Consider the following 72,089-nt stretch of genomic DNA (forward strand, 5'->3'; position numbering starts at 1 on the left):
GCCTGTATTAAATCCCCATTTTGTTTAACCGCTAGCAATATTTCTTCTAGCGGAGAGGAGTTGTCGTTAGGGATAACCTCCCCCATTATGCCATCTTCCTCTTCTGAGTATCTAGAGGCTTTTTGTGGGTCTAACTCCGTCAACTCTGGGTCATCATTTTTTTTGTGGCAAGTTCCTTTTGTCCGCCCCTCGTATTAACCCTCGGAGACCTCAGAAACTGGTCTATTTTTGTTGTTTCAGCAGTTTTGAACCCCAGTTTCTGATTTGAGAGGTCAGCCGAGCGCCTATTAGCTTTTGGAGCCATACCTTGATCCTCCTTTTTTTTTTTTTTTTTTTCCCCTTTGCTTTTTCCTTCTTTTTCTTCTCCTCCTTTTTCTCCCCCCTTTTTTTTTTTGTTCCCACCTCTTTCTCTCCTTTTATATTGATATATCTTCTCCTTTTCTTTTTTTTTTTTTTTCCCCTTTTTTTTTTTTTTTTTTTTTTTTTTTTTTTCCTTTTTCCTCCTTTTTTTTTTTTCTCCCCCCCCTTCACTTTGTTATTTTTTTTTTTTAGAACTTATTTTTAATTTTTTTTTTTCCCTTTTTTTTCCCTCCTCTTTTCTTCCACTTTCCACTTTATACTTTATAGTTTCCTCCTTTTTTTTTTTTTTTTTTTTTTGTGGCCACCTCAGTATTTTTCAAATATGTTTTTTGAATGGAAAGAGTAGTTTTTTTTTTTCCCTTTTTTTAGTTAGTGGATATCATCCTAGGGAGAGAGGATCTGGAGGACAAAGAAAAAAGGTAAATGGAACAATCTCACCGGTATTCCACCTCCTCCGAGCATTCAGGGATTGAGGATCTTGAGGGGCACCGGCGGCAGAAATGAAGAATCCACAGTCTCCAACAACAGTGGCGCAGGGGGGAGAGGAGAGGATCGGCAGCGATTCCAAAGTAAGTTTCAGCAGCAGTCCAACGGCCAGAGGAAACACAGCGAGAGCCGTTCACAGTGCCACAGGGAGAGGAAGAGAGGATCGAGAAGGGCTGAAGACGAGCTCCACGACGGGACCGACCGGACCGATCACAACGGCACGGAGAGGAGGAGGGAGGACCAGCAGGAACCAGGGAACCAAGGACAAGTACCACGTTCAAGCCCAACGGTCAGGACATCGGCACACGCCCCGCAATCATGAGGAGGACACGGCCGAAGACCAGCATGCAGATCGGCACGAAGACGCCAGGAGAACCAAGGTAGCGAGGTAGCAGGACCGCCGAGTCCCGGGGGAGGGGGAGGACGTGACGTACTCTGTCTACGTCATCACGTCACCACCGTCACGTCACCACCGTCAACGTCAACAGCCTGGGTAGTTGAAGTTCAAACAGCCGCAATCGTTATATCAGTCTTTAAAGAAAACCGCAATTCCAATTGTATTAAAAGGTCTTGTGAAACATTCACCGATCCTACTCGGTTATGGTAAAGGTGAATGTGCACTAAGGTGGCGTCCCACCTATTCAAGCAACTTTATTGCTTTACCTGGTCGATGTTACCTTGTCCTATGTCCGGGCCTAAAGGAGATGTGCTGTGGATGCAGAGTCAGCCGAGTATCTGCTCACAGAACTGTGTTTGTGGCTATTTCTTCCGGTGCTCGTTCCTCTTGATCACAGCTATTTAAACTTGAAGTCCAGGGGAGCTACTGTCCCAGCATGCCGGTATGAGGTGTTGGACCATACGCGTTTCGGGGTTCTCTGAATAGCCCCTTCCTCAGTGGCTATAAGAAGAGAATAGGGAGATATAATTGAGTATATTTTAAAGTTTGATTTGATCAGGGAAACTATATAGAGAATGAGGGACTGATCACTGTCTCAGTCTCAGTAACTGGCATTTCAGTGCATTATACCTATGTTACTGAACGAGTTGTATATTACTGCAAGATCTGGGTAGTTATAGCAAAAGCATTTTACTACGATAATGCCATTGTTAAACCAACGTTACCCATGTAACACATTTTATTTTTACTTAAAAAAACATGTATCATTGAAAGATACTGTTCAGTTCAAACATATTTTACTTGAAAAACTAACTTCTTATACCCATGTTAGTGACTGTATTCTATTACTGCAATATATTGTATAGATCAAACACATTTATGGCAAAAATTGCATTGGTATACCTGTGTTAGTGAAAGCATTCTATTACTGAAATATACTGTGTAGTTCAAACACATTTTACTGCAAAAACTGACTTCTTATACCTGTGTAAGTGAATGCATTTTATTACTCCAAAATGATGTGTAGGTCAAACAGGTTTTACTGCAAAAATTGCATTGTTACCAAAGTAAATTGTCTATCTGCTAGTACCATTTAATCATCTGTGTACTAAATTTGTGACTTTTATTTATAGGCAACCCATGACTTTTCATGTATAGACTTCATAATAAAATGTCTGGAAAAGGAGAAACCCATGCCTCTTCATAAGAGCCTCAGAATATGGGTAGTAGCAGCAGCAGTTACAGCACCACCCACCTGGCCTGCACTATTAGGAGCCCTCTTTTGAGGAGAAAAATGATGAGATTATGGACTGGATAGCTCATTCCTCCTCTCAGTCACAGCAGGATGATGTTGAGGTCACTTCTGAGTCAGACACCATGACTTCTAGCCAGGAGTTAGAGCATTCCTCCTGCTCCTCCTTCTTGCATCCCCAGAAAAACATTTCACTTGGATAATCTCTGTCTTCACTGCCCCCTCCTAGTGCGGCACCTTTTATTTCCTAAGAAGAGGCAACAAGTGAGTCTCCCTGTATGAAAACAGTCAGCGTTTGGACTGCCATGAGGAGGAGGTTCAGTGGGAGTCGGTGGACCCCATGCATAGCTGTGTTGGGTGTGGCAGTAGTGGCACCTGTAGCCACAGTGGTGGCAATAGGGGCAGTGGTAGGGAACATGGCAGTCAGGGCAAATACAAAGCAGGGAATCGGGAGACAAACCAAGAAGCATATAATGACATATCACAGTCTGATAAAAGTGGTGGGAAGAGGGTGAGGACAGGACCTGGGAGCCAGATCGGGGTGCTGAGAAGGTGGTGAGATCAGAGTAGAAGGATAGTGGTGGCTGCGGCAGCAATAAAGAGCAGAGGCAACGTACGACCGAAACCTCCCAAAAAACTAGCAGAGCCAGGTATGCTTCTATTATGGTAAGCTCGGGAACTGGTGATGCTGCTGATACTATGAGCCACACCAAATAAAACATATACACAGTACCACAATTAATTATAAGTATATGCTTTATTAGTGTTACAAATAACATTAAAATATCAGTAGCAACAGCAATCATGTAATACTAGAACTACACAGGACGTGTAACCCTTATAATCACAATGTATAAGTTCCCTTAACAGTAGCATGGCGCAGGCCAAAAAGACCACACAGCAGATAATATGGTTATATAAACCTACAAAGTAAAGTGCCTAGTGCAAAAACATGTATAAAAGCCAAAATACATAAGGGAATTCATAGTGTAAATATCTTAATTTCGACCCAGAGTAGTTCCTCAGGATCCCCCCTCAGGAAGCGGTTGGTATTAAGATATTTACACTATGCATTCCCTTATCTATTTTGATTGTATTTTATTATTATTTCTAAGACTAATAAAGTATATACTTAAAATGAGTTGTGGTACTGTGTACATGTTTTATTTGGTGTGATAGATTTATTCTGATATACACAGTTTGAACTCTTACAGAGCCATTTTGTATATTGGTGTAAATCAGGCATCCTCAAACTGCGGACCTCCAGCTGTTGTAAAACTACAACTCCCACCATGCCCTGCTGTAGGCTGACACCTGTAGGCTGTCCGGCCATGCTGGGAGTTGTAGTTTTACAACAGCTGGAGGGCCGCAGTTTGAGGATGCCTGGTGTAAATGATACTGTGAGTGCAGGCTCAAAACATGCCAGTCCTAAGCCAAACTTGGCTTTCACTAGCTCTGTGCAAGTACATCTCATCTGGCAGTTTTTCTCCACAGTGCTGGAAGACAAAAGCATTGCCCTGTGCAAGATCTGCAGGATTAAAATAAACTGTGGGTGTTCAGATACAAAGGTACATCCATAAAAGGTAATCCCAGCAGACGTACTTGCTCTTAATAGTATGCTTTATTAACAACGGTTTACAGAACGCTTTTCGGCTTGACCAGCCTTCCTGAACTGCATAGTGTGAACTGACACTTTCTCACATTTTATAGGCATAGATCAGAATCTCATGGTCATGACATCATCAATCAATTAGTAACACAGGAACTAATTAATGGTGAAAAAACCTCATATCCTGATTCTTGTCCTAACAAATATAGAAAACCAGATTAAAAACACATGACCTCATAATCCCTATTAAGCCCGTTTGGATATAACGTATCCAACGTATGGATCCTAAAGGCCTCCCTGCGCAATAACAGTCTCTTCCAATCACCTCCCCTCCTTGGTTGACATACCTGCTCTATGACTTGATATTTCAATAGTGCGATTGAATGATTGTGATTGTGAAAATGAGAAGGAATAGGTAACAGCAAATTTTGTTTCCGTATTGTGGATTTATGTTTGCATATATGGTCTTTCACCATTTGGATTGTCTCCCCCACATACAGCAAGCCGACACGGGCACTTAATAAGGTAAATGACATTTTTTGTGTCACAAGTGTAGTAGCCTCTAACCTTATAGGCCTTCCTAGTGCGTGGGTGATAGAAATATTGTCCTTTCTGTACATTACTACACTGCATGCAGTGAACACAAGGAAATGTACCTCCCTTTTGGCTGACCAAAGTTCTCTGAATCTGTGTTTTAGTACTGGTTCCTATATCTGAGTGGACTAAGTGGTCTCTCAGGTTAGGACTACGTTTATTGCATATGAGAGGTGGATTTTTAAACTCCTCTACCATAGGATAGGATTTACCTAGGACGTGCCAGTGTTTGCGCACAATATTATCAAATAAGTGATTATATGGCTGATATTTGTGAACAAATGGTATGCGTACACCTGCATTCCTGTTTCTTTTTGTAATTACCACCTCGCTAGCACTCCTAGCTTCCCTGAGTATCCCCTCTGGGTAGGCTCTGTCCCGGAACCTGGAAGACATTTCTTCCATTCACAAACCTTGAGAATGGAAGAAATGTCTTCCAGGTTCCGAGACAGAGGCTACCAGGAGGGGATACTCAGGGAAGCTAGGAGTGCTAGCGAAGGTGTAATTACAGTAATTGCCAGTTCCCCCCGGATTGGCTTTACAGCCACACTAAGTAAAACAGTGTCAGAGAGCACTAGCTACCGCTGACACACAAAATTACTGGTTCCTATCTCACCGAGGCCAGGAACCAGTGGTAGCCATCTTAACTCACAAGTCCGACGATGCTCAGGTAAGCGGGCGAACACGGCGAACTGGCCATCACTGGTTCCTGGCCTCGGTGAGATAGGAACCAGTAATTTTGTGTGTCAGCGGTAGCTAGTGCTCTCTGACACTGTTTTACTTAGTGTGGCTGTAAAGCCAATCTTGGCCGGTTCTTATTGGGAGCAGCCAAAGAGCAGGGTGAGTGGCTGTTCCCCACGTTCCAGGACAGGTTTTGGGCTGGGATTTAAAAACCCAGCCATCAGCTCAACAGGGTGTGGAATGATCCTCCAGGTGATAGTGGAGCTGTGGAACTCTGTGTTTGGGAGCTGAGGAGATCGCCATGCTGCGAGGCTGAGAGCCGCCTGCTGGGAGTCAGGAGCCCTAAAGCCTGCTGTGGACTGCCAGTTGACATGTTTTGTTCTGTGGACTCTTGCTGTGTGAATTAACACCCGAACTCTTGCTGTGTACATTAACACCAGGACCCTGCAATGTATTGTTTTTCTTTTCTGCCTTTTTGTGTGGATAAACACTGAACTTTTGCTTTTCAACCGTGGTCTTGTCTCTGTATTGCGTCCGCTTACCCTGCCTACCAGAGCAAATCCCTACAGTGGCTAATAAACAACCAGCAACCACTGGTGCACAAACTTAATTCCCACTTGGCAAGGTTGCCGCTGATGCAGTTGCTGCCGTATTACTTAGTGGATTCTCCTGGCTTTAGGGAACTAATGTCATGTGCTGGAATATACCTAGCTGCCATTATTTCTAAAAAACAAAAACTTCTCTGCCTTGTATTCTCATGTTTGGAGAACATTGGTCGTTTTTTGCAATTATCACTGTGCAATGTATTATTTTTTTTCGCAGCAGCACCACAGCAACAAGGCCAGGTCCTATCGACACCTCCACATACTGTATGTGTCGGACTAGTTCCAACACCAGGCACTTACCCTTCTTCTTTACATCCTTCTCCATAGACATCATACCATCCCCAACAAAAGCAGGGCACATCATCACTCCCTTGCCGTCTCCTTCCTATAATATGTATAAAATGAAGTGTTACCATGCCACGTTAGAAGTGATTGGCCTAGGTGAAGTTCATCAAGCAGCAAACACCCCACTGGTTGTCTCCCCGCCAACTCTAACTAGGCAAGGTGGTCAGTAATAATGGCAGGAACACAGTGGCCGCCCAGCATTTGGGGACTAACACATGCTCCCTGTATGGTGCACATGATGAATTTAGTGGTGCAATGCTTTTTGAAAAAGTACAGTGGCTTGTGTGCTGGCCATGTCCAGGAGACTGTCCTTGCATTTCAGCCATTCTTATGTATCAAGGAACTTGCAGCGACAGAACAGTCTGCCATTCTACCGCATGATCTGCAATGTTCCAACTCGCTGGAATTCCACTTTGCATATGATAAAGTGTGTTGTACGAACAGCATAAAGTGGTGAATTATTTCAGACCACCTCAGCAGGGAGCAGGAGATGTTTCGAGGTCAGGCAGTAGCAGTTCAGAGATGTGTGTTGCATACTGAAGCCCTTCGAAGAGGCCATCAAATTTGTCAGTAGAGACAACTTCGGCGTAAACTATGTCATCCCCCTGATATTTATCTTAGAGCACATTCTTATGCTGATGCAACCAGGGACAGCAGAAGAACAGCTTTTTGGTGTCTGCCTCCAAAGTGGAATGGAGATAGAACAGAGACAAACTGATACATTCTGAGCGGATCCTTTTCCATTCAGAATGCATTAGGGCAAAACTGATCCGTTTTGGACCGCTTGCGAGAGCCCTAAACGGATCTCACAAACGGAAAGCCAAAACGCCAGTGTGAAAGTAGCCTTACCCATCTTACTTTCTGTCCTGTGGCTGTTGCTGACCCAAAAGGAGAAAGTCCCATGAAGAAAGAAGTGGAATATGAAGAGTCGCTTTTGCAACTGATGACAACAACACTGATGACACTGGCCCTAATGACCAATTATATTAGTGGCGGTGGAGCCGGAAAGAACTAGGTCCTCGAGCACACTGGCAAGCTGTATGCTTGCTTGCTTACATAATGAAAGGTGTAGCCTTACCATCAAGACATCTGATGATTACTAGATAGCCATGCTTTTAGAGCCTTGCTATCAAAATGGGGAATATTTTCCTGATGCCAAAAGGGAGGCCAAATTGCTTTATTACCAGAGTACACTGTGCATGCAGCAGTTTTCCACAGCTTTCGCTGAGCAGGCCCATGCCACCCATGGATCTGACCAGAAGGCCCCTCTCTGCCCCCCAATAAGTCACCCACCTCCCACCATCTCCATCACCACAAGCAGCAGAAGCTACAGCAACCATTTCAGTATCATCAGGATGGAGCAGTTCTTGTTTATTTGCTGCACCCGGATGGCGCAAATTAGCAAATTGAGACATACTGCCTGAACAACCAGGTTTAGTCCTACATGGGCTGTGCCATTTCTCATGTAGATACCCTGATCCCTGACCCCATAGACTTTTGGGCAGGCAAATTGTAACAGTGGTCGGAACTGGCCAAGTTTTCTCCCGCTGTACTGTCTTGTCCAGCCTCCAGGGTCATCTCAGAGAAGGTTATCATGCATGGCAGGTGGTGTTGTCACACCCAAACAGACAAATTTGTCCTCCACCAGTGTACAAAACATCACTTTTGTCACTTTTTACCTGAAAACGTTATGGATCCATGAGGATTTTCACACACCTCCAGCTTAGGTCGATGAATAGATCGGCCATTGCTGATGGTGCCCCATCATACCACTGATGATGTCTGCCTGTTTATCGTCATGATCCATACAGCCACTGCCAATGTCTGCCTGCCATCATGTTCTGTACCGTATGGCTGCTGCTGCTACTTTTTGCTGCCACTTCCATTACCACTACACAGCACAAATACTACAGCTACTACCCACACACAGCCATGCACACATCTGAATGCTGCCTTGTCTGTCTCATGTTCTGCTACTACTGGTGGCACAACTATTGCTGCCACTATTACCCCTACACACCTTAACCTTTTGTACATCCTCACTGTACCTCTGCAGTTCCCAAATAAAAGGGATCATTTTTCCAGGCTTATTTAATTTCAGAACAAGCCACTGTTTCTGACTAACATTTGTGTGTATTAACACGGGCAGGCATTGTGCACTGTTAACACAATTTTTGGATGCTTGTGCAGAACAAACCACTGTTTAATATGACTAATGTGTGCATATAAACAGGGGCAGACATCTGCCTCTATTAATGAATAGTTTTTGAAAGCTTGATTCCAACAAACCACTTTTTTTTAATAACACCATGTATGTTTAAACATCATCTGCCCCAATATGGGACAATTTGTGGATGGTTTCCAATATTAAAAAGCATACAATGTGTGAGGTTTCTGTGTGCTTTTAAACAAAAATTCGAAACAATTATAAAAAATGAATAATAAAAAAAAAAGATAACAAAAAGATATAAAAAATCCTAGGAGGCCTCAGAGTGTCATAGATCAATTTCAAGGCAAGCATACAGCATGTTTGATTTGTGTAGAATCAATTCAGCCACAAATCAAATGTTTTAAAAAAATTCGACAAATAGGACATGAAACTAATTTTAAGAATCTCTCTCCTCTCTAATTCTGATACATCAATCTAAAGAAACTATGACTAAGCAGGTACTTAACTACCATAGCGGCAGTCCATGCGACTGCTATGGGGCCCAGGGCAAGAGGGGGCCCAGTCTTAGTTGGGTTTATCTTCTCTTCTACTGGAGGTGAAAACTTGGTCAGGACTCTACCCTCTAAAGGAACAATTCTTAGCAAATAGGGCAGTGGAAAAAATGGCCCAACGGTCATTGAGAAGGGTTTAGGCAGAAACCCTTCTGTCCTGTGTGGGGGGCCTGGTTTCATCCTTACTTCTCTATGTATGCTACTGCTACTAAGGATGTATTTGAATAATCCAAAACTCTAAAGCATGTCAGTGGAATATCCCTAATGTTTTAAAGATGTGCCAATAAAAGGTATTGTTTTAACTAGTGCTGGAGACCTTGGATTTCACTGAATTCTAGATTTGGCTGACACAGGAATTTATTTTTCTTCTTGTGCCGCGTGGACACTGTGGCCTTATCATATGATAAGCTGATCAAGACTATTTCTTCTTCCTCTTATTGCCTGTGAAAATATCCATACTCACGTTTTCTAGCTTTCCGATTCCATAGCTGTCTGGTCCCAGTTTGTCACACAGATAGGGTCGAGTGCAACACCAGTGGTATAGCGTGGGGTGGGGGGGTTCCCCGGGCGCCAAACTGCAAGGCGGGCCGGCAGCACAGACAATACTCAGCTCACTACCTACATCATCATTGTACCCACCACCCACTACAGCTGTGCTATGGCGGGCTTCAACACTAGTAGTTTGACCTACAATCTGGGCGCAAAGGAGAGACATCGGGTCACCCGATAACCTCCTCTTCGCTCCAAGCAGGTAATTGCTGTTGCCTAGATGCAGTGGCTCCTGTTGCCTGGCCTGCCCCTCTCCCTGTATTCAGGAGTCTGAAATGGTGGCTGAGGATCCTCTGAGGCAGAGGCAGGCAGAGCGGGAATTTTGGCAGAGAGCAGAAGCGCTTATAGTGCTCTGCTGGCTGTATGTTGTTCCTGACTCAGTCCCCGTTTGGCTTCACAGTCATACAGCACGTTCTAGCACTGAAGTTCATAGGGGTGAGGGACTGTGGAGGCAGGCAGCTAGGGCACATGTTTTATGCTTTTCACCACCAAAGTTCCTTTTCCTAATGACCTCACTGTGCCCTCTGACCTTCCTCCAGACTGCAGGTTAACCCCCACCATCCTGGCCCCAGTGTTATCCAGCATGTACTGTAAGTTGCTGACTCTGTATACGTTATTTTCTATTATCTGTCTATATACACACATGTGTGTGTATATATATTATATAATTTTTCTTCTTATGTGTGTATATATATATATATATATATATATATATATATATATATATACACACACTCACCTAAAGAATTATTAGGAACACCTGTTCTATTTCTCATTAATGCGATTATCTAGTCAACCAATCACATGGCAGTTGCTTCATTGCATGTAGGGTTGTGGTCCTGGTCAAGACAATCTCCTGAACTCCAAACTGAATGTCAGAATGGGAAAGAAAGGTGATTTAAGCAATTTTGAGCGTGGCATGGTTGTTGGTGCCAGACGGGCCGGTGAGAGTATTTCACAATCTGCTCAGTTACTGGGATTTTCACGCACAACCATTTCTAGGGTTTACAAAGAATGGTGTGAAAAGGAAAAAACATCCAGTATGCGGCAGTCCTGTGGGCAAAAATGCCTTGTTGATGCTAGAGGTCAGAGGAGAATGGGCCGACTGATTCAAGCTGATAGAAGAGCAACATTGACTGAAATAACCACTCGTTACAACCGAGGTATGCAGCAAAGCATTTGTGAAGCCACAACCTTGAGGCGGATGGGCTACAACAGCAGAAGACCCCACCGGGTACCACTCATCTCCACTACAAATAGGAAAAAAGATGCTACAATTTGCACGAGCTCACCAAAATCGGACTGTTGAAGACTGGAAAAATGGTTTCTTGAACATGACAATGAGTTCACTGTACTAAAATGGCCCCCACAGTCACCAGATCTCAACCCAATAGAGCATCTTTGGGATGTGATGGAACGGGAGCTTCGTGCCCTGGATGTGCATCCTTCAAATCTCCATCAACTGCAAGATGCTATCCTATCAATATGGGCCAACATTTCTATAGAATGCTATCAGCACCTTGTTGAATCAATGCCACGTAGAATTAAGGCAGTTCTGAAGGCAAAAGGGGGTTTAGTATGGTGTTCCTAATAATTCTTTAGGTGAGTGTATATAGATATATATATTTTACACACACATCTATTTGTGGTGTACTTCTCTATCAGTGTGGCTATTATAACATTTCAGCAATGTATGGTGTGGTATAGTTACCATGGGGACTTACAGGGGTTGTCCGGGTTCAGAGCTGAACCCAGACATATCCCAATCTTTACCCCTCCGGCCCCCCTGATGCTCTCCTTTGCTGAATTGCAAGGGGCAAAGACATTTAGATATTTTTAGGAGAATCAGTGACGTATCTGGCTCTCCATGGGTAAAGCTAGGCGGAGGCTTCCACCCAGCAGTGAGCCCAGTGACGTTACCGGCACTAATGGACCGGCTTTAGCGCTGCCCTAGCCTGTAAAACAGCTAGGGCGGCGCTTAAGCCATCCTATCAGAGCCGGTGACGTCATCTGGAATACTGAAAGGGGGAAGCCTCCGCCTAGCAGTGTGCTAAAGCCCCGATGCTCATATAAGGGGGGCCAGAGGGGCGAAGATAGGGATATATTCGGATTCAGCTCTGAACACTGACAACCCCTTTAATGGGGATTTGGAATTAATTCAAGTAGTTGTGCCAAGGTTTGAAGTTATCGCCTATCCACAGGATAAGGGATAACTAACCGATTAGTGGGGGGTCTGACTACAGGGACCCCACTGATCCCAAGAACCGGGATCCTGTTACCTTGATCTGATGGAGTGTCAGGTCAGGCATGCACTATGCTACTTCAGTCATTCTCTATGGGACTGCCAAAAATAGCCAAACGCTGCACTAAGCTATCTCCAGCAGTGCCATAGAGAATGAATCGAGCAGTCACTTCATCAGATTGATGGAAAGGAACTCCCAGTATCAGTCTGGTGTAATATTCAGTCACTATGAGGTGGTAGTAATTGTTCATGGTCTTGCCATGTTCATGGTCTTGCCAGTATTATTTGTCTATTAGGCTGCATGCATATGTTCCCGATTACGTGCATTTTTTTCCTTGCAGAATTGCATGGGGAAAAACCGCTGTGTAATACAGTACCAGCAAAGTCTATGGGATTAGACAAATCTCTTGCACACTTTACAGATTTTTTATGTGTGGAAATTGACCTGCTGTGCAGATTTTGAAATCTGTAGCATGTTAATTGTATTTGCAATTTTTTATGTGGATTTCACTCTTTTCAAGGGTGAGATCTGTTAAATCTTCCAGATTAGGGGGGCAAAATACTTTGCTTGCCCCGGGTGCTGGTAACCCACGCTACGCCACTGTGCACCAATGCTGTTAATGGATGGATGTTCCCAAGCAACCGGCACTGTTTGATCACATGCTGCTTGGGGACATTTCAGTCATTGGCTGCAGTAGCGCATGTGACTCCATCCATTTATACATTCATACAAATTCATCAAAAGAACAGCTCTTGTATTCCATGCATGTGTCAGGTCTTTAAAAATCATGTACAGGGTATATACATAGGAAAAAAATAACACTAACAAATAAAAATAGTGCATTTTCAAAACTTGTTTATTTCCCAATATTATTTGAAAAATTAACACAAGGACATACAAAATATGAAATGTTTCATCTTCAGTATATGAAAATGTGATAAATGTGATTTGTAAACAGTATTTAAAATACACAAACATAAACTAACATTTGAAGCTAACAAACCATTGCACTGCAACGTGATTAGGCTCCCACAAAAATGCTTTAATGATAATTTTATAAAAATGTACACCTATAATACAGAATTGCTGACTTACAAAATAGCAACCTCTACCACTATCTCCTGTTATCCAAATAGGAGTTTTATGCAGCGATCTAGACTACTTTAGCCTTTATTTATATACATATTTAAGTTCAGTGTGGCACTTATGACATACAGCAGCCATTTATAGTTTATGTAGTTGATCTATACAGCCAGAATAAATTGTGTCAAGTATTTAAAGTAGTGGTAAGGATATACAGCAACTTAAACCCCAAACCATGAAACATGAAAGAAATTTGAATGCTGGTTTCATGACCATTGATGGAACAGAAATGGGATTAAAAGTCAGGATGCATAAAAAGTCACACACTCACCGATCCCCCACAGCTGCCTTTCTAATGCTTACAGACTCAACACAGAAAATAGTAGGAGATGCCCACTAAGCCAGTCTTTGGCTGAGGTGGGTCAAAGCTGCAGGCCATGATTGGCTGAGTAGGCATCCCCCGCATCTTCCGGTTTGTTAAATTGGGACCAGGAAACAGAGACCAGCAGGGACCTGGTAAGCTTTGGAACAACAGCAGTGGCAGAATGTAAGTATGGCTTCTCCTTAACTATTCTACACCTTTTCCAAATGTTTAGCACCAGCCAGCCACACTTGAAAGCCAGAGTTTGGCCCACAGCTATTTCTCCAGACTCCAGAAACTTGTTTACTTCAATGGAGAGAAGAGTTTACAAGTGACATTTCCTGTATGAACAAAGGTTCGGCCATGTTGGAATCATCATGCCAAAGCTTTGTGTCCCTCAAATGTCAACAGGCCTCCATAACCATTAAATTGTAGGCTAATCCTGATGAAATTGGAAAAAGTATCTGCATTGCAAGGCCTTTATAAACCTCTATTGCAGACTGAGCAGTTATGGAGACCATGGTCTTGTTTTAGTGCTCACTGCCATATTGTACTGATGCTATATTCAAGTACAGTTCAGAGTGCTTTGGAAATTATTCCCTTTATAATACATAAAGCAATGGCTAATATACATCAGGAACCATGTAAGGGAAAGTTTTAATTAATAAACATTTTCTTTTTACAAAAACTACAGATGGTTGGACCAAACATAATCAAGACAATTGTCAAGTAAGGGCATCTTTCACTAAATAATTAATCTTACAATGAACGAATATTTTCTGTGGCAAACATATTCGGCATGGAAAAAATTCTATTCACTTTTAAATTCATATTTATTTGAAACACAAAATACTCCGCTAATAAGTTGATAATTCACAGCATTATCTTATAGTTATATACAGTTAGGGACATTCATTAAATGTTTTACGCCACTATTGAGGTGTAAAAAAAAAAAGGCAAATTCTGGTATGCCATATTTGGACCATATTTTGACTTTTCACTTCTCTGGACACTTTTTAAGATTGCCAAGAAAGTAGGTGGAACTTAGCAGGAGTGGTGTGACCTCCCATTGTCCCACAGATTTAACACTAGCATACGTGACCAGTCAACCTGGAAGTTTACAGACAGGGATTCGAAGACCAGTGAAGAGAGACAGGGAGCCTTGGATTCTTCCACAGAGATACTGCAGGCTAAGATGGAATTTATATAAACTAAAAAGTTGTAAAACCCCTTTAAGACTCACACAGATCTTATTTTGCAGTTATGTATTACCTTGCATAGATCATGTGATGAGTTTGATAAGTTTTAGTGTTTTATAAAGGTAGCATGGATCTGCAGATGCCAAGTATTGGCAGCATAGCCAGTCCTCTAGAGAAATGTTATGTTCAGGCTCTAAAGCACGTTCTGCAAACTTCATCATAAGAAGTGCTCGCTTCATGTCAATCCAGTTCTGAAGAGCACAGTGTAATGCCTCTTCATGGCTAAATGGTTGATCTGTTAAGTCTTTTCTTGGACCCCACAGAAGACACTGAAGTATGCGCTTTGCTTCAGAAATCCGAATGCGTTTAATGGGATCAGCCTCCAAGAGTAAGTGGGCAAGATGTTGAAGGCCACGAGAATAAACTGATAAGTTACGGAGTGGCGGCAAGTCTTTCTGACTATATTCATGCTCATGAAGACTTGAACGGACCTCAAACGGGTTTCTTTGGTGGAGCAGTTCATAAATAAGGATCCCTGTCTGGAACTCATCAAACTTTTTGTACTGGGAGGCAGCCATGATTTCTGGTGCCAGTCTGGTCTTATCCCTCTTGAGTTTGGAATCCTCAGATCCAGGTCTCTGTTTGGCTTTAGAAAAATTGCTTACAATAAGTCTTGGAACATACTTTCCATCTTTAATCTTATCGGGTGTGGTCTGGCAGTGAACAAGTAGCAGGTTTTCCAAGCAAAGGTCTCGATGGATAATGGCATGTTCTTTTAAGTGCTCTAAGCCATTGCAGAGCTGTAATAGAAGTAGACAAACTTGTCGCTCATAAATCTCTGGCTGGGTTTCATGAGTGGATGCAGACTCCTTGACAAATTCTGCAGCTGTACTGTAAGGTACCTCTCGAGTTATAACCACCACACAATCTTCCTCAGAGGACAAGCCAACAGCCTGTGAGGTCTCATTTGTTGAACCTCCTTTTGATGTTCCAGAGGGATGTAGTAAACTTGAAGGAACACTGGCCAAAAAGTGGCCACAATCTTGCTGTATGTTGAAGTGGACAGGTAAAGAGAGATTGGAATAAAATGGAGTTTTGGGGTCTTCAGCTCTACATAACTGCAAATAAAAATAAATAAAAGATTCATGAGTAATGCATTTATATAGTGGTTGGTAATTTTGCAATCTCTTTACTAGTTAAATAATATTTTGTTATGAAGGGTGAAGTATACTGACAATCCACATTTGAATGAAAGTGTAAAATATTGGAAATATTGTTTTTCCCCTAGATCTGAGGACAAATAATTAATGTCTTAGAGATAACTCCAATCTCGGTCATTTAACCCCTCAGATACTGTTAGCGGAAGGGGGCTTCCTATTTCCTCTGACTGGACTCCCCATGGTAAAATCACTGGGTTCCAATCGATTGCTATGGCAGCTTGGCGCCTTTTGAGGGCTCCAGGCAGAGGTATAGATAAAAAAAATATGAGTGGTCCCCATAGGAAGAATCCAAGTTGGGCTCCCATGCACCAATCATAGTCCCTCCCACTACCTGTTCCTGGCCAGTATATACAGCAGTGTGCTGAAATATGGGGTGGTATAAGGTATACATTACAGCTCATACCTCACATATCAGTACACTGCTGTATATACCATATATCTTAACAGACTGCATCTAATTTACCTCATACCTCACATGGCAGTACACGGTTGTATATAATATATCCTATCTAACCTGGGAACTACACCATTCTTTGTGCAGTTCCTAGATGTGGTGGCATCATAACAGGTCCTTTAAATTTCTCCACTGATGATACTTTCACTATACTGGAGCTGGATAGTAAGGATTGTAATTAAGGAACGGGGCTTTTGGTTCACTGGATCTATCATACCTTGTACTTCTCACATTAGTAAACTGCTCTATATACTGTATGTGTGTATATATATATATATATATATATATATATATATATATATATACACACACACACACACACACATACACACACACACAGTATATAGAGCAGTGTACTGATGTGTGAGAAGTACAAGGTATAAAAGATGCAGTGTGCACAGATATATGTGGTCAATTATACATTATGGTCACTGTGTGTTAGGTACATGAGGCGATAGTGGTTATAACTGTCTGCAGTAATATAATAATAAATAAATAAATAAATAAATAAAGATAGGGAATGGGGTGCAAATCAAAAGAAAGGAGTAGGACCTCCTCTTACCACTCATCACAGGTCCTGGCAGATACTCCTCTCTAACCTGGAAACTACACCATTCTTTGTGCAGTTCCTTTAATAGGTGTACAGGACCTGTGATGACATCATAACAGGTGCTTTTAGCTTTGATGATACCTTCACTATACTAGAGCTAGATGGTAAGGAGTGTAATTAAGGAACGGGGCCTTTGGTTCACTGTGGGCCCCTTCTCCCAACGGGCCCCATACCAGTTGCGTGGTCTGCCTCTCTTGGCAGTACGCCACTGCTCCCAGGCCTACCACATAGTAAATTTCCTAATAAGTTTTTCCTGCAGCAGGACGTAATATGAAGCCAGTAAAAGTCCCCTAGCCTGCAACAGTTAAATAGTGCAGTGTATGGTATAAGCAATTAAATGATCACATGTTCAAGACAACTTGGGTAAGTAAAAATTACAGTTACATTTTTTTTAAATAGTTAAAATATATACATAAAAAAATATATAAATTAGATGTAACAAAATAAACAATTGATATCATCTGAACAGTTAAAATCTAAATCCAAAAATATGTATCCTGCACAGTGAATACCGTAAAAGGGAAAAAGTAAAAAATAAAATAGTCACCTTATCCTCTGCCAAAAATTTTATTTAAGAAAAAATTAACCAAAGGGTTGGATGTATCCCATTAAATACTATAGCTCGCACTACAAAACACAAGCCCTCATAGAGCTCTGTAGATGAAAATATAAAGAATGTATGGGTGCTTTGACAGACAGAGCCAGGCAGTGACAAAGCAGCAAGGGAGGGCTGGCCACAGAAAGGAACAGAGTTTTGGTGCAACAAGAGCAACGGTGACGTCCTCCTTGCCCCAAAGGCCTAAACTGCAAATTAATTAAAAAAAAGTATCATAACTCGGGAATGCAGTCTTGCGTCAACAAAAGTAATACAGCGTTTTTATCAGGTGACCCACTGCTATTTGTCTATGCAGTTTAATAGCTGGTGACAGATTCGCTTTAGAGAGATAACTAATGCTTAAATTCAGATTAGCCATTGTTACAGTGGCTTAAAACGAAGCCCTATTTTCAAGTTTTGTATGGGGCTATTTTAGGGCATTTATAGAGGTGTAAGGTGTCCTACTGTACCTATAAATGAAGTATCATTGTAGACATACAAAGGTTTTTCTGTGAGATTCTGTAATCCTTAAAGGGGAGTTATTTTTTTGTCCTTTGAAAGTTTCTAAATAATCAAATGTAACAGCTTTACCATGCACTTTATCTTCAGTTGCTGTTTTTACATGTGACCAGATCCTCTCCCTGCTCTAAAGATGCAGAAGCCTGAGTGCGCTGATCTGTGTCTGTACAGGAGATGTCACTGGTCTGGCCACGCCACCTGTACTGATATTATTGTGCTGGTCACGCCCCCCTGCACTGGCTGAGCTGCCCTCTGCTCTCTCCCTGGATTCTTAACCCCTTCAGCAGCACAAGGCTGAAGGTTTTACTGAGTAGCTGTAGGCAGTGAGGAGACAAATGCTGGGCACAGGATCTGACAGACTAGAGGAGTTCTGCAGAGCATTGCACAAGCACAGGTAGGGAGAAGATCCTGTGTGTAGTATCAGTATTGTCATTGTAAAGCTGGGACTTGTAGTCCTACACATATAATATGCTGCTGAGTATCCCAGCAGGCAGACATGTCACTCAGGGCAGCACTTGTATTCACTCCCTTAGCAGTGTCATTATACAGCTGGGACTTGTAGTCCTACACATATAACATGCTGCAGAGTCTCCCAGCAGGCAGACATGTCACTCAGGGCAGCTCTTGTATCCACTCCCTTAGCAGTGTCATTATACAGCTTGGACTTGTAGTCCTACACATATAATATGCTGCTGAGTATCCCAGCAGGCAGACATGTCACTCAGGGCAGCACTTGTATTCACTCCCTTAGCAGTGTCATTATACAGCTGGGACTTGTAGTCCTACACATATAACATGCTGCAGAGTCTCCCAGCAGGCAGACATGTCACTCAGGGCAGCTCTTGTATCCATTCCCTTAGCAGTGCAGGGGGAGGGGCAGAGATTGTTCTTATTGCAGGTAAACAAATGTACAGAAGAGAACCAGGGAAATGAGGAAATATATATATTTCTTTTTTTGCCTAAAACTTGGTTAGGGTACTTTCACACTAGCGGCAAGGAACTCTGGCAGGCTGTTCCGGCGGGTGAACAGCCTGTCGGATCCGTTCTGCCGCTAGTGCATGGGTGCCCCCGGACTACCGCTCCGGCCCGATGAACTATAATGGGGGCGGGCCTGAGTTCCAGCGGCAGCACAGCCTGCCGGAGTTCCTTGCCGCTAGTGTGAAACTAGCTTTAGCTTAGTTATATTTTGCATTTACAGTGCTATATATTTTTTTTTTTCTTCAGAAATCGGACAACCCCTTTAAACAGCATCTGTTATTAGGATCAACCCTGGTAGGGTTGACCCTGATGAGTAAAACAATACTTGTTATTCCTGAGATATCACTTTTTAGTGATCATTAAATTCAGTCTTCTGTGCACCAAGGGGCGAGTCAGAGCACCAGAGCTTCTGCTCCCTGCCCCTCTTGCCAGTCGCAGGTCCCCTTAATTGACGGGGCCAAAATTTACCAAGGCTGGGGCTACATTACAAACTTGGTGGTGACACCCGTTGCGTGACCAAGAATCACTGTGTAACACTGCAGCCATTGAACTGAATGAAGTTGCAGTGCTATTCACAAGATGTTGTCACCGCAACCCCAGAATCACAAAAAAGTGCTGGATTTTTTGTGATCCCATTCAGTTTAATGACTACAGTGTTATACTGCGATCCTTGGTCGCAAGACTGCTGTGTTTCCCCAGCCTAAAATTATTTAGTAAATCAGAAATGTCAGGAGTGGTGACAAGCCCTCTTTAAATGCAAGCTTGTTTGGTAAGTATTAAAGGGGTTGTGCGCCTTTGGGGGGAAAAGGGTTGGAAACCTCCTCTCTTGGGCAGGTTTGCAAAAGGGAAACCTACTTACTTGCTTCCCAACACTCGTTCCCCGCTTCTTCTCTCCCCCTCCTTGGTGGCAGCCAATAGCTGGCCATTGCGCTGACCTACTCTTCTTGTGTTACGTGAGCATCCATCTGACATGATGCAAGGGCAGCCATGTCAAAACAACGTTTACATCCTGGAAGCACAGCGGCCGATGCTGGGGAGAGAAGGAGCAGGGGAGCCAACACTGGGAAGCAAAGTAAGTATGCTTCCCTTGGCAGGGGTTGGCCACAACCTCTTTAATACTAAAATGATTCTTTCTAGACAATAGATAGTTACAGTTGGGGTATATGAACTTTAATAATAAAAAAAAAAAATTACCTTCACAGCATAATTATTAAGAGCATCCTTGGCACAAGTGGCACAGTAATAAACTGCATCCCCGGCATTGCAGCATGGTTTGTTGCTTGTCAGCTTGAAGAGTGACCAGTTATTTTCATTAAAACGCAGTTCCTTCTTTTGGTCCCGCATAAAATAATCCTCACATTTGTTCATTAAACGTCTTGTAGATTGTGCATAAAGCCCACTTAGTTTGGCATACATTCCTTCTTTGCTGTCTATGTTGCTAAGAAGGTGGTGGAGCTGTAGACTTGAGGCAGAAGATGTTTGACTAGAAACACTTAGCTGTGACATTGACATGGCTGGTGTTCCTCGGCTCTGAAGACAATTTCTGCTCCTAACCTCATTTCTGTGGCCAGTGCCTCTACAGCAGATTTCCAGCGACTCAGAAGATGAAAACATGGCATGCCTGTCCATGGGACTTAAAGGATGGCTGTGGAGTGTGGATTCTTCTCCACAAACATTGTTTTCTGACTGACTAAGATTATGCTTTGGACTATTTGGATTGACTCCAGTTCTTGATGGGAAAGCCCGACCCCAGGCAGAGTTATCTGGTGCTGAGATAGCCCTGTTCATCGACTTCTTTACAGGCAATGGAGGCGGCTGTCCAAGTCCATTCTGAGCTTCCATTCCAGAGTCCACAGAGAAGGAAACTTGGGCAAAATGCTTCTTCTCAATACCAGAAGAAAGACTTGGAGAAGTGATGGCTTCACATGACTGACCTATAAAACAATGACTTGAGCTTAAGAACTTGATATTAAAGTAGACTGTGTTATATTTTACATATATTTATGCAAACTATAATATTAAACACTTTACATGGATGGAACATTGACACTCTATTTTTATAGATTTTCTGGTAAACGTATTGACATATTCTAATTTGTATTTCACTATAATTGCACAGTTTCTGTGAGCCTTATCTGTGTAATAAATTGTAAACCTGCTGCAAACAGAGTTTTGTGCCAATAGGGCATTTCAAGTTTGTTTGCGTTGCTCAGGTAGGAGGAATAAAGCACATTCCAAGGCTGCCTTGTGACAAGAGGCTCATTGCAATCGGATTATAAATGGAGACAGGGAGTGGCAACTTACTGAACACTGATCTGGAAAGCTTATTTTAAGTACATATTCAGAGTAGAGGGCAGATGTTGCAATAGCCTTAAAGGAGGATCTAAAAAAGCAATGCAAACCCTTTGCATAAACTTAACCAAGATAGCTTTCCAAGGTGCCCAGCTTTATCCAAGCTCCTGAGAAACAACCAAGACAGCTTTCCAAGGTGCCCAGCTTAATCCAAGCTTCTGAGAAACAACCTAATGTCATGTTGACCTACTTGAACAAGTGAGCAAAATAATTCCGCATGAAAATACTCATTCAATACTCACATGGCAAATGGATGAACAAGCTACATGCAAATATCCAGCAAGTCCATAACACCAAAATACTAGAGGATCTGCTGCTTCCTATAACTATGGTGGATGCAAGTTAATAACTTGGTCAAACTGCTGCAGCCACTGATGATCCAACTTAATTTCATGTTCAATAATGTTACCAATTCCATATTGTAATGCTTGCTCCAAAGACATAAAAAAGTCAGAGTAAGTCCAGGCATATCTGCATTCACATGGCCACCAGACATTTGCACAGGCTGTGGTAACAGGAGATCAGGTGGACTTTGCTCCTTTTGCAAGAGTTATGCAGATATCTTAAAAGGAAGGAGGTTTATAGACGCCCTTACTCTCTACAGAAACTAAATGAGCTGCATGTAAATGGGAAGAAATATACTGTGTGTAGAAATGTCATCTGATGTAGATCACTATGTAGTTCCCAATCACTATTACTCCAGACTTGAATATCCAGTGGTTATTTGATATCTTAATATCATTATTAAAACAAAATTTGGTAGATTAATTAAATGGGTTGGGTCCTGAAAAACATCTATCACTTATTCACAGAATAGGTGATAAATGTATAGTGGCTGGGGGTATGACTGTAGGGGTGCCCGTCAATTCTGAGAACGTGTTCGTGTCCCTAATTTGAATGGAGTGGAGGTCATGCATGCAGACTACTGCTCCATTCACCCTCTATAGCAGGAATGGCCAACCTGTGGCTCTCCAGCTATTGCAAAACTACAACTCCCAGCATGCCCAGTCTGCCTACAGCTATCAGTCTAGAGAAGGGCATGGTGGAAGTTGTAGTTTTACAACAGCTGGAGAGCCGCAGGTTGGCCAGCCCTGCTCTATAGGACTACAGGACCCCATTATTGTGATCAATGGGGGACCTCCAATGATTATACATTCATCACCTATGCTGTGGATGTTTTTCAAGGGCCAACCCCTTAATATGTAATTTTATAATTTCTCCAAATCCCTCTATATAAAAATGGTTGCCGAACTATAGTTGTGTCTATAGTTTAAACCAGTGTTTTCCAATCAATTTGGTAATGGCTTCCCTAGAAAATAGCAGAGGTCACTTTAAAGTAGGCATTAAAAATAAATTTCAGCCTGCTCAAAGATACTTGGCAAAATAGTAAGATCTAAACAAGAATTTTCAAATGCTTCAACAAGCCTCTTTAAAAAGGTTCTCTGAGAATAGTCATAAGGGCCATCATCAACCTGTCCAAGAAAGTATGTAGGACAGGTTGCATCCCTTCCGAGAGGGAAAGTATAGGGGGGGTGGGCCCATGCTTTACAACCACTATGCTCTGGAGACCCGCTGCATGTATAGGTCTCCCGGTTTCCATCACTCTGCTCAACCCGACGGCATATGGCACACATGTATAACATCACTTTTATCTAATTGTAGAGCAGAAAATCTGCTATACAATAGGTAGCAACGATGCAATCCCATGTACAATATGCAGACATGACTGAGCAGCCTGACAGGAACGGGTAGGTAGATTGCACTACTCCTCCCCATTCCTGTCAGCTGCTCAGCCATGATGGCATATGGCAAACATGATCACATCATTACTATCTAGCATAGAGTGCAGTTCCTGCTCCACAATAGAAAGTGATGGAGCGACTGTGCATGAGGTACATGAGGTATCCAGTCAGACTGAGTATCCAGGCACTGGAGCAGTTTACTGAGGCCTCTGCTACACAGATAAAAGTTTTGATTGGTATGGATATGGGTGTAGACACCAAGACTGATGACTGGGCTGAACAAAGCCATGTACAGGCCCAGTCTATGGTTCATGCACCGCTATATTAGAATAAGCTGAATGAAGTTGATCAAAGATGGTCAGCACTTGGATGCTGTATAATAAAAATTTCTGACAAGACTGTCTGACCCCTATGAGCACTGGGCCCCTTCAGCTCCTGTCAACTTGTCAGTCCTATCGTCAAAATCATTTTTGTTGTAATGCTTTTCTTTATGGTGAAAGGATATATTATGTGTTAGCTAGCACAAGGATTAAATAAAGTAGATACACAAAAAGCACTTCAAAGAGATCTCTAGGAATTTCTCAGCAAGGGCCTTCTTCTGCATTTTGACCTTGCTCTTCTGCCAACAAGATTGCTTATAATTTGCATGCTCCATTAAGTACAAGTATTTCCAATTTTAACCATTTACTCAGCTCACAGACTAATTTTCTAATACACACATCTGTATGTATCTATCTAAAGCTTTCCTGAACTTCATTCTTCGATAAATATACTGTAGGTTGCTTCGAACAAACATACTAAGAAAATGTTCATGTGCCCCATTAGGATGTGTGGACACCACAGAGGTAGCCACTGGCAAAAAGCAACACTGGCGAATCTGGCCATGCATGTATTACATTTCTTGAACCAAGACTGACAAATGTCTGGTCAGAAAGTTTCCCGACGACGATAACAACTTATGGCCAGGCGTTAGAGAACTTGGAACTGCGAAGATCTGCTAATCGTTTGGCCAACTTCTGTTGAAAGATAGGTTGTCTTCAGGAGTCATGGGGGCTAAAAAATTGGAGGGTGTCATTAAATGTGTCCGAGTAAAGGTAAGTGGTCCATGTGCCAAATTTATGAAAGCATCACGCGGTGCTTGTTAAATTTGGTGCAGTAGCACATTAACATTCTGCTGTAGATCCCCTCCCCCCTCCATAGCTATGGCAGGTCAAGAGTGGAGTCAGCTTGCAAATAATTTTTGTGACTTTACAAACAGGAACGGTGGCGTAAGATCTGACAGGTAGAGTAAGGCTCGTTTCGCACTGCAGTTAGAATTCAGGCAGAGAACAGCCGGTAACCAGAACAATAGTTTTTGTCTAACCAAATTCTGGTAGTGGCCGGATTTTCGCTGGACCACATAGTCAATGGGGCTAGCAGGCATTCTGGTAACATTCAGCAATGCTGGATACAGAGAATTCTGGCAGGCTGTTCTCTAGCAGATCTCATAACGCCAGTGTGAAAGAAACCTTATTTGTTCTTCTTTTCAGCTTGAGCCAGAAGGTTGTCCGCTTCCTCCTGAAACCGGACAACCTATTACCGGTATCTTTTGTCTTAAGGGGTACTGCACTCTGTTTAAACTGATGATCTATCCTCTGGATAGATCATCAGCTTCTGATCGACGGGGGTCCGATACCCTGGACCTCCGCCAATCAGCTGTTTGAGAAGGCAGCGGCGCTCCAGCAGTGCCGTGGCCTTCTCGCCGTTTACCGCTGGCCCAGTTATGTCACGACTAGTTTCACTGGCCTGGGCGGGGCTAAGCTCTATTCAAGTGAACGAAGTTTAGTCGCGCAAAGGCCAGTGATATTAGTCGTGACGTCACTGGGCCAGCGGTAAACAGCTGGAGCACCGCTGCCTTCTCAAACAGCTGATCGGCGGGGGTCCCAGGTGTCGGACCCCCGCCGGTCAGATGCTGATGATCTATCCAGAGGATAGATCATCAGTTTAAACAAAGTGTAGAACCCCATTAATACTATAGTTTTATTTGCACGATACAACTTGCAACTCTAAATAAAATACAAAATTATAAAAAGTACAATATATCTAAAAATAAATAAAGACAAATGAGCTTCAGCCATGTCAAATTACCTCCTTCACTACACGTCCGGGAGTCCAAACTGTCCATAGAACCAGTACTGAAGCTGACGTTAATGTTCACATTTGAGGTACTGACATTTGTTGCCTTAAATGACTCTCCGAGACTTTCCACTGATCCAAGACTCACATTCTCCAGTTCACAGCTATTCTTGTTCATTTTCAAAAGCCTTGGACAAGATCAAACACAAAAATGCTCATGAGTGACCTTTTTATAACACTTTCCTAGTACTTGTTTGTGTGTAAAACATCAATCATAAATATCTTGGTGTAAAGTTTTGATGTTATTTTTGTGGTCGAATTTTTTTTATTAACTCTAATAGTAAAAAAAATACCATAAAATATGCAAATTATAAAGCTACCAGAACAGGATGTACAAATTGACACTTCATGTTGTCTGTCCTAAACAGATGAATTGGAGAGAAGTAAAACAGGTTTTTCTTTCCACAAAAATGCACTTTTGAAATGAAGCAGAACGGATCTGTATTGTATTGCAAACGCAAGCAAACACTAGAGTTTCTGTAATTACACAATGGTGTATAGTGCACCTACATCGGGACAGGCAGACACACTGATCCGGATAGCTACTCGGCAGAAAAACAATCCAGTCCTGGTCCGATTAGGCTGGGTTCACATTTGCATCCTCAATTCCGGCAGTCTGTTCCATTGGTGGAATTCACTGTATCCGACGTACATGGCAGCACTTGGCTGGACAAAAAAAATAAATAAATGCTATGTGCTGCATTTTTTGGCCACCCAAAAGCTGGCATATATGCCAGTAAGCGGCCAGATCTTTCTGGATATCCTTTTACAGTGTATGGGGATCCGGCGGTACGTGGTGGTATCCAACTGTTCTGGATACAGTAAACTCCTGCAGTCTGTTCCTCCACCGCAGATGTGAACCCAGCCTTAGGCTCCATTCACACGTCCACAACGTGTTTTGCGGCTCCACGGAGCCGCAGATCCGCAAAACACGGACAGCGGCAATGTGTGTTCCGCATTTTGCGGACCGCACATTGCTGGAACTATAGAATATGCCTATTCTTCTCCGCAATTGTGGACAAGAATAGGACATTTTCTTTTTTTTTCGGGAACGGAATTGCGGACCCCGAAGTGCGGGTCCTCAATTCCGTGTCCGGGCAGCATATCGTGCTGCCCCATAGGAATGAATGGGTCCGCAATTCCGTTCCGCAAATTACGGAACGAAATTGCGGACGTGTGAATGGAGCCTTAGAATAAGTGTTATTTACACCCCTTATAGCTGACCATGAAGCTTGGGAATTTTTGGACGTAAGAAGAACTGCATGCGATTTTACAGCTGCAATATCAACTAATGGATTTTCAACAGAGGAAGCCACAATCATTACCTGCACAACAATGGTGGCTGGTAACATGTGCACTTTATAAAAACACTTGCATGTTTTCTGAAACTGTTTTTCCGATGACACAAAAATACATAAAAAACATCTTGTGTAAACACAGACTAAAGGGTTGTTCAGGATAAATAGATAAAAAAATCAGCTTTTTCATATAAATAATTGTTACTTAACCATATTAATAATTTTTGTTAATGTCAATGGCTTGGTATAGATACTATAAAATGGAGAATTATTGTTTTGTGGTTATATGGAACGATCCAAGTCTAAGGACAACAGGCTTTAAGTACGGGTAAGAAATTTTATATTCACATATTTGTATTAATGTATTTTCAACTGACTTTCTTGAAGGTCTTATGAATGAGCAGTCCCACCAAATATGTCTCATATCTCCACAATATTTTTTACAACGCTATGAGAAGTACTACGGATGATGTATTTTTCTTAGAATCCTTTTTCACATATAGTGCCACTCTTTTTCATGGGCCATGTCCAGTATTGCAGCTCAGCCCTATTAACGTAAAGGAGTTTTCCGAGCCTTTTATACTTAGGACCATCCTCTGGATAGGTCATCAGTATCTGACGACTGGTGTGGGTCCAACACCCGGGACACCCACTGATCAGCTGTTCGAGAAGGCAGTGGCGCTCACAGTAGCACCGTGGCCTTCTCCAGCTTTTCACGGTCCGTGTGACGTCACGTTCATCAGTCAAATGACTAAGGCGCAGCTCAGCCTCATTGAAGTGAACAGGGCCGAGCTGCTATACCAAGAATGTACAGCGGCCATGGGTGTCGGACCCTCACCGATCAGACACAGATAACAAATCCAGAGGTCATCAGTATAAAAGTCTTGGAAAAACCCTTTAAATTAGCTAGCTAAAGCCCATGAAAAGTATAGTGCTATTGCTGAAAAAAAACAAAAACACCTTGTAGCTTAACTGGTAAAATGGTCATCTATGTGGTTTTTCCTCTGTATCCTCTACGCATTAGCCATTAACTGCAACGCTAAAATTCATATTAATGTAGAACTGGATCCCCAATCTGGGACTAAGAAGACAATATGTGTCGCGGCTTTATTAATGAGTTACATACCCCTGCTATACATGGATGGTGACTAAAATCAAGCATAAAAACTAGAGGAGCGGAAATACTCAAAATACTGTACATACATATGCACACTGTCTCAACAAGTATTCGCACAGATTTTTATCATAGATTCACTCAATGCAATCCCTGGGCTTGGCTAATCATGTACATATTTCTGGGTGATTAGACTTGGAACCGGTACAAAACAAGAAGATAAAAGCTAGGATCTCTGCAGAAATATGTGGAGAGGCAACCTTGTCCTGGCATAATTAACAGGAATGTTTCTGAAAGAAGACATTGTGATGGTGAATGTTTGTTCTCCTTGGAACATTAACAATCATTAACCTCATTCTTCTCCTTTCTGGATTTTCATGTGCTGCATTGGAATGCACCAGAATGCGGTCTCGTTGTCTCCTTCTTATGCTTTTAACACTTTTTTTAAGCTGTGACCGAACAGCAGTCACAATATTGGAAGGTTCAGGGCTACAGAATGGAATGTGACTAGGCCACACCCCAGGTCCTCGTCATGGAGGCACAGTCCACATAGAAGGTAGCAGCAGGTCATTGGGAGACTGTCTCTGGATTGAAGGACACCAGGAATTCTTTGCATAATGGCCAGCCCCCTCCTCAGCTACTGGGAATTAGAAAACAAATGCCATGTAAGGCTTTGATGTCTTCTGGAACAAAAACACAGCCTTAACCCGATGACTGGAACAGGTTCTGCCTTTGATAAACGTTATTCAGTCGATGCCAGGAAAAAGTGTGTACAAGAACATACCATCTCCATAGCAGCCCAACACGTCTTAAAATGAATCATATGATTGATTACATTCAAACGCAAGGAAAACTGATGCTTTATCATCTGCACAAATTCTTCGAAACTATTTCTTAGGCTACATATGAATGTGAAAAAACGTCAATTTAAGGGCATTTGTCAAATTTGTACCTGACCTGTTGCATGTATCCTTGGCAGCTGAAGACATCTGTGTTAGGGCCCTTGCACACGACCGTATGCCCTCAGAGACATATGGTCTGTGAGCGGGCCATATGTCCCGGAGCGGCAGCGATCGTGCGCACAGGAGTACACAGCATCACATTGATGATGTGCATGTCGGGCCGCCCGCGGGACTATTGTCTTATGACTATTGTCCTATGATCTTATGAGTCTGGGACAATAGTCCCGCGGGCGGCCCGACGTGCACAGCATCAATGTAATCTATGATGCTGTGTACTCCTGTGCGCACGATCGATGCCGCTCCGGGACATATGGCCCGCTCATCACAGACCGCATGTCTCGGAGGGCATACGGTCGTGTGCAAGGGCCTAAGTCCCATGTTCATATGTGCCGGCATTGCCGAGAACAATGATGTTTTAATATATGCAAATGACCTTTAGGAGCAATGGGGGTGTTGCCATTACTCCTAGAGGCTCTGCTCTCTCTAACTGCTGCATCCTCTCCACTTTGCAGGCGTAATGACATTTTCAAATCTTCATTTTTTATTTTTTTCAGCAATGCGGACACATATTAACATGAGACCAACACAGATGCCTTCAGCTGCCAAGTGCACATGTAACAGATAAGCCAGTTTCATAGGCACAAATCTGCTGACAGTTGCCCTTAAAAATGGTTAAATGTTTAATTTTTAACAATAATGGAGTTTATCAAAAATGGCCATTAAAATGTCCCCCCTTTCTGGCTCATTCAAACAGCCGTATGCTGTCTGCAAAAATGCGGATCCGTTTTTTTACGGATTAGATGCTGTCCCATTCACTTCTATGGGGCCCTTTTTCTTCCATTGCACGGCTCACCCCCAAAAATTAAACCTGTCCTAAATCAGGACATGGCCCTATTGAAGTCTATGGATCAGCAATAAAACAGAATGCAATGTTTTTTTGGCGGAAATGCTGAACTGTCCACAAAAAAACGGATCTGCATTTTTGCGGACAGCATACGGCCGTCTGAATGAGCCCTTAATTGTATGGGGGCTGTCTATCTGCGAAAAACGGAAGAAAGCCAGACGTTAATCAGGGGCCATTAAAAAAAAACGGCTGTGTAAACAGACCCATAGGGGTAGAAATTGTGTAAAAGAAAACTGGCTTAGTTGCTCATAGCAACCAATCAGATTACACCTTTCATTTGTCAGAGCTCCTTTGGAAAATGAAAGGTGGAATCTGATTGGTTGCTTTAAGCAACTTAGCCATTTTCCTTGATTTTACTCACTTATAAAGCGCTGTCATATTCTGCAGCTCTTTTCAGATATTATCATCACCTGCTGTCTCCAATAGGGCTCACAATCTAAGTTCCCTATCAGTATGTAATTGGAGTGTGAGAGGAAACCAGAGTCCCCGGAGGAAACCCACATATAAACTCCATGTAGATGTTGTCCTTGGTCCGATTCAAGCCTAGGACCCCAGCGTTGCAAGATACCCGTGCTAACCACTGAGCCACTGTACTTCCTTTACACCACTTTGGCCCTGCCCTGCCACCTACCTATTACCGCTATATGATGCTTAGTACAGCTACACATTATATAATTTGGACAATGATGTGCAGTTCCGGCGACGGTGCTACACGGAACAGCTGATCGGTGGGTGTGCGAGGTGACAGAACCCTGCCGATTAGCCAGTGATGGCTGATCCTGAGGACAGGCCTTCACTTAAAAAAGGCTGAACAGACCCTTTAAGTGTGATTTCATGTGGAATACAATTATGAACTAAAACTGTCATGTTGGGAGAGGAGGCAGGTCCTCTAAGTCAATTCAAGATGGGGTGGGAAAAAACAAAATCATTCATATAGCAACACTAAGTTCTTCTCAATGATTCACTCAAGTGAGCTAGGGGAGCACCCAGGAATTTTGGCTAGGGGGGGTCCGAAAGGCAAAAAAATGTGGCATGTGTAGTGTGCTGTGCTAATTCAATTTTTCAAAGCCCCCTTTATATTTAAAACTGCAGGGACGGGGGGGTGTAGCGTGTTGCGCTGATTCTTTTACTTGGTGATTCTAAAAGCTCCGCAGGAAAAGAACAATGGCCCCGAACAATTTTTTTTGCCCCGCCCATTATTAAAAGCCCCTCCTACATATAATAGGCCACTCCCAACAAACACTGTACAGCTGACATTCTATAGTTGCGGCCTGTCTCTACACATCATACTGAGAGGGGGAGGCTGTCCTGGCTGCACTGCCTGCCTCACATTATACAATAGACAGCCGGCTGCAGCCAGGAAGCTCCTCCGCTCTCCTCCCTCCCCCGATCCTGCTCAAGGCCTGTGGTTCCCCCCACCATCTGCCTGCTGCCCCCTTTGGCTGTCCTCACCCAGCTCTGAATCCTCCTTCTGCAAATGGCAGGGGGAGGAGCCGGAGCATCTCCTCTCCTACATAGCGCCCCCTACCTCTTACATCCAGTGATGTCACCTTTGTTGTAGACGTTCTCTTTCCTCATCTTCTCCATTCAGACCAGACCGCCATGATGATTTTTCAGCCATCTCCCGTCTCTGCAGAGATTAACAAACAGATATTAGTTTCCCACATTTCCACATCTTCTGAACCCCCTTTCCTGCCACCCCCAATACTGTGCCCGCTGTGCCCCCAATACTATACTGCTGAAACAGTCCCCCTGGAAATACTACTACCACACAGATAGTGCCCGCTGTGCCCCCAATACTATACTGCAGAAACAGTCCCCCTGGAAATACTGCTACCACACAGATAGTGCCCCAATACTGTGCCCGCTGTGCCCCCAATACTATACCGCAGAAACAGCCCCCCTGGAAATACTGCTACCACACAGATAGTGCCCCCTTCAACAATTATTGCCACACAGTGCTCTAAAAAAATAACTGCGCCCAGACACTAATAGTATAAAGATAATGTCCCCCAAAAATGATTGTACCCCCGCTTAGTACCCGCTGTTGAGCTAATGTCCCCATAATGTATGCCAGTATAAAATACCCCTATATAGTGCCCCAGTAAATGCCCTCATAGTGCTCCTCTCCCCTTCCCCATAGTGTCGCCCATAATATGCCAGTAAAAAATGCCCCTTCTAAGTGCCACCATATGCCCCAATAGTGCTCCTTTCCCCCATAGTGCCTACCATAATGTGCCAGTAAAAAAAATGCCCCCTTAGTGCCACCAGATGCAATAATGCCCCCATAATGTGCCAATAAGAATAAAGAACCCTTTAGAGCCCCCACTTCCCCTTAGTGCCCCTAAATAATGCCCTTATAGTGCCACCAGATGCCCCATAGTGCCATTCTCCCCTATAGTGCCCCCCATAATGTGTAAAAAAAAAAAAAAGCCCCTTTAGAGCCCCCATATTGCTCCTCTCTTCCCCATGGTGCCCCCCAAATAATGCCCCCATAGTGCCGTTCTCCCCTTTACTGCCCCCATAGTGCCGTTCTCCCCTTTACTGCCCCCCATAGTGCCGTTCTCCCCTTTACTGCCCCCCATAGTGCCGTTCTCCCCTTTACTGCCCCCCATAGTGCCGTTCTCCCCTTTACTGCCCCCCATAGTGCCGTTCTCCCCTTTACTGCCCCCATAGTGCCGTTCTCCCCTTTAGTGCCCCCATAGTGCCGTTCTCCCCTTTAGTGCCCCCATAGTGCCGTTCTCCCCTTTAGTGCCCCCATAGTGCCGTTCTCCCCTTTAGTGCCCCCATAGTGCAGTTCTCCCCTTTTATAGTGCCCCCTATAGTGCAGTTCTCCCCTTTTATAGTGCCCCCCCATAGTGCAGTTCTCCCCTTTTATAGTGCCCCCCATAGTGCAGTTCTCCCCTTTTATAGTGCCCCCCATAGTGCAGTTCTCCCCTTTTATAGTGCCCCCCATAGTGCCAGCTCCCCCCCTCAAAAAAATAAATAAAAAATACACCGATACTTACCAGCAGCGATGCGATGCAGCCTCTTCCGGCCCGTGTCCCTGCTGTGTGCTGCCCGGCTCAGGCAGCGCGATGATGACGTCATTGCGCCGCCAGAGCCGGCCTCTGATAGGCTGCAGGCATTAGTGCCTGCGGCCTATCAGAAGAACAGGGGAGGGACACACCTCTCCCTCCCCTGCCGCAGCACAGATATGGAGATGAGCGCTTCCACAATGGAAGCGCTCATCTCCTACTGCCCCCCCCCTTCGCCGCCGCCGCTACAATTACATCCAGGGCCGCGCCGCCTGTGGTGATCGGCGGTGCGGCCCTGAAGGATTAAAAAAAATTTTTTTGCCTGGTTGTTCTAGGGGGGGTCCAGACCCGCTGGACCCCCCCTGTAGGTGCGCCAGTGGGTGGGGGGGCACTGGGTCTGTCGAGAAGAGCGTTCACTCCATTAAGTCTCTTATGTATACATATCTTGTATGCTTATTACTTATATCTTTGTATGCCAATATTGGCTGGTTCAGTAGTACAACCTGCCGTGAAACTCCAAAAAGTTAAAATTTTTGTGCAGCTGGTGCTTACACAAAAAGCTCACTTTTATTGCCGCTTTTCTGGCACACAAGGGTTGATTAGTTGATACCCCCTATATATCCTTTGTTCTGTGCCAGGAACCTAGAATTGACCACCTCAGACACAAGTGAGAGATGATCTCGTACAGAGAGAACAGACAAGTAGAATTTGAAGGACTTATCACCATCTTGTCTGCAAGGAATGTGAGAAACAGAGATATCGTTCACAGTCTTGTGTTGACCTAACCTAACAGACAACCTTTTGTGTGTCCAGAGTCAAGGATCCCATTCATCTTATGGCACAGGTCAGTGACAGGAGCTATCAAGTCACACACTTGTCCATGGTATGTAGTTAGAAAGTCATCTTACTGCACAATAGCTTTAAGGAATGTTGTGATGACTGCTGGGAGGAGGGTGATGATAATTGCTATCAGACAAAAGTCACTTATTCCACCATTAAGATGAAGTGACCACTTTCCTCATACACAACATTAGAGACTAAAGGGCCTTTTACACGGGCCGAGAATCCTGCAGATGATCGCTAACGAGCGTTCATACAATCTCTCATTGCCAATTATCTGGCGGTGTAAATGTACCGCCGATTACTTGATAAACAAGCGAGACACTCATTCATCGGGTAGTAGATCATTTGTGCAGTCACAATTATTGCAGCAGATTGTGTGGTGTAATCAGTCTACTGCCGGGTAAAAACAATGAGTCCTTATGGGGAAGAGTGATCTCTCCTCCCCATACTGTGAAGGAGATTGCTGCATGTAAATGCTACTGTCGGTAAGAAAGCGTTCCTTCCTGACAATCTGCTGCTGTATCATCCCGTGTAAAGGGACCTGTAACCGTGTGATGAACTTATAGTGGAAAGGAAAGTTGCAGCTTGATTATGAATACCCGTGTTATATTACTGGTATTAGAATCTGACTAAACATTCTACTACATAAAGTGTAACGCCCAAGACAGATAGTATTTAAAGGGGCTTTTCAGTTTGCATCAAGATCCTTTAAAATAATAATTTATGAAGGTAGTTGTAATTTTGTAATATATTTCTTTTTACCTTGCCCCTATCTTCAGTTCTGGGCTATGGTGACATGACCATGTCCGTGCAGCTCTTATTTCCCGTGATGTCATGTCCATGGGTGTGCCAAAGCAGCAACAGATGCAGTGATAGGGGAGTGTCTATGTAACTAGCTGGGTGGGAGGAGCTATAAGGGTACTTTCACACTCGCGTTGCTGGATTCCGGCAGGCAGTTCCGTCGCTCCGGATCCAGAAATCTGTATGCAAATGGATCCCATTTGTAGACCGATCTGGATGCGGATCCGTCTCACAAATTCATTGCAATACCGGATCTGTCTAAAAACAGATCCGGTATTTATTATGTTTACATTTTTAAAGGTCTGCGCATGCATTAGGATAAAACTGATCAGTTTTTTTCTGGTATTGAGCCCCGAGGACAGAACTCAATACCAGAAAACTTTAACGCAAGTGTGAAAGTTCCCTAAACTAGCTGGATGTTGTTAGAGGCGGTGCTGGAGGTGTGGCAGAGAACGGAGAAGTGCATCATGGGTTTGGTTGGACACAGCAACAGGAAGTGCTACATACAGGATGGAAACAAACCTGAGTGATTTGTCTACATGGTGAAAATGGGTAAGGAGAGTCCAAATAGAAAAAAAAAATGGGGAAGATGTACATGGGATTAGAAACTCCATGAGCATATCTATTAAACTAAAATAATCCTGAAAAACTCATTTAAAGCCCAAATTCCTACGTAAAAAATTCATACATGGAGAAAAAAGATTTACAGAAACTTCTTCTTGGATGTGAAATGTATACGGATCAATATCTGTTTCTCTAAGATTTCTAAGGAAGCTGGGGAAAAATGTTATATCCAGAGAAAGAAAAGTCCATGGGAAACTGAAAAACTTCCTACAGATCCCACTGTGATTAACCTTCATTAGAAATATAAGGCAGCACGGTGGCTCAGTGGTTAGCACAGGTGCCTTGCAGCGCTGGGGTCAAATCTGACCAAGGACAACATCTACATGGAGTTTGTATGTTCTCCCTGTGTTTGCGTGGGTTTCTTCCGGAACTTAGATTGTGAGCCCCATTGGGGTCAGCTTGATGCTCATGTCTGTAAAGCGCTGAGGAATATAGTAGTGCTATATAAGGGCATAACATAACTAAATAAATAAATGGAAGAGAGGGTCCAGCATAGGTAGATAAAACCACAGTCTATCCAACTACGTTAAAATCTAAATTCATACCCCATGTACTAACTTAACTGTAATCATTAGAAGCCAGTAAGACCTTCCAGGAACCAATGCAAAATTACCTGTCTCAAATATCGCATCAACACAAGGAATAACACGATGCCATGAGTAAGAATGAAAGAAACTATTGGCAGAGCAGTGAAATAATATGCAAAAATCAACCCTCCATTATATAAACTGTTTAGTGGCCTTTCCTGAGGAAGTATTCCTATAAAATATTAGAACTAAGGCCTCATGCACACGACCGTTGTACGTTTTGCGGTCCGCAAATCGGCAAAACACGGATGGCGTCCGTGTGCGTCCCGCAATTTGCGGAACGGCACAGACAGCCATTGATATAACTGCCTATTCTTGTCCGCAAAACAGATAAGAATAGGACAGGTTATATTTATTTTGTGGACCACGGAAAGGAGCAACGGATATGGAATGCACACGGAGTGCTGTCTGAATCTTTTGTGGCCCCTTTGAAGTGAATGGGTCCGCATCCGAGCCGCAAAAACTACGGCTCGGATGCGGACCAAAACAACGGTCGTGTGCATTAGGCCTAAATCAAACTAAATGCATTTTATTCTACATTGTAGCTTCCCGACTTTTGGCAGCGCCTCAACATTCGTCAGACTAGTATGTTCTTGTAATTAAGAAAAAAAATAAGCTTACAACCCCAGGCTATAGGAAATACAAATACGATAGTACACATCATTGTGCACTAAACTTTCTTCTAAGACACATGGCAGTTTATATTGTGAGAAAAACAACAGAATTTTTTTTTTTCTGTAACTTTAAATGCTTCTGGCATGTCCTGCTCATTTGGACATGGATTTGAACTATCCCTACAGAGCATTGCCCTGGTTAGGCTACTTTCACACTTGCGGCAGAGTGATCCGGCAAGCAGTTCCGTTGCTGGGTCCGGCAATCTGCATGCAAACAGACAGCATTTGTAGACAGATCCGTCTCTCCGTTTGTCCGTTTCAATTTTTTTTCCCACATATTTAACGGTCTGCGCATGCGCAGACTGAAAGGATGGATACGGCATTCTGGTATTTTTATAATACATTTCAATGTAAATTAATGCCGGATCAGGCATTCCGGCAACTGATCCGGAATTTTGGACGGAGAGAATACCGCAGCATGCTGCGGTATTTCCTCCGTCCAAAACGCTTCAGTGACTGAACTGAAGACATCCTGATGCATCCTGAACGGATTTCTCTCCATTCAGAATGCATTAGGATAAAACTGATCAGTTATTTTTCCGGTATTGAGCCCCTAGGACGGAACTCAGTGCCGGAAAAGAATAACGCTAGTGTGAAAGCACCCTTAAGCAGATAATTTCCTGGTGAGAGAGATTCCCTATAAGAAGTGTAAGTAGCAAATGGCTCATACCTGGTCTGTTTTTTTGGTGGAGGAGGTGGTGGCCCAGAGGAGTCTTCACTGTCATTACTTGCTTTTGATAGTTCAATTGGACAGGAAGCAGATTTACTCATGCCGTTCAGAGCCCTTGGTTCATCCACATTATCTATTTCATCTGCAATATGTCGGGTTGCACCAGTTTGTCCATTGCTCACAGCATTTGTTTGTGGCTGTGATGAAGCAGGTGATGTCTCTTCCTCTTCCTCCTCATCAATCCTGCTCCATGTTGCTTGTGCAATTCTCTGCCTACGGTCTCCAGTTAGCAGACACCTGTCATTCAGCTCAAAGGGTTCCTTTTTGTGCGAAGTTGGGGAGAATATCCCAGGAGAATGTGTTGGAGAAGATAATCTGGAAGAAGAAAATTCCTCAAACTTGGGAGATTTAGCTGGGACTACCAGACTGGAGCTGCACTGGAATTTTTGCGATAATGAAGCCTGGTACTTTTTATTCACATCAACTTTTCCACGATTCCTTTCTGCCCAGAGAAAAGTAGGCGAGAGACTCACGTTCTCTACAGATGATGGACTGCTGCATGACCATTCAACTCCAACTGCAGAGTCAGGGCTGCTTAAGAAAATTGTTCTATTGTCTTCTTCTGTGTGTGCAGCCATAACAGTTATCTTAGCTGCGACATGTGTTGTGGACTCCTGCACTACCCTCTCAACACTCACAGAACACTGGTTCTCTTTGGCGCCATTCTCCTCGTGTTTAGAATTCGCTTTCGCTGTTTGGATAACATTTTTTGTTCCCTTGCCAGCAACACCTTTTCTTTTAGTACTTTCAGCATAAATTGGTTCGTTGTCCCTTCTGTCAACTGGTACTACAGGTGACTGAAATTCACTCTGGGAATCAGTAATAGCTGGAGAAACAAGAGGGCTGTCCTTCATACTAAGACATGAGAGTGTCTCTGAGAGTTTATGTGACTCAGAGTGAAGTGATACTTTCGTTCTGCTGAAGAACATGCTCTTACTAGAAGCTGGTTCTGAGTTATGGCCTGGTTTGCTATCATTTGCAGATATTGTTTGGTTGCACAATCCTGGATCAGTTTTGGCAAATAACTCACCAACTATGTTGTCCTTCGAATGAAGGGTTCCATTGGAAGATAGCCTTTCAGCAATAGATTGGGTCCCTACGTAATGACCGCTGCTAGTCTTCAGAGATAATAATGCAGACTCTGCTTGGAGGTAGTTCAGCTTTTTAGTTTCCCCTTCATTACTTTGAGTAGATAGCAGAGTACATTCCACTGAAGGTGCACGCAACTTTTCTTTAAGAAACACAGCTTTGTCAACCTGACCACCAAAATGGCTTACATATGTTAAATTTTGCACTGCATTAAACTCCAACTTCTTATCGTGATTTGACAGTCCATTGAAAATGTATTTAGGTGTATCACTGTAAGAGTTAGACCTATGCATGAAAGGCTTTGTAAAATTATCCATAACATTTGAAATCTCCCCACTTTTAAGAATAGATTTGCTGGTTGATGATTCTTTCCAACTAACCTGAGTAAAGAAAAACACAAATACTATAGTAAAGCAAAACAACATAAAACAGAAAAGATTGTAGGGTATCCTAAAAAAAAACAAAAAAAAAGGCAATCAAGGCTTTTTTTTTTTAGGAGTATAGGTCCATGTTGACTTGTGTGCCCCTATACGAATGCCTCTGTGAGACAATTTTTAACCCTTAAACCTGTGATGCCTCAATCTTGTGTGTGTCTTTGTATAAAATTAGAATCAGCTGGAGACTGCTTAAGACACGGATAGGCTGCAGTGGTTATGTGCCATATCCAGGCAAGTCACCGCTGCTGTTTGAAAACAAACAACATTGGGGGTACCTGACCAGGGCCACAGAGATCGATGCTGGAGAAATGGGCGAGGATATACAGTATATATATATATATATATATATATATATATATATATATATATATATGTATCCTGCCGGCTGACTAAGTGGTGGAGAAATTCTGCACAGATCAGTTACATTTTTGGCTGGAGATAAGTTGAGTGGCAGGGCTTGGCCAAGGGGACTAGGCCAACAATCTTTGTGTTCTTCTAAAAACCGGGCAGAGGGGGGAGTCTCTAGCCAGTTGTCTTACAGCCAGACATATAATAGTGAATAAGAGGAAGGGGACCATGGTTGATCCTCCTAGGACACACAGAACGTTAAAGAGGTTGTCCACTCCTTTTGCAATTAATGGTACATCCTTAGGATAGGCCATCAATAATATCTGATTTGTGGGGGTTTAACACCCTGCTGCTGTTTCAGAGTAGTTCTGGTGCCAGAAGTCTATTGTGGGACAATTGTGCGCAAACTCCGTCCATGACGGAAAGCACAGAGCTTTGTAGTTCTGGTGCTGGAGTTACTCTGAAACAGCTGATCAGCGGGTGTGGGATGTATCCTGTGGATAGGCAATCAATATAAAAGGAGTGCACAACTCATTAATGGGAAGTTGGATAGTTATTTTTTATGTTTAGTGCTCCTTTGAAGGATCTGAAAGATAGCCTGAATATCAACGAGCTAGATGCATTTATAGCACCTTTTGCATATAGCCTATTCAGGCAACTGTATGGTATGTGTGCATGCAGAATGGTTCATAGAAGTGTGCATATGTGCCCAGAATTAAATGTGTGACCTATTACTCATCACATTAATAACAAAAGAAACGTATTTAGTGACACCATATTACTATGGCCTTTGCTTTCAACAAACACTCACCTGAGTGTGCGTCTCCGTGCTGTTCAGCGCTGCCCACTCCTCAGCAGTCTCCGATGTAATCATTGTCGGTTTCACCGCTATGGTGGGCTTTGAATACAGAGCAGCAATTACAATGTCATCATCTTGGTTTGTGTTCTCCTGTTTGATCCGAATCCCATTAAGACTTGGCAGGGCTGGCAAGTTGCTGGCTTTTCTATCAGCGGGTGCTTGATGTTTTTTTCGGTGATCACTCTTTGGGTGAAAGCAATTCTTACAGGATCCAGGTTTCCAAAGATGTTCAACGAAATCGTTGCAGGCAGGCATCTTCAAGCCTTGAGTGGTCAATGTGATGGTTCTTTGCATGTTATAGTCAGGATATCCGTTCTCATCTTGTACGCACAAACGTGTGGGGCAAAAAAAACTGAGGCTTCTGCAGCTGGAAAAGAAAAGAATGACCTTATTAATTTGTGTCATATACATACAAAGACTGCACTAACCCTGCACTTTCAGGGTATATCCACATGGGACGGGTGTGCTGAGGATTTCGTGCAGTGGAAACTCTACAGGGTATCTGATGGAATCCCACATTGCGCAGGGTAAGATCCACTGGGAAATCTTCAGCATAAATCGACTTGCTGTGGATTTCAAATTCTACCAAAGGTCAAGTTATTTGTGGACTGCATTTCATATTTCCCATAGACCTTCAGCTAACAACATCTGGAGCTGTTGAGTGTGGGAAAAACACCAGAAAAACCCATGTATGAAAGCCCCCTAACAGTAGCAGTTTCTGTTTCTACTTTTGCAGCTTTGTTGATGTGAAGAGCAGCGAGAGATGCCTTGGACTTCATGTCTAAATACTGATAAAGATCAAAGTGGTCTGCTTTTCTGTAGCAAAAAGATTCCACTTTCAAGTTATAAAATGAAAGAATGAATCCGCTTTTTGTCTGAATTAGGGTTTATTCACATAACCGTAGGCCGCCCATGCCTGTACTGCGGGCACCAGCCATTGCAATCCTCAAGATACGGCGGAGAGTGGAGGCACAGATCAGAAGCCCACAGAAGCGCTTCAGTGGGATTTTTGGTCCATGCCTCAGCACTGCAAAAGATAGGACATGTCCTATCTTTTACCGTATATAGCAAACCGCCAACCTATTCCAGTCAAAGCGTCAGCACTGCAATAGGGGATTCACACAGCTGGTGACCGTGCATTGTGGACTGCGGCGCGGGCACAGATGGCTTGCGTTTGTGTGAATGCACCCTTAGTGTTTATGCATATGCACTACAGTCTCTTTGAAACTGAAATCGCGGTTTTTGTGAGAGTTTTGGATGCAGTTTTTGAACCAAAGTAAAGAATGGAATGGATTAAAATGGAATGGGTAATATAAAATGAAGGGCATATGGATCCACTTCTGGCTTTGCCTCAAAAAACTGCACCAAAAGCTGCATGTGGGTTTACTATCACTCTGGCATTTTGGTTTCCGTTTCTGAGATCCGTTCAAGGCTCTCGCACACTGTCCAAAACGGATCAATTTTGCCGTTAATGCATTCTGAATGGAAAATGATCCGCTCAGAATGCATCAGTTTGGCTCCGTTTGGCTCCATTCTACTTTGTGTCCGTCTGACGAAACTGAGCCAAACGTCCTGACACACAATACAAGTCAATGGGGATGGATCCGTTTTCTATGACACAATAGAAAACGGATCTGTTCTACATTGACTTTCAATGGTGTTCAAGATGGAGCCGTCTTGGCTATGTTAAAGATAATACAAACGGATCCGTTCTGAACTGATGCATTATCTGAATGGATCCGTCTGTGCAGATCCATGACGGATCCGCACCAAACGCGAGTGTGAAACTAGCCTAAAACTACTCATGGACTATCAAAAGTTATATCCAGCAGAAAAGGTTCATTTGATTAAAGGGGTTGTCCCATTAAGACAACGTATCCCCTCTCCACAGGACAGGGGATAAGAGTCTGATGGGGGTCCGACATCTGGGGGCCCCCTTCTCCTCCATATAAATGCAGCGGTGATCACGCACAGCTGCTCCATTCATCTCTATGGGACTGTCAGGGATAGCTGAGCACTTGTACTCTGCTACTTTCGGCAGCCTCATAGAGTGGACATATACATGACCAGCACTCCATTTATATGCTTGTGATTGGCAGGGTCTCACCAGCAGTCAGACTCCCAATGATCAGACACCTATCCTGTAGATAGGAGGTAAGTTGTCTTAAAGGGACTTCCCCTTTAAATGTGATAGGTGATTCGCCATCAGTGACTGCACTTAGGTCACCACCAGTAACTGCGTCCTGAATGTAATTCAAAGTAATGAATCACTGGTATATTCAATGCGTCTTGACAGATCTGTTACTCAGTATTTGGCAAGTTGCACGAGCATGAATCCTCCCTGTGGTCACGTCTACAATAGTCACGAAACTGAGATTTCGATACTGTGAGATATCTGTCGTTTCCTGCAATGCTTGTAAAATTTGGAGACTCCCTGTCAGTATGCGACAAAGAAAGCTCTCGTATATCCTTGTCTCGCCGCATGCATTTCCTGTCTCAGATCAATGACAATTAAAAGTGACGCCTAAAACACTTACCATATCAAAAGTGGTCATGGCCATTTCACAGCTGCTCCAGACTGACTGATTTTGAAATAATGCACTTAAAACCCTGCACCAACTGGGACTGCCTTGTGACAGTAGCTACACCAGCGTCCAGCAACCTCCGGCAATCCAGCTGTTCAGAAACTACAACTCCCAGAATGCTTCATTCACTTTTGTGGGGGTTAGAAGAACAGCCGAGCATGTTTGCATGCTGGGAGTTGTAGTTTCACAGCAGCTGGAGTGCATAAAGTTGCTGATCCCTGAGCTACACCATTGAGTGGTACATAAATATTCACCTACGTGAAACTACACATCTAGAAATGTAGACCTTACGCTATATGCTCACCTCCCAGTCTGAGGCCGTACCGTGTTTTGTGGTCCACAAATCATGGATCCGCAAAGCACGGATACCGGCCGTGTGCATTCCGCATTTTTCAGAACGGAAGGCGAGGCCCTCTATAGACCAGTCCTATACTTGTCCGCGATACGGAGAAAGATAGGGCATGTTCTATTTTTATTTTTTTGCAGGCCGTGGAACAGAGGTATGGATGCAGGCAGCACATGGAGTTCTGTCTGCATCTTTTGCGGCCCCATTGAAGTGAATGGGTCCATATCCGAGCCACAAAAAATGCGGCTTGGATGCGGACCCAAACAACGTTCGTGTGCAAGACTTGTCAGGGACTCATGACAGACGTCATGTCCATGGGTGCCATCAGACAACGCTAGCCAACTGATCTTGGAGAATAAAGCAGTTTAGTGACTTATATTTTTATTACTGCCCCCAAATAGCACTGCCTAGTTGTAACCTCAGCACAAATCACTCCACATTCCATTTATAAGACCAGTTTCATCCAAGCACCTATGTTACACCCGACTATCCCTGCCTGACTACTTACAGATCGGGTCTGTGGCCCTGTGGTCATGCCGAGACCCTCTCCTGTAATACACATGTAGGAAACGGGCCTTATAAGTATTTTATAAACATCCATCCTTAAAGGGTCTGCCCAACGTTAAAGCCGTTTTATTGATTTATGCTTCAAGATGTGTGCGATTTGGTCCCTGAGAACAGACGAGGAACTACAGTGACATTGACCAAAAGCACCAGTTAAAAAGTCATATCTAAAATTTGTGACAAAAAAAATCTCCCAAAAACATACAAGAACAAGTATATTACTGTTATTAGAAATATCCCCCTGCAAACCACGAAAATAAGTGAATAATCCCAGTAGCCAAACATCTAATATCTTCTAACCTTTAATGTTTTAGGTCAGAAAATCTAAAAAAAGAAGAACTTTTAGTAATTCGGTAACATAGGATTCCACCGGTGACTCATTCCCCCCAGAAAAGCCCCAAATGGTATTTCCAATGAAGCAGTTAATCTTATAGCTGCACCACAAACAAATGGCTAGCATTACCATTCATTAGGGTCTTGTGTCAGGCAACTATGGCTCCTCGAGACATTTGCTGATGAATTGCATGATCCATCCTTCTGTGACAGGTCAGATAACAGAACAGATTTCTACTAGTGCTAAGGAACCTGACACTTGTTTTCTGGGACATCACTCTCCGCTTCTCTGGTTGTGGGAATAGTTTTCCTGTTTTGGGCAAGGATGTGCCTTATAAAGAGGTATTCCAGCTGAAGATATTTATTAGTTTTTCATTTGATGATGTTGGGACAGGGGTTCACTGAGGTCCCTAGTTCTAGCCATCGGTGAAGGGCCCTGGTGGTCAAAACCTTACCAGTGTAACATTTTTCACCTATCCAATGGGCATGTTATCTACCGGAACACCGCATTTAAATCTCTCTATATAGTTTATAAACCTTTTGGATGAACAGCTGTTCCTCCCAACTCAACCCCCTCATACACATGCATTCTTGGCTGCGCATGTATATGTTCTAAATGGGGAGTAAGGCTGGCCATACACCTTAGGGCTCATGCACACAAACGTATTTTGTTTCCGTGTCCATCCCATTTTATTTGCGGACCGTATGCGGAACCATTCATTTCAATGGGCCTGCAAAAAAAGAAAACGGAAATTATTCCGTGTGCATTTCGTTTCTGTATGTCTGTATTTCCGTTCCGCAAAAAAAAATATTAGAACGTGTCCTATTATTGTCTGCATTACAGACAAGAATAGAACTGTTCTATTAGATGCCAGCTGCTCCATTTAGCTAAATACAGAATGCACACAGACATCATCCGTATTTTTGGCGGATCCGTTATTTTTGCAGACCGCAAAATACATACGGTCGTGTGCATGAGCCCTTAGGTCTAATGTTTATGGAGCCTCCCAACTCTCCCCTGACCACTGATGTCGGAGTAGATGAGGATCAGGCACGTTAGATTTCAACTGCATGATCCTTTTGTTCATAGAACCAAAGAAAACAAAGAATCAGACATGCTGAAATACAACAGCCTGATCGTTTTTTTCCCTTGACATCTGCCATCGTCAGGGACACCGCTCTACACAATAAGTGGTCAGATTAAGTGGTCAGATGTTCCTGCAAAAATTACCAAGTGGAGCCAACATTAATCTCATAATTATTGGCAGATAGTAGAAGATAACTATAAAGTGTACCTAAACTTTCAAGTAAACTTTATTAAAACGTATTCTAAATGTGATAAAATAAAGTATATTACAAAATTATTATTTTTTTTTTGTTTTCCTTGCGAAATAGGCACTTGACATTCAGGTTGCTATAATGTTTTGGAATCTGTACTGACATGTCTGCAGTGTGCTGGTGTATGGATTGCACATTGAGTGATGTACAGGCTGTACATCGGTACAGACTGTGAGAGGAGCAAGCAGGGGCTCACATAGCACATCGCTGCTCCCCTAAAGCCTCTCATAGCCTAGCGAGTGGAGCTGGTCCAGGCAGGAGCAGTGATTTGTGCTCCAGCCCCAGTAGAATCCACACATAGATGACATGTTAGCAGTGTATGCATTCTAAAGTGCTATAATCACCTGAACTTTAGGTGTCTCATTTTCAAGGGAAAAAAAATAAAGTATATTACAAAATTTCTTATCACATTTAGAATAGGTTTTAACAAAGTTTAGGTACACTTTAAGTAAACAAGAAGCACAAGACGAGCTTACATTTCGTAAAATATCATTATTATACAATGAAACGCTGTCCCCTGAGTGCAGGGACCATACATAAAGGGACTGTAGTGTTTTTTTTTCCAAGAGGAGCTCCTACTACGTGGGCAGATAATATAAAAACTAACTCTAGTTGCGATTCAATATCTAAAGACAGAATTACTACACCTAAAATGTTACAAAATATATCTTGGGCAAGCTTCAATTAAAATCCCTGACTACATATGTTTACACAGACTTGGCTCAGTGATTTATATTAGTACATGCTATAAAAATAAGGAAAATAGGATTATTCACCATTGCCATTGTGTGCATAGGACAAGCTCCTTAACATACAAAGGGCAGAGGAGCAGGCGTAAAATACTCAGGAAATGAGTTGGAACCCACACAATCACCAGGACTGGGATTTCAGCTTTATACCCCGAAACTTAAAGCCTACACTATCCTATTTCACCAAAAATAAGCTGTCATGCAATACACGTATTGTTTTACTTTCCTGAAAAGCTTGTTGTAAAACACGTTAGTGGATTATGTGATAGATGTTATTGCACTGTGTTTGTTGGCCTGGTTTCTTTTACAGCAAGCTTTAAAATTGAGGTAATAACCGAAGCCTTCAGTACTTTGAGTGAAATTATAAGCAGAGGGAGTTCCTTAATTTGTAATTCACTAATATAGTTTTAAGGCCCTATCAGACGATTCCGGATAATTAGCCTAATGTAAGCCTGTGTTATAGGCTGAGTCAAGCGAGTGCCAATAGACGTGTTTATCGTCCATCGGCACTCATTCTACCTGACTATTGAGAAGTGTAGGCCCTTAGCATGGTGGGTTCAGATTATACTGCAGGTGAGCCAGTGGGAATTTAATGCCAGCAGTGCCGTAGAGCGATGCAGCTCTAATATGGACCCCCCTAAAAGTGTCTAAAGTGGGCACAGAGCTGCATTACAAAATGAAAATATTAATATTCAAATTTTTGTCTTTATTTTGTACCACTTACATGGATCCTAATCTGCCTTGGACGTAGGGATGCCCTGACCATTGGTCCATTTTGTATGTGTAAACACTGGGCTACGCTATGTATGTTTCTCTATTGTTACTGGAGCCCTACAATATTCTTAGCTTCTGTAAATCAACACCATAAAATCCAATCTGGAATGAAAAAAAAATGGCAGTCAATATAAGGGCTCATGCACAAGAATGTATATTTTGTCCGTGTCCGTTCCGTTTTTTTTGTGGCCTGTATGTGGAACCATTCATTTCAATGGGGCTGCAAAAAAACAAACAAACGTTCTGCAAAAAAATAGAACATGTCCTATTCTTGCCCGTTTTGCAGACAAGGACAGACATTGCTACAATGGATCCGCAAAAAAACTGATACAACTCGAATGTGACAAGGATTTCATCCGTTTTCTTTTGCGGATCTGTGTTTTGCAGACTGCAAAATACATACAGTCGTGTGCATGAGCCCCTAGCCAGATTTCAGTATTCCTTTCCCTAGTGAAGGTTAAGTAAATGATAAGATATGACCTGATCGTTAGCTATTCAAAGTACATTCCTAAAGAATCGGTCCCTCAGGGGGTAAAGTCTGAGTGACTCATTCAGTCTCCAGGCATGGAAAATGACAGCAATAATCGACAATCAAGATATCTGAGGCACTTTCACTGTTAGATCTCTTTTATATTTGAGGCATCCATTAAATAAAAATCATTTTTTTAGTTCTGATGACTCCAAAACAGGAATGTGCATATAAATGCAAATACAGAATAATGTAGAGGGCTACGCGATTTAGAACCATCAAGGGGTTGTCTTCAAGAGGAAACCTAACAACTCAGGAGATCAACCTGTAATAGAGAACAGATTACTTACTTGACAGATCTCCTGCCACTGCTCCAGTTCTCCACGCAGGTCTCAGTTTACCTGGCTGCTGTCGACACCATGTGACACTGCACCAATCACTGACCTCCTTAGTACACCACTGAGGCCAGTGATTGGCTGCAGCAGTCAACACGGAAGCCGGAAAACAGAGCCCTGCCAGAACAACTAGTACGCCGGCGCGGGATCTGTCAGGTAAGTAATCATCTATACTTTATTACATATCGATCTCCTGAGTTGTTCAGTGTTATCTTGAAGCCAGAGGAGTAACTAGAAGATCCTGGGCCCCAATGCAAATTCTGTATTAGGGCCCACAACTACCAGGTGCTATTATTAAAACTAATCCCATTTTATGGGGCAGAAAGGCCCTTGGGCTCACTTAGGCACCTAAGCCTAGGTTCAACTGGGACTTCTTAACCCCTTTATGGGAGCATAGTGGTATAAATATAGCCTTGATATAAGATATAGTGGGACAAATTCATGCTTATTTTGCCAGAACGGGAAAGTTGACATACCCTAGTCTTCTACAGATGATAGATTTTATTACTTACTCATTGGTAAGACCTACTATACTCTACACTGTAGATCTTGATATTGTAAAGCAACCCTTCATACAATATGTCCACCAGTCGTAACCCAAGACCCCAACAGATAAGTCCCAATATGAAGCTTGTTGTAAACACAGGCGGTTTATGTCAGACCCTGGCTTGCTGTGAAAACAGAGCTGGAATTCCTGTGAAGCTCCATCTGCATGGCCTGATCAGTTCACATTCCTGACTTCTTTATGGACAGCTACCCCGGCCTTTGTTATGGAGGTGGAAGGGAGATTCCCATTCTAGTGAGATCCTGCATTCCTCACCAGAAATAGGTCAAGGCACAATATTCCCAGCAAAGCTCAATTGATCTATCTCTAAAACAAAAAGGTTTAATAGGTCTGATTAAATATCAAGCAAATAGAATTCTTAGCAAATTTTTGTTGAATTGGTAAAAGTTGCTGAGATAACATTTATGTAGTCAGTTAAGAGGGCCACGTGATAAGAAGAGTAAGCAGATGTGGTGTGGAATATGCACAGTTATTATTCACCTGTAAGGGCCCATGGACACAACCGTATGCGTTTAGCGGATCCGCAAAACATGGATCTCGGCTGTGTGCATGCTGCCATTTCCTTTTTCACTTCAATAGAAATATCTTATCCTTGGCCGCAAAATGGACAAGAATAGGCCATGTCCTTTTTTGCGGGGCCATGGCATGTGTAGCAGGGCTGCCATTGGAATGAATGGGGTTTCAGTACACTGCTTTTTACATGAAACGTGCGAGAAGGTGAAATACGGATCAGATGTGGACCACCTCAGCCACGCCACAACCATAGTTGTGGCCTCATCTCTCTTGTCTGAGAGAAAAGGAAGATTCACAACATAATCATAATGTGATTTTCAAATATAACAGAAATTATTCCTGTAAGACACCAAGATTTCTGCTCAGTCCTCATTTACAGTGAGACTCTAGGGCAGGGCTGGCTAACCTGCGGCTCTCCAGCTGTTGTAAAACTACAACTCCCACCATGCCGTGCTGTAGGCTGATAGCTGTAGGTAGACTGGGCATACTGGGAGTTGTAGTTTTGGAACAGCTGTGGAGCCACAGGTTGGCCAGTCCTGCTCTAGGGTATGGTTACGCGGCGATTTTTGGCGCAACACATGTTGTGCACACAAATATCTCAGCGTAGAAGGGGCACCATAGGAATAATTGGGGTTGCAGTGCTTCTCGCACGTTTCATGTAAAAAGCAGTGTACTGAAACCCCATTCATTCCAATGGCAGCCCTGCAACACTGCCATGCATGATGCGCTTAAAATCGCTGTGTAGCCATACTCTTATCTAATCATTGCATAAAGGGCCATTTACATTGGTCGATAATCCGGTGAACAATCGCACTTCAGAATGCTTGTTCCTGAAATATGCCCACAGATCAGCAGACAAATGTTTGTCATCGATTTTATCCTTTATGATAGCATTAAAATCATTGGTTGTCGGAAGCACATTGCCACATGTTAACAGGGATGTGCTGCTTGAAGTAATCAATGATCACACTAACGATCATTTGGTCACATACAGTACCAATGGACCTAAACGAGAGCTGATCCTAGAACATTTGCCACTGTAAGTAGGCCTCTAGTCCCTGATTGATTAGGACCAGCATGTGCTATGCTAGTCTTGATAGACCTCATCATAAATTAAATGCGTTCTACGGCAGCCATGATGAGGAATGTGCCACCCAGCCATGCCTCCTTTTCAGATACCGGTGAGGCAGCATGAAAATGCCAGTTGCAACTAACTCTAGTCACAATGGTATTTAAAAAGTCACTGAAGCGGGTTTTACAACTTTTTAACACCAAATATGTGGCAATGAAATCTCCCCTTTAGGGTCCATTCACACATCTGTGTGTGTTTTGGGGATCCGCAAAACACAGAAACCGGCAATGTGCATTCCGCATTTTGCGGACTGCACATCGCCGGGACTAATAGAATATGCCTATTCTTGTCCGCAATATTGCGGACAAGAATAGGACATGCTCTTTTTTTCGGGATCGGATTTGCGGACCCGGAAGTGCAGGTCCGCAATTCCGGATCCGGGCCACACATCGTGCGGCCCAATAGAAATGAATGGGTCCGCAATTCTGTTCCACGAAATGCGGAACGGAATTGCGGATGTGTGAATGGAGCCTAAGTGTCTACAAATGACCGGTTTTATAATAGCCTTCTTCTAGCAGCAAGTACTGCTATGCGGCCATGATGTCCATTTGATTGTATGTGAGCGGTCCTATTAGTGACTGACAGGAGGATTCCTAGTATGTTTAGTCATGCAGAGATAGCTGTCAATCACGGACAGGACCGCTCACATGACTCCTAATCATAGAAAACGGAAAGGGAGAAATGAATAAACTACAAGTTTTACTGAATCTTTTTCTATAAAAATAAATATCAATCTGCTCAGTTCCTCCTGCTCTATAAGGGTACTTTCACACTAGCGTTATTATTTTCCGGTATTAAGTTCCGTCCTAGGGGCTCTATACAGGAAAAAAACTGATCAGTTTTATCCTAATGCATTCTGAATGGAGAGCAATCCGTTCAGGGTGCATCAGTTCAGTCCCCCTTACGTTTTTTTGGCCAGAGAAAATACCACAGCATGCTGCAGTTTTCTCTCCGGCCAAAAATACTGCACTTGCAGGAATGCCGAATCCGGCATTAATTTACATTGAAGTGTATTAGTATTAGTGTTCTCCAAAACGGAACCGGCTTTCCGGTCTGCGCATGCGCAGACCTTTAAAAGTGCGAAGAAAATGAATACCAGATCTGTTTTTCCGGATGACACCGAAGAGACGGATCCAAATGCCATCAGTTTGCGTCCGGATTGCCGCCTGCCTGCCAGAATCCTCCGCCGCAAGTGTGAAAGTACCCCAACATGGTTTCTGCATCAACAAGGTACCATTAGAAATAAGAATTAAAGGGGTATTCTGGTTGTGGGAAGTTATCTTAGTTGGGTGGTGTGTGTGTGGTATATATAGTGTATTTATGTGTGTGTACCATGTATATGGTGTATTTATGTGTATGTGTGTTACATGTATATGGTGTATGTATATGTGTTGTGGCGCCGCGTGTCCACCGTTGAGTAGGGAACCTGTTAAAAAATGTAATCCCACCTCTGGGGCTAAGCTTAGATCGGTGGGGTCCTACCACTGTGACCCCCACCAATCATGAGAATAGGGCCCCTGAAATAAACAGAGCGGCATGTCGGACATGAGCCCTGTGGGTCCATTCATCTCTACGGAAGTTCCAGAGACACCCGAGTACAGCACTCAGTTATTTCCAGAACTCCCATAGAGATGAATGGAGTGGCTCCATTTATTTTGGGGGGCTCCGAGGGGTAGTGTGTCTCCGTTCTCATGATATCAATTAAAAGGGTATTTCACTTTAACGTCTCACAACCGGAATACCCCTTTGTTAGTAAAAATGACTAGGTACCACCTGGCTTCTGGGACGTGTCTTGTACACAAAGAGACACAGTGGGAACAGATGTTTTACCGCCCCTTGTCAAACATCCTTACAGTCCGATTACCTGAGCAGCAAAATAAGCAAATCCATGTGTGCCAATAGCACTTACTATCGCTTAGCAGCTCGGTGAGATCTGCACGCCATTGACAATGAAAGGGGATTCCCATGATGCCCTGGAATGCGGTAGCAGGAACATTTATTACAACTGTAAAACCATAAAAATGGTTGAACTCAAAATAGAAAAACAAAGCATTCTATAATCAATGCTTAAATGGCCCTTAGTTTCAGTGATAATGGTAAGGCATGGGCTTTCTGTCTCCAGGCCCATGGAAAACAAGATGGTATCCATTCAATACATTACTAATAAATGACCGTCAAGGTTACAGGTCAGGGCGTACGGTGAAAAAAGTCCCATGGACGCATACATTTCCCTTATGTTACCAATAATTAGGGTGGGTTCACACATAGGTTTTTGTGTACCTGCATTTTTTGTGGTAAAAACACTAGGGGAAACTTATCAAACTGGTGTAAAGTAGAACTGGCCTTAGTTGCCCATAGCAACCAATAAGATTCCACCTTTCATTTTTCACAGCTCCTTTGGAAAATAAAAGTTGGAATCTGATTGGTTGCTATGGGCAACTAAGGCCAGTTCTACTTTACACCAGTTCGATAAATCTCCTTCAGATGTTAGCTGAATGACTATGGGAAATATAGTTAGTTAGGCTGGGTTCACGTATGCGCTTTGAATTCCGAAAGTCTGTCCAGACAGAGGTACAGACTGCCGGAATTCACTGTATCCAGCGTACATACCAGCTCTCGGTCGGAAAAAAAGATATGTATACGACACACAGCATTTTTTTGTCCTGCTAGAAGCGAGCATATATGCTGGAAAGAGGCCGGATCCCATTTCAGTGACTGGGGATCCGGTGGTATCCGGATACAGTGAACAGACAGCCAGAATTCAAAGCGCATATGTGAACCCAGCCTAAGGTGTTTTTTTTTTTTTTTTTTTAAAGCCCCAACATGTCAAAGCTCTGGCTTTTTTCTCTGGTGTTTTGACATCTCAAAATAAAAAAATAAAAATTACATTACAAAAATAAATACATACAGTACGGGAAGAAACGAGAGCGATTTCTATGTCAGTTTTTTCAGTGAACCAAAAAAAAACACCAGAGCAAATTTTTGTGTGAAGGGTAAGAAAAGCTGCTGTTATATCGGCGTGAAGCGATTGATAGACATCCCATAATTGTTTGAAGCAAAATTTCTCATGTCCATTTTCATACACCTTCCAGGCGAATGAATTCACACAACCCCCCATCGATGTAAGCGCACCTTTCCTTAAGACGTGAATACCTTCTGATTCTCAGGATCTGGTCTGGTCGGATCTATCCCCTCCCAGCGTTTACCTGTCCAGTTAAACAGGATCTTGAGTGAAAAATTCATCCTCATGTCTCCAAGATCTCGGAACAGAAGGGCTCATTAACAAAAGAAAAGCCTGTTTTGGGCTGAAATGCAATACCTACAAAAAAAAGGCTCTCTCTAGGGATAGACAGCAATTTGTAAAGCATGGGGGAAGGGGTGGATGAGCACAACTATAAGTGAAAAAGTGAAATTTGCCCAGGCAAGTTCCTACGGTCGTATAAAACTATGGGAAAACTTTTTTAAATGCAGTCTAAGCATGGGACAAGACAGGACGTATATGTTCTAAGCTGTCTTTAGCTACCTGCTATGGAGTTCTAGCATTACCTGAGTTTGCAGCTTTCTAATAGATGGCGGTATCTACTGATGCCACAAAATAATCCAAGAGGTAACAGATGAGTAGGGTGCCAGAGGATAAGGAGCAGGCACACTGTGGCTTCAGCAGCAGGCAGCAGCACAGTGAGCAGGGTCACTGCTGGGGAGGGGGCTGGTTTAGGACAGAGGTGGAGACACCAGGGAGGAGCTGTATGTTGTACTAGGGCACGGCCACACAATCAGCACTTCTGGAAGCCAAAAACAGGAGAAAAGACATGAAGGGCAGATGCGACTTCTCCGCGTTAAAAAAATCAAATAAAAAATCCACTGCATCAAAAAACCTGACCGTGTGGCCGTACCCTTAGTCGCCCAGCACTCTCTTTAGCCCGCACATTCCACCCACAGGGCATGGATTGTTACTTTTGTTTGCTTTAACCCTTTCAGGGTTTTACTGGAAAACGACAAGCAGATGCAGAACACTTACCGACCTCTAGAATGCTATTACACTTTGTAAAACTTGGTTACATATCTGCAGTTCAAAGTGACTAGTGTTGAGCTTGTGGACTTCGATTCGGAAATTTCAGGATACGTTCGATTCGCCGCGAAGCTGAATTTCCTCGTGCTTCGTGGTAGTGAATCGAATTTAACCTGAAATAGTGTAAAAATCAGAAAGAAAAAAAAATCATACTTAGACCTCATGCACACGACCGTTGTGTGTATCCACGGCAGTTGTTCCGTTTTCCGTTTTTTTCCACGGACCCATTGACTTTCAATGGGTCTGTGGAAAAATCGGAAAATGCACCGTTTGGCATCCGCGTCCGTGATCCGTGTTTCCAGTCCGATAAAAAAATATGACCTGTCCTATTTTTTGTCACGGACAACGGTTCACGGACCCATTCAAGTCAATGGGTCCGTGAAAAATCACGGATGCACACAAGATTGTCATCCGCGTCCGTGTCCGTGATCCGTGTCCGTTTTTTCCTATCATTTCAAAGGCAAACTTGTCATTTTTCATGTCCGTGGATCCTCCAAAAATCAAGGAAGACCCACGGAAGAAAAAACGGACACGGATCACTGAACAACGGAAACCGTTTTTGCGGACTGCAAAAAAAAACGTCCGTGTGCATGAGGCCTTAGGGTGGATTCACACAAAAGTTAGGAATTCCGTTATGGCTTTCCGTAATAACGGAATGCCCAGACAGAATGCAAAACGGAAGCCTTTAAAAGGCATTCCGTTTTGCTTTCCGTCGTAATAGAAGCCCATGGGAAAGCATAACGGATCCGTCTGGGTCCCGTTATGCAAGACGGAAAACAAAGTCCTGTCGACATGACTTTGTTTTCCGTCTTGCATAACGGGACCCAGACGGATCCGTTTTGATTCCCATAGACTTCTATTAGGACGGAAAGCAAATGGAATGCCTTTTAAAGGCGTCCGTTTTGCATTCTGTCATAATACAAGTTTATGGGCAGAAGAACGGATCCGTCCTTCCGTCTTATGGATTCCGTTATTTTCCGTTATAACGGAAAGCCATAACAGAATCCCTAACGCTAGTGTGAACCCACTCTTACCTGATCCATTCTCTGACGACGGGCTGGACGTCGCCATCTTGCTTTGCACGAAATCCCGTGTTCGATGACGTTATCACGAGCTGCTCGAGATTTCGCGCCAGATCTTCAAGCAAGATAATGGCCGTCAGCCCGTCACGAGCAAATGGATCAGGTAAGTATGATTTTGTTTTTAAATTTACACTCTTATTTATATCAGATGCCGCAATCGTGTATGAACGCGGCATCTGATGGATATAATAATAGGGGGGCGGAAGGGCTGCATAACCACAGCTCCCTGTCATTGCACCCGCTACTTACAAAGAAATGCGCTTCCTCACAAAGTGAATTTTTTATAAAGCAGCCGAATTGAACTTTTGAATAATTTGCTGAGCTCTAAAAGTGACACATCAACATCCCACCATATCAGCTCCCTAATCTAATGCTATTATCCAATAATAACGTAAAAGAATGAAAAGAGCCAGTTTCTATGAAAAGATAAAATATCTCATGAAAAATGTCTTTAAGGCAACCTGCACACGAGTGCGGGTGGACGCACGTAAGACCCGTACAAATTTCCCTGCAAATTTTTGCACCTTAGGCCTCATGCAACTGACCGTTGTTTTGGTCAACATCCGAGCCGCAGTTTTTGCGGCTCAGATGCGGACCCATTCACTTCAATGGGGCCTCAAAAGATGCGGACAACACTCCTTGTGCTGTCCGCATCCGTTGCTCCTTTCCGTGGTCCGCGAAAAAAATATAACCCGTCCTATTCTTGTCCGTTTTGCGGACAAGAATAGGCAGTTATATCAATGGCTGTCCGTGCCGTTCCGCAAGTTGCAGAACGCACACGGACGCATACGTGTTTTGCGGATCTTCAATTTGCAGACCACAAAACACACAAAGATCATGTGCATGAGGCCGTATTCGCACTAAAATCGGCAATGTCTAACAGCGATTTTTAGTGCGGATTAGATGCTGTTTTGCCACAGATCTCACCCTCCCATTGAAAAGGTTGAAATCTGCAGCTAAAACCACAAACATAATTGACATGCTGCAGATTTGGAAATCCACGCGGCCATTTCCGCAAAGTGTACACGAGATTTGTGTACTGGGATCTCATACACTTTGCTGGTACTGTAGAACACTGGTACTGTGAATCCGACACACAGAAATGGAAATATGAACGAGACCTAATGTATTAAGTGCTTTTGCTTGTTTTGTCTGTGAAGTAGGCATTTGCACAAAAATGTATGATGTATTTGCCCAATTTTAGGGTGGTTTGCGCCATGCTAGACACTTTATTTAGTGGTGGCCAGTATACTCCAGTCCCCTGGTGGCGTACAAACTGAAGGAGCTTTTATAATAAGTATGGCTTTTTCAGTGTTTTGTGGGCCGTTTTTAACGGAACCGTTTTTCAGTTTTTTGTTTCAGTAGTGTTTCCGGTTCCATTCCGTTTTTCCGTATGGCATATATAGTATACAGTAATTACATAGAAAAAATTGGGCTGGGCATAACATTTTCAATAGATGGTTCCGCAAAAACGGAACGGATATGAAAGACATACAGAGTACATTCCGTATGTGTTCAGTTTTTTTTTCTGACCCATTGACTTGGATGGATCCACGGAACGTGATTTGTTGGCAATAATAGGACATGTTCTACCTTTCAATGGAACGGAAAAACGGAAATATGGAAACGGAATACATACGGAGTACATTCCGTTTTTCTTGCGGAACCATTGAAATGAATTGTTCAGTATACAGACCGTATACGAAACGCAAAAAACGTTTGTATGAACGAGCCCTTAGTTGGCCATAGCAACCAATCAGATTCCACCTTTCTTTTTTCACAGCTCCTTTGGGCAACCAAGCCAGTTCTACTTTACACCAGTTTGATAAATCTCCAGTGCGATGAATTATTAAAAATGAGATGCAACATTTCGTAAATTTGTTACAAAGACTGGCTTCAATCCAAACAGAAACTACAAAAAAGAGCAAAAAGTAAAATATGGATTCGTTACATCACCCACTTAGCCCGGCTGTCTAGACCCGCACCAGATTTACCACTGGACGATAAATGTGGTGCAGGACTAGACAAATTTGTCTAGCCCTATACCAACCATTGCACAGCATCCTCTCTATTCACTGACATGGGACTTCTGAAAATAGCTGTTGATTAAGCTTGATTGCTGTTGATTAAGCGCTCTGCTAATTTCGGAAGTTCTATAGCAGTGAATGAAGAGCAAGCAATGCAACAGCAGCCACCTCTCCATTCACCACAAAGAGACTGGCGTTAATAGCCAAACCAGCGCTCACCAATTTTGGGAATTCCCATAGCAGCGAATGGAGGGTGGCGCGCATGCACGCCGGCTCTCACTTCACTTTGGGAGCTCCAAGCAATATGCCCAAAAAGTTATTCTAGCAATATTACATCAATACTGACCATATGAATTGTGCTGAAAAGCAATAATAAAGCAGTGCAAAGCACTGGGATTTGCGATCCATACAGTTTTTTTTTTTTTTTATGTGTTTTATCATAAAGGCCTCTTGCATACGGCCGCTGTACTCCCGTGGCCATATTGTGGGCCGCATACGGCGGTTCCACAATACACGGGGTACCGGCTGTGTGCATTCCGCGTCATGAATGCGGACCCGTTCAAATTGCGGTCCCCAATGCACGAAACGGAACCATGATGGCCGTGTGCAAGAGGCCAAATGGTGTGATGGGACAACTATTAGAATACAGAAATCGGGGCCTGAACCCCCCATTAAATGAAACGGTGGTTTGATCATGTGCACCACTGCTCCATTCAAAGTCTATGGGACTGACTAACGTAGCTGAGTTCTGTAGTCAACATTCTCCGGCAGTCCAATACAGATGAATTCAAATTGGGAACACAGGTCCCCCATGCTTGTAAGTAGACCCCCACCAACATAACAGTCATCCCCTACTCCATATTTTTTATTTTTATTTTTTTTCCATTTACCATGCAGACATATCACTCTGGTTTCTTTCCATCCTGGAAGTAGCACTTCCTGTTGCTATATCCAACCAAACCCATGATGCACTTCTCCTTTCTCCGGTTGGTTTATAGCTCCTCCCACCCAGCTAGTTACATGGACACTCCCCTATCACTGTTGCTGCTTTGACATGTTGATGGATATAACATCACAAGAAACAAGAGCTGCATGGACACGGTCATGTGACCACAGCCCGGAACAGCAAATAGGATGTAACGAGGGGCAGGCGATGCATGCTTCCTTCGCAGCACCGCCGGCAACCTGAGCAAGGAGAGGGGCAAGGACGTAGCCTGTGCCTGTCTCCATGGCAGCAGGCGAGCAGCAGGGGTGCTTGGCTGAGTTGGGCTGCTGTGAGTCACGTGACGCTGGCCACGCCATGTGACTCACCAGCCAAGCCTATTTAAACAGGCAGCCTGCTGGCCACAGGTTGCCTGTTATTAAGATCCTTATATGCTCCTATATTCCTGGCATTGTTTTCTGTATCCTGACCTCGGCTCTGCTCGTTTGACCTCGCTTCTGCTCATCCCCTGTTGCTTGTCGTTATCTCCTGGTACTGACTTCCGGCTTGTGTTTGGTCTCGCTCTTGTTGCTCCCTTCTACTGATTTGACTTCCTGGTGGACTTTGGCTAGTTCGACTTGCTTTGTGTTCTGTTTGTCCTGTCTTTTGTTTTCACCTGCACTGACTTAAGTTAGGATCTGCCGTCCAGTTGCGCCCCTTCACCTACAATTAGTAGGGGCAGAGGTGTTGGTGGCAGTCAGGGGTGCACGTTTCTCTACCTCCGTCCGTGACATAGGAGCAATAAAAGTAATAGAAATACATTACAAAATTACAGCTACCTTCATAAATTATTATTTTAAAGGATGTTGATTTAAACCGGAAAACTCCTTTAGAGCCCTTTTACACAGGATGATGCAAACCTACCCAGCAATCAGTCAGTGTGCTGACAACAATAAGCAATGTGACCATATTAACGATTGTTAGTCCGCCAGGGCGTGTATACTTGCTATATGGTCTATCGGTCCTCGTAATGGTACAGGATACCTACGGAAACCTTTGTTTCACCAGTATATCCTATCATACTTGCTTACTTTCTACAGCACATGGTAGACTCCAAAAAAAAAAAAAAAAAAGGGAGATCTAGACTTGTCAGGAGTGGTCAGTCATACATGCCTCTGCCCAACAGATAACCTTGTTGTGCTGCTAATGCCTAATGACAGAGGTCAACACCAGATGAGGAACTGACATACATATGACCTCTTCTTGGCTTCTCACATGTCACTTTCTGGCAGAGAGTAGCTTGAAAGCATGAGGGTGAAGGTCTTTTTTCTTTCTTTCAAGATGGTGTTTTAATGTTCCTACTGAACCCTATATGTATTTGAGTGCTATCATACTTTTACAGAAGTAGATGCCAGTCTTTGCCTTTCTTTGTACCTTTAAAAATATTCAAGTTATATACAATGCATAGAAGAGCCACATTTAAAGTAGTCATAGAAGACTGAAAGAACATGGCTGGTTTCTTCCAGATACAGCGCCACCTCTTGTCTATGGGCTTCGTCTGTTATTTCCGCTCACTGACATAACCATGGACAAGGGTGACCCTATTTTGGCATAGAAATCAACCATGTTTTTCTAATCTCTGCAACCCCTTTAAAGTGTTAACTTTTAAAAGTGAACCAGTCATCAGGAAATGGAGTCCAACCTGCAGGCAGCATGTTCTAGAGGAGGAGGAGCTGAGCAGATTGATGTGTAGTTTCAAGCTCTTTCTATGCTTGAGAGTCATGTGGATGGCCGTATCAGTGATTGACAGCCTTCCCTGTATGCCTAAAAAGCATCTGTCATCACATACCTTCACATCAATCTAAATTAATTGGTAGGGGTGCTCTGGTCTCTTAAGTAAAATGCTCTTGATCCCATCCTGATTGTTGCCTACAGCCCAAATTAATTTTCTCAGAGGCACATTAACTGGTAAGTGCAACAAAGGTGTCACTGTTGCACCTCATTGCACTCAAAGCCACACTCCTTACTCCTGGCTGCCCCCCAGTACAGCCCTGTTGCGTGCCAGACTGAAGTAATCTGTACTACATCTAAATACGCTGTCACTTCAGGAATTGGTGCATGCGCAGTATAGATGACTTCAACCCTGGCAAGCAACAGGGCTGTATGGCACGTGACACCACAGTGACACCACAGCTGTTTCAGTCAGGTAAATGATGTGATATCGCAAGTAGGTTTAAAGGGGCTGTCCATTCCTTTACTATTGATGGTCTTCAGAATAGGCCATCAATATCTAACCGACTGCGGTCTGGCACCCTGCAGCTGTTTTGCAGTAGCTCCATCAGGAGAAGTCAGTGCTGGAACTACCACTGATAAGTGCAATGCTCCTCTGTGGACATCTTATCTAGTCCTATTGTAACACCCCAGAGGGGTGTTACCACTTATGCACCCTGCTACTGTCTTTATTGGGCTAACAAAATTTCATCTTATGTATTGTTGTTCAGGTCCTATACACTGTGCATTTCCAATCTGTTTGCAACTGTTTTGTTCATGTAATATGCCTGATTCACCAGCAGGTGTCAGCAAATATGGCAGAGCTTTACTTAGATAGAATGGAACTTACCATACCATTGTAAACCCCCCCCTCTGGAGAGAAGTGGGCTAGTCCTACTTCCTGCAGGAAGGGTGGGGACCAATTAGAGTTAGAGAAGTTTACCCCATGCAAGGGGAAGGGTGTGCAGGGGCACGTCTCTGCTGGACGTGTCCAAACCAGCCAGAGCACCTTCAACGGGTTGTCTGGGTTCAGAGCTGAACCCGGACATACCCTTATCTCATGCTCTGATGCGCTCCCTTGCCCTGCGCTAGATTGCACAGGGTACGGGCTTCCGCCCGGCAGTGTGTTTGGTGATGTCGCTGGCTCTGATGGTCGTACTTTAGCACTGACCTAGCCATTTTACTGGCTCCGATGCTCAAGTCAGGGGGGCAACTCTGAACCCGGACAACCCCGTTAAGCTCTGCTGGCCAGGGAGGCTGAAGCATCGAAGTCTCAGGAGCCAGGAGATTAGTTCCTCGGCTGAAACATAAGTCCAACTACAAGTGTGAAGTGCAGCATAAAGAGGAAACAAAGACACCAAGTTAGCCTGTCAGTACAGCAGAGTGAGAGAAAGATATAGCAGAGTTGAGTTTGCCTGCCAGTTTAATGCTAAAGCCTGCTGGAACCAAGACAAAGCCTGAAACTGTTTGGAGAAACGTTTATTCAAGTAAACCTGCCATTGAACTTCATCTCAAGGTCTGGACTTAAGTTATTCCTTCAAATCCATCCCTCAATTATTCCCCCTATTTATTGCTTCGGAGCCAAAGCCTGGGGTCCAGCCGTATCCAGGTAGGAGCACCATGACACACATAAAGAGACATTTTAGGCACCAAAATACCACTCAGCATTTCCTACACCTGGGACATGACATAGAGGGCCCGTTGCACTATCAAGAGATCATAGAGCCGTCATACTGTTACTGAACAAGCATGTCCCATATAAGAAAGCGGCTGTGGTATCAATCGTTCCTCACACATTCACTCTGCATCTTCAGGTGTAATAAGCTGCCGCAGCCAAGCACTGGTGTACATGTTTATCATTCATCGGCGCTTACACTGCCCGAATATCATGCAGTCTTTCCCTGAAAGCAGCAGTACAATAAGAATGGGATCCCTGTCTATATAGGATTATTAGCACTTTATAGAGTTTAATCACTGAGTTTGAAAAGAATAACCTTTTCTGAGAGAAGTGTCCCTTTAAGACAACTTAACTAATGTGACCTTACAAGTGGGTATTACTAAGGTAGGTTTCTGTGTCATCACAACTTAGTCAGGTAAGCAGCAGATACATCTGGCAAGGTGTTGTGACACAGGTAATGTTTCAGCTATGCAGGTTGTGACAATAAGAAGGGAATTATTATTGTAACTTCAGATTTTGGTCAAGTACACTAATTTGCTGCAAAATACCAATAGAATGTACAGTAGGTAGATAATAGATAGACAGATAGATAGAATGATAGATAGATAGATAGATATTGGAACATAGATGATAGATAGACAGATAGATAGCTATTAGAAGATAGATAAATAGATATTAGAAGATAGATAGATAGATAGATAGATAATTAGAACATAGATGACAGAGATAGATAGATAGATGGATAGATAATTATAACAGATGATAGACAGACAGAGAGATATTAGAAGATAGATAGATACAGTGGTGTATCTTGGTTTTGCGCTGCCCTAGGCAAGACTAAACTCGGGCACCCCCCTAATATAAATTTGACCCACCCCTTCTCCCCCCTCTAACCACTCAACGGGTCCCAACCCCCTTACCCATAAAACAACAAAGTAAGAGATTTTTTGTGAATTATTGTAATTTAAGTACTTACAGTTTTTGAAGACAGCAGGCTCAGGGATCAGTGCATTGGTGGCCGGGGCCTGGCCTCAGTGTTCATGGTGACCGTGTGCAGGATCCGTTCTGCACTTGGAGGAGATAAGGCTCACCCTAGCGTTGCCGGCCCATGACTCCACCTCCGTGTGAGGTCACGACAGCAACGCGCGGACGCAAAAGGCAGGGGAGGTCAGGAGGAAGTCAGGAGGAGAAGGAATTAAGTCTTTCAACTCCTTCACTATGTGGCGCCGGCGATGCCGCTCGCATAGTGAAGGATCGGACAAGGGGCAAAAAAAATATTTTGCATATTGTGTAACTATCACTAAGCAAACAAGGCATTTTGCCGCCCCATTGGCAAGTGCCGCCCTAGGCAAATGCCTTGTTTGCCCTGTGAAACATACACCCCTGGATAGATACAGTAGATAAATAATTATAACATAGATGATAGACAGATAGATATTAGAATATAGATGATAGACAAACAGATAGATAGATAATAGATAGATGAACAAGGCAGCACTCTGGTCTTGATAGGGTACCTATCCAGAACCTCTGAAGGACTTTGCACCTGCCAATTTTTGAATGCTGCTATTTCTTTTCTCATTATTTCTAGATAGATAGATAGATATGAGTTAGAAGGATAGAGAGATAGATAGATAGATAGATAGATAGATAGGTAATTTCCTAGATTTACTCCATAAATGTAACACGCTGTGGTTTCTCATATTGTAAACAGGAAGTAATTTATACAATAAGCTATGTACTTTCTATTCAGGAAGGGAAGTGATGTCAGCATTTCCCCGGGGAATAATTGTAATATCTGGATATTTACTAATGCTTCCTCTTTCTCATTGCACCTTTTCCGTTTCCTTTTTTTTCAAGGCCACAGAAACTTAATGTGGAAGTGAGAAACATTCCAACATTTTTACTAAGTGACCCTCTGCATCCTGACTTGCTGGAACCTTACACTGTCAGCATACACTGTCAGTGCAGAACAAATACAGTATATTCTAGGTACGTTGCCTAGCTATACTTTTATTTCACAGTTCAACTGGTTCACAATTTCTTAAAAAAAGAAAAAAAAGAATCATGATGCGTGAGCCAATGGATCCTATTTTTTTTTGTTAGGGCACTGCCATATCATGTCTGTTTGTTGTATGGATGGGCCATGTATAATTTCATGCTTTTTCTTAAAGATGTTTTTCTTTTTTTTCTTAAAGAATTTTTCTTAAAAATGTTTATTTTCTGGCCCATTAGAAAGGTATATGATGTAAACTGTAGTGAAGGTAATCTTACCGGTGGCTGTAGTTGTGAGTTATCCCCTCCCATTTGGTCCTCAGCTGTATCATGTGACAGACATTCTTCCAACTGACGCAACGCTTTATGTGTGGACAGGATATCAGTTACTCTAATCAATCCTATGAAGCCTCAATGTGAGTCTCATAGGAATGAATAGAGAAGCTGACTTCCTGTCCACACAGTTGGAGAGTCAGAGTGTTGGTCACATGACACAGCTGAGGATCAGAAGGGAGTGGATAACTCACAAATACAGTCGCTGCTAAAAAATATTACTTTTACTATAATTTACATCATGCACCTTTCTAATAGGTAAGAGATTAAAACATTTTGTTGGAGTGCTTCTTTAATTTTTACTTATTTTTATTCTCATGATCCTGTCGGCAAAGTAACCTTCAAAAGAGTTGGCCCATCTCATACATTACTGGCATATCACTAGAAAATGTCACCAATGTCTGATTGGTGTGGGACCCTCACTTATTGCTAGAACGAAGCATGCAATGTGAAGGAGAGAGAACATCACATACGTGGCTGCCCTCCACTCGTTTCTATGGGACTGCCCAAAAATGCGTTGGCTCAGCCACATAGAAGTGAATGGAGCAGTGGCTCTGCTTGCACAGCGCGCTTCCCATTCATTTCTATGGGACTTCCAAAAATAGCCAAGCGCGCCGCTCGACTATTTTCGGCAGTCCCATAGAAATGAATAGAGTGCAGCAGCGCATGAGCGGTCTGCCCTTCCTCTACTTTGCGGGCTGCGTTCCAGAGATAGGTGCTGGTCCTAGAGGTGGACATGTATCTCAGACATTAATGGCATATACTAGCGATATGCCACCAATGCCTGAGATGGGCCAACCCCTTTAACAGACACCTTATAATTTAATGTCACTACTCGGTATAAAGTATTATGTCAGAGTTTTAGTGGATTATACAATCTTTTATATGTCAGCTATTGAAATTTTGCTCAGAAGGTTCTCTACCATCAGCCAGTTGTGCTTTCTTTACCTGCTCTCATGAATGTATGTAAAATATTCGAAGTGGGTAGAACTCAGATGCAACTGGCAGCACATTCCTGTCAGCACCTGCTGCCTGATTTACAGGTTTTACATGGTTAAACAGTTAACGGATATACCAAGAGGGCCACCTGACTCCAGGGCTTTCAATGCTCCCTGGGCTAAATACGCATTGAATCAAAGCAGTAACTTGTAGCCGTGAAATATTGTTTTACGGGATGCAGGTCATTTCCATACCATGGAATGTGGAGAATTTCACAATGGGGGATACAGCTTTTCCCTCATACTTTATAAGTTGCAAATCAATAGGCCATCTGCTACCATGCCTATTAAATGGAGTAACAAAGCAGGGACTAAACGTGTATTGAATGAATAGCAATCACACATAATTTATTGTATGATCATAATGTGCAAAGAAACTCCAATAAAAAATAAAAAAAAAGTTGCACATGCTATACTTTGCACTTTGCCTATAGGTATAAATCCTCAGGGATTTACAATGTCTCAAACACATCCAAGTTTATATTTGAATTCCCAAGGGATGATATAGTGAAGGTGAATGTCTGCACCAATGCCATAAAGACACCTGCACTGTGTGAATAAGGCCGATAGGAATGGTGTGGGTGGTGTGCCCACATCTCATAATATCTCAAGCACATTTAAGTTTATACTTTCCTAAGGCTGGGTTCACACAGGCGTGACGGATTTGTTCAGGATGCGTCCCGGGTGCATTGTGGCAAACCCGCGCGAGTAGGTACGCAATTTCAGTCAGTTTTGACTGCGATTGGTTCTGTAGTTCAGTTTTTATCGCGCGGGTGCAATGCGTTTTGCACGTGCGTGATAAAAAACTGAATGTGGTACCCAGACCCGAACTTCTTCACTGAAGTTCAGGTTTAGGTTAGGTGGTGTGTAGATGTAATTATTTTCCCTTATGACATGGTTATAAGGGAAAATAATAGCATTCTTTAATAGAGAATGCATAGTACAAGGTCAATTGAGGGTTAAAAAAAATATTTACTCACCTCCTCCAATTGATCGCGTAGCTGGCAGTCTCCTGTTCTTTCTTCAGGACCTGTCAAAGGACCTGTGGTGACGTCACTGAGCTCATCACATGGTCCAATCACATGATCCATCACCATGGTGATGGACCATGTGATTGGACCATGTGATGTGACGTCACCACAGGTCCTTTAGCCGGCAGCTCATGATTAAAGAAGTAAGGAGAGATCGGCAACTACGCGATCAAGAGGAGGATGTGAGTTAATTTTTATTTTTAACCCTCAATTGACCTTCTACTAAGCACTCTGTATTAAATAATGCTATTATTTTCCATTATAACCCTGTTATAAGGGAAAATAATACAGTGAATAGACTGTCATCTTAGCAACCAATTCTCGAAAATCGCACCGCATCCGCACTTGCTTGCAGATGCTTGCTATTTTCACTCAGCCCCATTCACTTCTATGGGGCCTGCGTTGCATGATAAACGCACAATATAGAGCATGCTACGATTTTCACGCAACGCATAAGTGATGCGTGAAAATCACAGCTTATGTGCACAGCCCCATAGAAATGCACATCACGCATTGCACCCGCGCGGAAATCTCGCCCGTGTGAACTCAGCCTTAATTTCTTCAATTTCCTATGGATGATATAGTGACGCCATAGGAAAAACTGCACTGTGTGAAAAAGATGATATTGAGATGGTGTGGGTGGTGTGTCCACAATTTATAATGTTTCAAGCACGTCCAGGTTTATAAATTATGATGTGGACACACCATCCACACAGGCCTTATTCACAAACTGTAGTTTTCATGTGGCATTGGGGCACACGTTTCCTTTCACTTTAGAAGAAGTAGCATTAGGGGATAGCATCTTGAGGATTCATCTTGAGGACTTTAGAATAGAAGTAATTTGATGAACTTCACCCCATAAACCATAGGCTACTTTCTCATGGTCAGTATTCTATATCAGTTTTTGCAAGCCAAAACCAGAATTGCTACCTGTAAAGAAAAAGTATCTTGGAAATATTTGCATCTCTTCCTCTCTATTTTTTTAACTTACTCCTGGTTTTGGCTTACAAATACTGTTGTAAAATACTAACCAAATACTGACCACAGAAAATACTGACCATAGAAAGGTATGAAAGAATCATGGGTTTCTTGAGGGACCATTGGTTTATATGGCAGATTACCACTGGTTACTCATGGAACTTGGTCAGGGTCCTTGTAATTGGCCTGGGAGGCTGGATTAGAAGGGGCAGTTGGTGGCAGATCCTGACTGTAGTTAGATTGGAGAAATTGGAGTAATAAACTCAGATCAGGAATTACGAGCTGTGATTGGGCTTGGTCCTTTATTGCAGTATGGAACTGATGTTTTTAATAAACTGTAGAGATTTTATTCTGTCTCTAAGTCCAGATTTACACAAGACAGCTGCCATATGCAACTGAAACCCCACCCACCCGGTGTAGCTAACAGCTGCATGGTTTTGCAGGTAAATCCAAGGTCTTACCTTCAAAATTGTGAGGCCATTGGCCATTTTGGGTGGTTGGTGTTTCACCTTATACACATTAGATAGAAGCAGGTTGATGGTTAAATAACTTTTGAAAGTACAATCATCTGGTGAAAGATCTTCTTGTGAACAATGCTCTGGTGAACGACCATTTTTTACACATAGTCGTACATGTTAGTCAGTATTGGCCGTTACAGTCATTCAAACTCGCCATGTTCAATGAACTGGGCAAAGAACGGATGATCTTTCTAGGAGTGTTCTTCCAGTATAATCTGTATATCATTAAAAGTATTGAGCAAATCTAGCTTCAGTCATAGATTCAAAGTCGATTCGCTCAAAACTTCATTTTAAAAAGTATGGCCTCTGGCGAGTGGAAATTAATTATCACCGAAGTCTCGCGATAACTTCAGCATTCGATTTTTAGAACCATCTTAAAACAGGAATCTGAAGTTGTCTTCAGTACCGGCAGGTAACTCGGTACCAAAGCCAACTTCGGATCCAAGTTTTAAAATAGTTTTCAAGTTAAAAAATCAAATGCCAAAGTTATTCACCGAAGTCCAGCGAGACTTCGGTGATAACAAATTTCCCTCGCTGGAGCTCTTACATTTGAATGCTCTACGGAAGCAAATCTTCATACAGCATTCAAACAAAGTTTTGAGTGAATCGACTTCTGTTCTATGATCCGAAGCTCGATTGGCTCAACACTAATCATTAATTTACATTTCTGTTCAATCTGGGCTTTAAAGTCAAGGAGGCAGTCTTAGGGTGCCTTCACACGTGGTGGAAGAATTCTGCGACTGAAAATCAGTTCCATTCATCTGAATGGGGTTGCTGTGGTGGGAAGTGCATAGATTTCTACAAGCTCCATTCTACAACTTCCATTCAGTTGCAAATATTTTCTGCAACAAAATCTACTGCAAGCGAGACTCGCTAAGACTGCCTCCTTGACTTCAAAGCCCAGAATGAGCAGGAATTTAAATGAATTCGGATGCAAATGTGTTTTCTTGATCAAAAACACTGTGTTAAGCTATTTTAGAGTCCATATTGAAATATAACAGACAATTGCTTTGTACGGGCAAAGACATCAATAACTATACAAAACTTTATTTAAAAAAAAGCCAGAATCATAAGAAAGAGACCAGCTTGTTACACTTTATTATCCTGTAATCCGCTTTTCATGCATGACCCCTGCTGAGACTCTCAGACAGTTAAGCCTAAAAGATCCATCTAATTGTATTGTGTATAGTCACCATGTATAAGCAAACTTCTCATTAGGAAAAGCCATGAGGTTATTTCATTGTGATGGCTGCAATTAAAAAAATAATTTCAATAACAATAGCCACAGGTAATGAATCAGGGCTTCAGGACAGTATTTACAGTTTAGTACAGTTAAATACATTTAGAAAAATTTGATACGTTTTACAATTCATGCTATTTTTTAAAAATTTTCAATGTTTGATAATAGTGTCCTGCAAAGACAACTTTACCGTATCCAAATTGTAACATATGTTTTCTGTTGCTTTAAACGTACGTAATCTCAATCTTGCGGTGTCTGTCCCTCCATCCAGCAGCTGCTACTCTGGTCCATGCAACAGTGCTGGGAGAGATCAGCAGTAGTCGCACGGTCATCCAGATGAGACAGGGAACAGTGGCTGTGACAATAGCAAAACCATTCCCTTCATGGTCCATTCACATGTCCGTAAAATGGGTCTGGATCCGTTCCGCAATGTTGCAGAACGGATCCAGACCCATTAATGTTCAATGGGGCCGCAAAAGATGTGGACGGACAGCATACAGTGTGCTGTCCGCATCCGCACTTCCGTTCCGCAAATAAATAGAACATGCCCTATTCTTGTCCGCAGACACGGACAAGAAAATACATTTCTATTTAAAGTGTCGGCCATTTGCGGTCCGAAAAATGTGTCACGCACATGGCCGGGGTCCATGTTTTGTGGATCCGCAATTTGCAGACGTGTGAATGGACCCTAAGGTTGCTATGCCAACCAGCCAAGCTTTTGTGGGTCGGCCAGTCAGAGACCTATTTTTTGTATCCTTACTCTGCATAAATAGGGCTCTGATGGATACCTAGGGGTTACCTTATACTCTACTAACCATAGCTGTGTATGATGACAAGTAGTTGTTTCAGTGTTGGGGGATGTGGTTCTGGTTACGGAAAGTCAGTGAAAACTTTATGAATCTGCAACTCTCACTCCCAACTTAATTTCTAAAGGATGCATCTCTGATCTTATGGCAGCTAGCACTGCAACCCTGTCCTTTTAAAGCAAGATGAAGATGGTGGATGTAGGTCAATTATAGACTGAGATATTAAAAGTTAAAGCAGCCACTCTTCAGCTAGCTGCGATCCCAGCCAACAGGCAGCAGGAAAGGGGGCACCAGTGGGGACATGTTGACAGCCTGCAGGGAGGAGACACATAGATACTCTCTTCCAGCGTAACTGTACTTGTCACCAGGGGGAAGGGTAACATGGATTTCTCAGCATGTTAGCAATTTCCCTTCTCCATCCATATAACAAAGTGGATGTAGATTTTCTTGAGCAGATTTGGCTTGGGGATATTCCTAATGGCGTTATCTAAGTAGCGTTAACCCCTGTACAGGGATCTGGACACAGCGGCAGGGAAACTACTGGGCCACAACCTCTTTCAGGGAGCACAGAGTTGGTACAGAGCTCAGGCAAGGGTAATGAGAGGCTGTGAGGCTCAAATTCCAAAGGTCAGGCAGAAATCGATACATGGAACAGGTAAACAATATGACACACCTTCATGGGAAACTAGCGAACTAGAGCCTATTGCTTAGGTATTTTTCCACAGGGGAAGGTGTCTTAACTACCCTAAGATGGCCAGCCTTAGGCAGTGGAGGAAGAGGGTGCACATGCTGGCCCTTTAAAGGAAATGTGTCACCAGAAAACAACCTATTGTTTAAATCACACTTTTATGTTTAAACTATTTTTAAGTGATGTTATTTTTAATTTTGCATGTCAGTATCTATATTTAAACAAAAACCAAACATCCAGCTATTTTCTCACTGGCCACTAAGCCAAATAATAGTCACCATGTCTTGGTCTATACAGATCACTTTACTGCAGTTACCTGCTTATCTATACACAGAAGTGATATCATAACAGGCAGGATTACAATGACAGATTAGACATGATCCTCCACTCACAATAGGTGATTTTCAGAACTATTCTTCTCTTGTTCAATGACCTCTGCACAGGGCACGGAGCATGCATAGAAAACTCTCCCATAAAAGTCAGTGAGGCCCCCTCCTGACCATTGTGTCTATGGCCCACAAGGCTGCCTTAATGCTCAGGGAAGATGGCCACTCACATAATCATATTCAAGAAAGACAATAAAAAATCTGCACTCAGAACATAAAAACAAATTCGAAAAAAAGGTATATGTGTTACTATCTGGCTTTAACTGGCAGAGCATTTTTTGGGTGACACGTTTCCCTTAAGAACTGGAGGGAATATATGTTTTTGTTACTATATGGATTGTAAATTCTTCCCATCAAAGTATCCTGATAATCCTAGTGATGTTGAAGTTAAAAGGGTTTTCCGAGATTAATACCAATGGCCTATCCTCAAAAGGTCCTCCGACACGTAGGATCCCCACCGATCAGCTGTTTGAGAAGGCACCGATGCTCCTGCGAGTGCCGCTGCCTTCTTGCAGCTTACTAAGCACAGCGCAGTACATTGTATAGCGCCTGTGCTTGGTATCACAGCTCAGCCCCATTTCCTACAGCCTAGGCCACTTGACAGATGAACGTGTCGTCACTGGCCTAGGAAAAGCTAATAGAAGGCCGTGGCGCTACTGTGAATACTGCTGCCTTCTCAAACAGCTGATCGGCGGTGGTCCCATGTGTTGGACTCCAACGATCAGGTACTGAAGACCTATGGAGAGGATAGGACATCAGTATTTAAATCTTGGAAAAACCCTTTAATATTCTCATGTACAACAAATAATTGTTGGAGATCAGAAATATTTATCCTAAAGATGAGAAAATCAATTCTGCCAATTTAGAATTCATCTAGAAATTCCCAAAACATTCAGATTCTAACGAACCAGAATTTCTTGTGATTCATGGGTAATATTTCTCTGAGCCAGTTATCCTTCTTAAAGGACAAGAGTACTAAGTATCTCAAGAGAAAATTGTTCTAGGTAGCTGAGTGGCTTTGGGGGTGCTCTTTCTCATTAGGGAGACCATGATCATTAGCCATCAGATAGGCATAGTGTTCTTTTCTTTATGGAAGGAAAGCTCATTTTTTATATTTTTCCCCAGAAACTAATAAGTATACAAATTAGCTTTCTTTCCAAAAAGAAAGGAACACTAAGCCTATCTGAAGCCAGCAGATGTATAATGTGCTAATTTGAATATATGTTTTCCTGAAACACACAGCAGCGTTGGCTGGACTAGAGTACTTCTCAGGCATACAAGGTGTTCCTCCTCTTGTCTTTTTGGAAGGAGAACTGGCTTGCACATCTCACTCAGAGAAGTATTACGCATGAGTCTTGCATGAGGAAACATATGAGCCCCAAGTAGGAGACCTTGGACTGTTATATACCAATTTAAATGGAAATTGGAGCCTTATTTGATTCAGGTAGAATCAATCTGGTTCTAACTAGAATTTTTTGAATTGGAGACAAAACAAATTTCAAGAAGTTTGATCATGTCTACTTTATCCCATAAAGAGTGAAGTAAATTGTGCATATACTGTATACCAGAAAAACATGACAGTGTTCTTAGGTCTGGACATGTTAAGACCTGCACAGCAGGCGTATGATGAAAACCCAAGCAACACAGCCCCCAATACGTGGGAAATCTCTATTACGCAATTAAAAGTTTTTCTACCTAACGACCAACTGTTTCCTTTTTGTAAAATCTCATTAACACAGTGGATTCTGGAGAATGGGTGGGAGATGAAATTACTGTAGCGTGTTATACAAAGGCTAGACAAATACAAAAAACACAGTTTGTTAGTTTAAACCTTACCAGTGTTCCCACTTGTACAGTGTATTGTCCTGCTCATTATGAAGCATCAGCCAGAAATGATATCAAAACATCTACGTTATTTCTCTGAATGGAACAAGTCCCACCATGAAAACCAACTCCCCACTGTTTTCCCCTCCCCCTTCAAACAAAAGTTGACTTTTCCAGGGGTCCATATTGTAAACGGCAAAAGCTTGTGTTTACCAAACACCTAGGGTGATTGCTTACAAAAGCAGGCAATAACCCCCCATCCTTGTCTACATTCTCCTCCCTTTCAACTCAGTGTGATTAAAATGACTCATAGCGAAAGAAAATGAAGAAGAAAAGAAAACTTCCCAGCAAGAGTTTTCCAGTGCTATCACATGCTACATGCTATTTGTTTTCAGCGGGCAGTATGTAATGCTATGTAAACAGCTAGGAAATGATTTATTGAGGCTGGAGTGTAGTACGGCAGTGTAAATCAGGCACTGGTATTAGGCTACTTTCACACTAGCGTTTTTGCTGGATCCGGCAGGTTTCAGCAAAAACGCTTCCGTTACTGATAATACAACCGCC

The 72,089-nt window shown here is 43.0% G+C and overlaps 1 protein-coding gene across 1 annotated transcript; it reads right to left on the reverse strand.

Moving 5' to 3' along the window:
- Window positions 1–12,680: 12,680 nt before the first annotated feature.
- On the reverse strand, window positions 12,681–52,853 carry PRAG1 (PEAK1 related, kinase-activating pseudokinase 1). The gene is made up of 6 exons (XM_044304536.1): window positions 52,727–52,853; window positions 39,370–39,784; window positions 36,625–38,153; window positions 25,083–25,258; window positions 20,056–20,795; window positions 12,681–15,603 (listed from the first exon to the last, which is right to left on the reverse strand). Exons 2-6 carry the CDS (start codon window positions 39,709–39,711, stop codon window positions 14,569–14,571), a joined length of 3,822 nt encoding a protein of 1,273 aa, XP_044160471.1. The 5' UTR covers window positions 39,712–39,784; window positions 52,727–52,853; the 3' UTR covers window positions 12,681–14,568.
- Between the last annotated feature and the right edge of the window lie 19,236 nt (window positions 52,854–72,089).

Source organism: Bufo gargarizans, chromosome 1 (genome assembly GCF_014858855.1).
Source record: "Bufo gargarizans isolate SCDJY-AF-19 chromosome 1, ASM1485885v1, whole genome shotgun sequence".
Lineage (NCBI taxonomy): Eukaryota > Metazoa > Chordata > Amphibia > Anura > Bufonidae > Bufo > Bufo gargarizans.

Excerpts from the sequence above, each read along its gene's own strand:
- PRAG1 (XM_044304536.1), bottom strand. The coding sequence starts at position 39,711 with ATGCAAAGAACCATCACATTGACCACTCAAGGCTTGAAGATGCCTGCC. Across the intron at positions 38,154-39,369 it reads GCACGGAGACGCACACTCAG|GTTAGTTGGAAAGAATCATC; the intron begins GTGAGTGTTTGT and ends TTCTTTACTCAG. Across the intron at positions 15,604-20,055 it reads TTAATAATTATGCTGTGAAG|TTATGTAGAGCTGAAGACCC; the intron begins GTAATTTTTTTT and ends TTTTATTTGCAG.